Source organism: Ochotona curzoniae, unplaced genomic scaffold (assembly GCF_017591425.1).
Source record: "Ochotona curzoniae isolate NIBS_2020 unplaced genomic scaffold, NIBS_Ocur_1.0 scaffold_4505, whole genome shotgun sequence".
Classification (NCBI taxonomy): domain Eukaryota; kingdom Metazoa; phylum Chordata; class Mammalia; order Lagomorpha; family Ochotonidae; genus Ochotona; species Ochotona curzoniae.
In genome coordinates this window covers 49,467,955-49,540,043 of record NW_024467118.1, presented here as the reverse complement: position 1 = coordinate 49,540,043, position 72,089 = coordinate 49,467,955, and positions in this window count along the sequence as shown.

Below are 72,089 nucleotides of genomic sequence, written 5' to 3'. Positions count from 1 at the left end.
AGATTTTGGTTCTTAAGATGTGGTGCTCTCAATCTACAATAGCAAAGACATGGAAATAATTCAGATGTGTGTCCAAAGAAACTGGTACATCTACTCCATGGAATAGTATTCAGATATTAAGAAGAATGAAATTATACTATTTACAACTAGGTGGTCCCAACTAGAGACCATTATGCTCAGTGAAATGAGTCAATCCCAAAACAACAAATACAGTGTAACTTCAATAATATGATCCATACTGTTTTTTTGTTTGTTTGGCTGTATCCCATGTGTTTTGATATTTTTAAATTTCAGTTTTGTTTATTCCAAATAATTTCTTTTCTCTTGTCAAATTCATCACTGGCTCATAGATTACACGGTGGCATCATTTTCCCAAGAGACTTTTGTGTTTCCTTTTTGTCACTCATGTGTTGGTCACTCAGTGGCGCATTTTTTTTCATGTTGCTGTAATTTTTTGTTGTTGCTGTTGTGGCTGTTCTAACTCATACCAGTTGTTGACCTTGTTTCATGGCTTCTCAGTTATGGAAATGTATAATGATGGAGTACTGGGGTCTATCATATCCAGATGTGGGGGCATAATGGAGCATGCATCCCTGCCTTCAGACAAAAGATGATTTCCCACTTAAACTTTTGGATATGTGTAGACAATGGGCTGCTGGGCTGTCTGACATTGCCTATACCAACAATGTCAGGGTACACTTAAATAAGAGACTGATAGAATTATGATTCCTTATGAAGGACTACACCATTATAGTAAAATGGGGAAAATCTGTAGGGAGGTGGGAGTTTGGGGGGAAATCCCAGCCTATACTGGGATTTATACTGGGAAACTGTACCACATAATTCAAAATTTAAAATAAAAATTAAAAAAAATAGATATGGTGCTCTTTATAGACAGACATACTCCAGGATCCTTGTGACATGACAGTTGACTTTCTTCAGAGAATTAACCAAGAGAAGGTAAAGCAAAGTCCATAATGATTTGTTTGGCCTAATCTCACAAGTCAAACATCATTTCTTCATTATTCAACTGGTTCTACCAAGTCACTCCTACTCACTGTGAGAAGAAACTACACACTGACAAAACCAGAACGGGAACCCAGACTGACGGTTGGCATTTCAAAATCCATAAAGTTGTTACTTAAATACGTAGTGCAAACACTACTGTGGGCATTAAGAAATGGCAGTTTCTCTCAGATGCACAGACTTTTTGAGTTTTGTTCATAGTGATAAGGGATTGATTCTCAGCTTATCAGTGAAATCAGTATTGCTTTTTGAAACACTCATTTATTGAACAAATCTGCTATCTTCAGACACTATGAGACTATGACAACCTTACCCATTTGAAATATAAATTCTTGGAACTAATCACATCATGAAATTCCCCAACTTTTAACCTATCCTTGTGCTGCCAGATAACCTCACTTCTTAGCACTTGTGAGATAATATTTCTTGCAGATTTCTAGAGTACATTTTGTGTCTGTAAATAGTAAATAAGTTGACCACTTTCTCCAATCAACTCTAATAATCTTGATCTTTTCAATATTACCTTTTATGACTATCTTTCCTACACACAGACATCTACCAAGAACCTAGCTTAACTGTAGTGAGAGTAATGTGTAAAATTACACATAATTTAACCACAGTTAAATTACTTCGGGTTAATCACATGATGCTCAGTTGGCTAATCCTCTGCTACAAGCACTAGAATCATATACGGGCACTGGTTCATGTCCCAGCTTAATATACAGCTCTCTGCTTGTGGCCTTCAAAAGCAGAAGATGGCCCTAAGCAATGGGACGCTACACTCATATAGGAGACCTGGAAGAGGCTCCTTACTCCTGCCTGCTGGCCTCAGATAAACTCAGCTTCAGCCATTGTGGCCATTTGGAGACCAAATCAGGTTGAAATATCTTTCTTTTTCTGTGTCTCTAAATTCACCTTTTCAATAAAAATAAATAAATCTTTTTTTTTTAAGGAAATAAAAAGAAAACAGAACTACTCCGGAAATAATGAAGGTCAAGCTTGAAACAGGGAAAAATCTTCTAGAAATGTTTATTGAACATAAAATCAGTTAGTAATAAAAATAAGAATTTCTAAATTACATTTTTCCTAATTTTTTCTTTCAAATTTCAGATCACTAGGAGACTATCTCCTTTAAATATTACTTTGCACATTTAAGTAAACTAATCATAAGATTCCCTGAAGCCAGCAACTGTTTAATTCTGTATTTTCAGCAAGGAATACCATGAGAGCAAAAGTTTCACTCCAGGGAGTTAGCAGATCAAACTTCAGCCAGAATATTGAGAGAAGCTTGATACATTGAGTTCATACCAAACACGAACTTTAACTTGATGTTTTCCATGCCCTGTCAACATGGTTGTTTTTCCTTAGCAGTAAAACCTTTGCTTCCTCTGCTTTCTTTTATGAGTTCCCTGTAGAGTGTGTGTTATGCCCTGATATTTGAAATTGATTGTACAGAGTCTATTTCAAGAGTGATGATAAACCTGGTGCAAAAAGTTGGGCTTAGTGAAGGTGTCTGTTAATCTCTCTTCTAATAGGGTCAATTTATTTTTCTAGTGACCAAAAACAAAACAAAACAAAAAAAAAGAAAAAAGAAAAATAAAAATTCTTAGAATGATCTGGCAACAACTTTGATTTAAATATAACTACAGATGAGTTATATGTAAATAAATATCTTTTATTGTCTGGTCATTTAGAAATCAACACATATAGAACATTATAGAACTCATTTCCTCATGAAGGTATATCAACATGTTTAAAAACTTGAATCAATTTTAAGATCCAAAGGATTCTTTCTATGCATGGCACAATGGAAATCACCTTGGTTTGGAAATAGATAACCAGATTTGCTGTGGTGTCTTAAGCCAAGAGCAGTCCTTGTGCTTTAATTTCAGCATCCTACGGAGAAGAATTCCTACCATTTAGTTCTATGACAATTAAGTCAGTTAATATTCACAGCACCTGGAGTAACAGCAGCAGATCCGAATAAAATTAGAGTTCTCTCCCTTTCTTTGTGTGATTTTTACAACATACTTACACCTTCGCTGTTGCTTATTTCTAATTCTTTAATTCTGGGTGACCAAAAATCCAAGTGTTATATTGTTACATATTTTGTTCAAAAATCCAAGTATTATTTTCACTTTCAACAACATATTTTGTTCAAAGGAGAATCTGGCAACGTGAGAAGTGAGTGGTCTTGTTAAGAAATGCAACTCAGAATTTTATTGTCATCTTTCAACGTAAATAAAAAGTTGAGCAGTTTGACATTGATAAAAATAACAGCCAAATTATTATGACTTGTTTATATGGCAGTTTTTATTGGATATCCCATGGCCTATTTAACACCTTAAATGGAAGTCCAAGGAAATTTCATTATGTACTAAAATAAGTCTTTGTTTCCAAAGCAATATTTTAGCCACAGAAAATAGAAACTAACACAAAATTTTGACAAGCAAGAGATTTGATGCTTCTTATATATTCCTTTTTATACATATTCTTATATATATTCTTATATATATATATTGCTATTTATATAATACAAAAATCTTATCTTGGCAAGTGTTATTCACGTCAGACATTATTTATCCTTCACTATCAGTCATTATTTACCCAATTGTAAGACTCTGGTACTAGCATTACAAACATGCCCAAGAGGGATCAAATGGGAACATGTGATAGGGGTAGGGCCACTTAGATGTTTTAGTTAATTTTACATATTATTACATTAAGAGAACTTTGACTTTTTAAAAAAGATTTATTTTATTTTTTATTACAAAGTCAGATATACAGAGAGGAGGAGAGACAGAAAAGAGATCTTCTGTCTGATGATTCATTCCCCAAGTGACCACAATGGCCAGCACTGCACCAATCTGAAGCCAGGAGCCTGGAGTCTCATCTGGGTTTCCCATGTGGATGCAGGAACCCAAGGCTTTCCCAGACCACAAGTAGGGAGCTGGATGGGAGGTGGGGCTGCTGAGATTAGAACCGGCAACCATATGAGATTCCAGTGCATGCAAGGCAAGGACTTAATTACTAGGCTATCATGCCAGGCCCAAGAGAACTTTGATTTTTATGGATGGAGAATAACTATGAGTTACTTTTAAAAATTCATGAGGAAGATGCCACTAAAACATAACTTTATTTTGATGCAAAAATATTTGACGTTGATGCATGGTTCTTTCATACTACCTATTTTCCATGGACATTTTGAAGACTCCTGCCTGCCCGGCCCTGTACACCTCTGTAGCGTGGAGCAGTGATACAAATGTGGGCGGATGCTGCATCAGTACTCTTTTTAAAATCAAACCTCCCAATTCTTGTGTTATGGTCTTTCAGGAAGTGGTGGGAGCAATGAGCAAGTCTCATTTATAGACTTTAGTATGCTGAATTGGAAGTAACTCATAGCTCCAGTGCAGGAAGCCATGCAGTTGGGTCGGATGGCATGGGTCTGTGATGAGCACTGCTCTTTGGTCAGCAAAGCTACAAGGAATTTCTGGCTGCGTGGTAAGGCTCGGCAGAATGTCTCTGGTCACCTCATTGCTGCCTCAATCCAGTGTATGGACACTCAATCACCTCTTTGATATTTTATAGAATTCTCCTGAAGCTGTTGTTATTGTTTTTCTGCAAATGAAAGTGATTCCTGTAACTGGAATAACACCTCAAACGGATCAATCATGTTATGGTAAAAACATTTTTAGTGACGTAAGACAATGACGCTCAGCTAAAAGCATTCAATAGTACAATTGAGCCCACAATGTCTCCAAACATCCTGTTATGTGTCCACCTTTGTCCTGAAGTTTGCCCTAATATAAGTAATGTTTTCCTTAAGAAACGGCTTGATAATATCTTGGAGCAGGTGGCAATCATGGAGGTGCAAAGAGTTTGTTTAAAATGCACCTTGAACTGTTACAACACATGAAATGACTCATTTTTGTTGCTCACCACAGAAAGCAGAAAGTATATGGGGCATCTTCTAAAGGGAGACAAATGTAAACTCCCCCAAAAATGGCTTAAGATTTCTACCTCATATTGGCACTTATATTTAGGGAAAGGAAAGAGTTTATAAAGATAAAGTTTATTGTAAAGGCCCTCTGTTTGTAGATTGGCTGAGCTGCTCTGATCCCTTTCACTGCCCTTTAACAAAAGAACAAAAAACAATTGAATCAGCACTAGGTGAAGGTGATGGCATTTAACGTATGATTGATTATAAGATTTTTAATGAAGAATTTGTTATATGCTTTCATAAATTCCCTCCATTTATTAGCTTTCCTTTTAATTCTGTACTCTTGATACTTTAAGTAATGTTAGTTTATGTTTAGTGAAAATTTATTTTGGATATAAGTAAACCACTTGTCACTATGTAACCGCATGTGCTGCCAACCGTGGAGTTCCTGGCTTCAGCCAGGTCACTGCAAGTTTGAATGATATGATAGCTTGCTGAAAATATTTCATCTGAAGTGAAATAATAATAATATTTTTAGGGTTGATTTTGTAATCATTCTTTTATAATGAAGTAAAAATGACACAATTGGATGTTGTGCAAAAGCTTGAGATGATTTACGTATATATAAAGAAGGCAACTTTTCTGAGTTGTCCAATATGAGCATCATGCCATAATCATCCAGACCTCCTCTGCCTCTTCTTATCTCCTCGCCAATCCATGCATCCTTCGTAAGCTCTCAAGTCAGCTGGAGCTCGTCCCAGGTATTCCAGCCAATAATGGTCCAACCAAAATGAGGAGGCAAATATATTATCCTGTACTGAAAAACATTCAGGGGAATAACTCCTATAAGAAGACCTAAGCTTATGAATACTTAATTCGCTCAGAAACATGAAAGACAGACCCAATGAGTTTTTAATTAAGCATTCTTTGCGGTGTTAAGAAAAACGCAGTAATCCTTTTTCCACCGTTTTGTTTTCCACTGCTTCAGTTACCCACTATCAATAGTGATGCAAATATACACAGAAAACTCCAGATCTGCAAAGTTCATAAATCTTTCTTTATTTTTTAATTTTCTTTATACAATTGAGTTACATGGTTATGACTACTATAATAAAATCTTACACTGTCCAAATCCATCTGCTGCAGACATGAAACACCCTTTTCATTCAGGGTAATGCTCCACAAGATACCTACCTATTAATCACTTAGGAGATATCTCCCTTATCAAGTAGACTGTTGGAGTCTCACAACATTTGTATTCACATCACCTTACATGGCAGTTTAATGCTGCATCATAATGCCCACTTTACTCACTTCACTTCATCTCATCACATGGCAGGTTTCATATCATTAATACAGAGAAAGCAGGAAAGATGTTTTGAGAGAGTACCATGCTCACATAGTTTTATTGAAGTATATTGCTTCAACAGTTTCATTGTTGTTATTGTACGTTTTTTCGCTGTGCCTAATTTACAAATGAAACTTGGGTCATAGATACATTTTATAGGAAAAGCCATAACATTTTGTAAGGTTCAGTACTCCATAGTTTCAAGAATCCACTGAGGGTCTTAGAACATACTCTGCATGGATAAGTGGGGGGAGGTTACAGCATGTGTATGATGCGCTTGGAAACATCTTGTTGTATCTAATGCAAATTCTCAAAGTAACATATTCAAAGCATTGCATGGATTCAGTCATTGTACATATCTAGGTTAAGCACCAAAAAAACAAGGTCTATGGTAGAACTGAACAGGAATTTAACAACAAATGAATGGTGAAACACTGCTGGACACACAACAGAATGTCCTTACTTACTAATCCTTGGTCCTCAGTCTTCCTAAATTAGAAATTTTTGTGAATTCTCAGAAGGGGTGAAAACTATGACCTTCTTTGTGGTTAAATCTGTATGCTGGAAATCTGTCATGGAAAGCTGATATGAATTTGACTTACATAATGACTTATATAATGCAAATACCGCATTATTTCTTCTTTCTTGCACTTTCTGTCTTTCTGTATTTCTAAGAACAGTTTTTCTCTACATATAAAATTTTAGCAATAAAAAATAAATTGAAAGTACAAACAAATGTTGAAGGAATGGCTTACAGGCCACAGGGAGACAGAAAAAATGTTTGCATACACTACAAAATAAAGTTTGTTTATTGGAAACTGTTTTGACTACTCACCAGTCTGAGTGTATAGAGGCTGATAAACTCAGGCTTGAAATTGTGGGAAAAATTTGCAGGCTTGGCCCAGGTTTAAGTAAGATGATCCTCAGAAAAATTCATGGTAATCTAGAATTAAGAATACAGATGCCTTAGTTTTATAGGCACCAGACCTGACACCAACCCCTGGTTCTACTATTTATCGTGTCACCTCTCAGGCATCGTCTCTAATACTTGATTCCTTCTGCATAAAACAAAGTCATAATAGTACCTTGCTAGACTTGCTTGCTGAGGGTGAAGCACAATGATTGGTGCCTCCCATATATGCAAAATGTCTTATCAATTTACTCTTGGTCTTGATCGATTCTAACTACTGTATCAAATCTACCCAGGGTTGGTGCCATAGTGTAGCAGGTGAAGCATCGGCCTGCAGCACCAGCTTCCCTATCAGTGGTAGTTTAAATCCTTGTTGTTCTACTTCTGATCCAGCTCCCTGTGCCTGGAAAAGCAATGGAGAATTATCAAGCTGCTTGGGCTCATGTGCTCGTGTAAGAGACCCAGAGGACGCTGCAGGCTTGTGACTGGCCCAGTTCTGGCTATTGCTGCCATTTGGAGAGAATCAGCAGATGGAAGATCTGTCTCTTTCTTTTGCTACAGATGTGCCTTTCAAGTGAAAGTTAAAAAGCTCACAACACCATGCACACAAATAATATGCTACTGAATGACCAATGTGTCAATGAATACATGAGAAAGAAAATGAACCTTCCTGGAGAAAATGATGCTACTTTATGGCCTATGAGTCACTGGAGAAATTAATAAAAGAGAAAAAAAAGCAAAAATATAAAAAATCACAATATCTAGTAAAAACAGTATTGAAAGGTCTATTAATCCTTTATTTTGCATGAAGGGTGCCTTATTTCAGAGGGTATATATGATCTTTTGCCCTTTTGGGATCAACTTATTTTACTGAAGATAATGGTATCAAGTTGGGACTATTTGTTTGCAAATGCCAGAAGTTCATTCTTTTTAATGGCTGAATAGTATTCTATGAAGTAGATATAAAAGTCTCTTTTTAATTTTTCCATTTATTATTATTATTATCATCATTTTATTACCCCATTCCATAGGCCCTGGGATTTCCCTCGCCCCTCTCCCTAATTCCTCTCCTACCCACTGAGTTCCCCTATATTATTACAATAGTATAGTCCTTCATAAATAGTTATAAGTCCATCATTGCAGGCATGGACAATGGCATAGAGTCCAGCATCCTATTGTGAAAATATATTTAACAGTTTCACTGGGAGTTCATTTTTGTTCAGGAAGCAGAGATGTATACTGCATTGTATTCTCAAATCTGGATGTGATAGTTTCCATTACACAGTTACTATACATCCCCTTAAATGAAAAGCTACAAAATAAAACCAACAACAGGAAGAAAAAAAGAAATTTACCACACTAGGAAGTTAAATAACATGCCTAAAGTGTCGCTGAGGAAATGAAAAATAATATCAAGAACTTTCTTGAAGAAAATAATGCAATTGTATTATTTTTGAGTCAGTGAAGAATTAAATGAGGGAAAAAAAGTGTTTTGAAGAAATGAAACAAAAACCAAAAACATTGCTCTCTGCTGGGGAAGCTCTAAAGTCCAAGATCAAAATGCAAACGAATTGGGGCCTGGTAAGTCCTCTTTTCTGTAAAGGTTTCTTTCCACGTGTTCTCACCTAGCAGAAGAGGTAAGAATCTCCAACAGGGCTTGATTTAAGGACACTCATCCAAATTGTGAGGATTCAACCCTCATGACCCACTCATCTCTCTCTTTTTTTAAAGTTTATTTGGAAAGGGATAGTGTTTGTGTGTGTGTGTGTGTGTGTGTGTGTGTGTGTGTGTGTGTGTGAGAGAGAGAGAGAGAGAGAGAGAGAAATCTTCCACTTGTTGCTTCACTCATCAAAGGGCTATAATAGCTCTGCTTGTGCCAGGAGGAAGCCAGGAGCCTAGAGTTCCATGGGAGCTGGATCAGAAGCAGAGTAGTTAGGACTAGACGCAGCAGTTGAAAGTTGCCCTGGCACTGGGAAACTGGTTGCTGGCATTGTGGGTGGAGGCATAGTTCCCTAGGCTATAATGACAGTCCCACATCCCTTTGTGTACCAAAGCATTGGAGAGGACATTTAAACATGAATTTTGGAGGGATATGTACACTCAGACCTTAGATTACTGTTCTTAGTTGATATGAATTGCATACACTGCTTTCCCAAAGCACTGTAGACATATCTTTTCCTTACCATTTACATCTTTACTCCATAAACTTCTCCTCCAAACATCTGCAGAAACCCAGAAAATGAACTTTGTGATATCCTAGAGCTCTCTCCCATACAGGTAGATATGCATGTAATTACTTTCAAAGCAGTGTGATTCAGAATTCTTGGAGCAAAGGCAAAGATTTGTTAATATTCATAGTCTTAGGATGGGTTGGCTACTATATTACAAGTCTCATAAGAATGAAAATGTTAGGCCACTTGTCCACATGTAAAACAGCAGAACAGTAAAGCAAGATTAGGGTGCCTCTGAGCATGGGCCCCTGGGTAGCTATAGAGGTGACATCCTGTGCAGAAACTGTGAAGACAATTAAGGCAGTGCTGTTGTTAGAAGACAAAGAAGCTGAGCTAGACCTTGAAGGATGGAAAGAACTTTTAAAAAAGTGGCTAGAACAGTCCAAGCAAATGATGAAACTGGTGTCAAGTCGCAAAAGAATTAGAAAGAAAAAAATAAGTTAGATTTATTGGAACAAAGAGATTTGATCATTAGTAAGGAGAGACAGAGAGTAGCACTGGATTTGAATTATCCATTAACAAAAAGAATCTTCAAGGGTTTGGAGAATAGAAGCAAGATCAGGTCAATTTAGGAAGATGGATGTGATGGCAGAGAGACAGATGGATTGATTTTTAAGAAAGCGTCACAGCCAAGAGGAACCTTTGTAGATGAAAGCAATGCATTCCTTAGCTGGCAAGTGGCCACGAATGACTTCTCTCTGTGTCTCTGCATACATGTATGCCTTTTTCTCTTTTGCAAATGAAGTGGTAATCTGTTTCTGTTTTGTACACATCTTCAATTATACCATGCAGGCCGAAAAATAATAATAATAGAATTTTAACCAGGTGACTTTTTCTCTGCAGACAGCCTTTTAGGAACATCTCCATTCTGGTTCAGAAGAAACCTTGAAGGCACCCGACTGCACATTAAAAATCTGTCACCTTTTCTTGGCCTTTCAAACAGAACCATATTCCAGAAAGAAAAAAAAAGTACCATTTTGCATTCCAGGCGGTGCTTTGAAGACAGCACGGATGCAACACTTGCCCTGTTCCTCCCCCAACAGAAGTGCAAGTCCGTGCACGTTCAGCGTGTCTGTCTCCCGTCTTGACAAGCTGTCTTCGACAGTGAGAAATTAAAACTTGCTTTCCTCCTTTCCTGTTTTTCTTATAATAACTCCGTCTTGAGTCAGAGGTGCATGTTCAAGCCTCCCAAAAGTGCTGCCATCATGTTGAGGGAGCTCCTTTGTTCCCTAATTCACCATGCCTCAAAGAAAGCTTAAAAAAAAGGATTCAGGATGACAAGGATAGAATCAGCCAACCCTGAAGAGGAGAAGTGCACACAGGAGCTGGATTTCAGTATCTGTGAGATACAGAGAATGAATTTTGTCCATGTTGCAGATCCCAACAAACTGGGGGAAAGATGAATATATTTTAATACCCCAAAAGCACTAAAAAGGTATTACATTTTGATGAAACAACATCTTTTAAGCTAAAGTTTGAGAATTGATTATCTTTCATTCCTCCATTAAGCTTTTACTTTTCCACGTTTAAGTAAATGGCTTCAACTTTTGTAGGCTCAGAATTTTTAGGTGTGACAAGAATAGACACTTGCTAAGATCTGTTTGCATTCGAAAATCACATGATCCCTCTCTGGCTTGGTCAACTCATGTCTCAGTTATAAAATGCAGGAGAAGGTAAGATGAAAAGACCCATGTTCCTGCCCAAATCAGTGCCCACCAGACAACTATTCCAGTAAAGTTGACACCCACACTTCCAAATACCTGCATTTCTTTCCTTTAAAAAAAGATTTAATTTTTTATTGAAGAGAAAGATTTATGGAAAGAAGGAATTACAAAGAAAAAGATCTTCTGGCCTCTGGTTCACTCTGTAAGTGGCCACAACGGTTATTGCTAAGCAAAACTGAAGCCAGGAGCCAGGAGTTTCTTCTAGGTTTCCCACATAGGTTCCAGAGTCTCAAGACTTGGACCATCCTACACTATTTTCCCAGGCCACAAAAAGGGAGCTGGATGGTGAGTGGAACAGCCATCATATGAATAGGTACCTATATGGGATCTCAGCTCTTGCAAGGTGAGGATTTAGCCTTTAGGTCATCACACTGGACCCAAAATCCCCATGTTTCTTAAACAAGAGTAGTTGCCATAGTAACTTGCTCCAGGAGACTGTGTGGATTAGAGCCAATAAACATTCCTGTAACTGTGTGTACTCAGGGTATGACTGAGTCAGCACATGCCAGGTCAAGTGCAATCACAGCAGGGAGAGTGGTAGGTTCACAAACATCATGAAATGCTTGCTTTATAGAATTCCAAGAATGGAACTGAGCAGACCTTTCTGTACTTCCACTGTAGCTTTGTTTAACAAATCTCATAGGTCTGTCATTTCTTCCTCATTTGGACTACTTTATTAAAGCTTCAACTATTCCCTTCTCATATTTCTTATGTGCTACAAACAGAGGCACAGACATATCCACCAAAACAATGTATCATAAGTGCTATGATAAGGTTTTGCCATTTGGAACATATACATTACAAAGGACAAAACAGGGATACCCCTTGGGAAATACCCATCATTCAGAACCTAAACTGAGGAAAAAGATCTACATCAACATCTTATCTTATGCCAACTAGTGGAGTGAATAATGCAGGAGTAATATTCACAGACTCAGGGACCCCAAGACTTGTGAGTGGCCCTCGCGTGTACAGTCATACTCTGTGAAAGAGAGAGCATGACAGAGCAGCAAGTACTTGCTGCTTTCCTGGTAAAGGGTTACAGCAAGCGTAGGCAGTTTCCTTTAACCAGCTCCTATCCAGTAACTTAGGAAAGTTACCTGCCTAAAGGTTTTGAGAAGAATCCTCATTTTCTGACTCTGAGGAGCAGAAAGGAGCAAGAGCATCATAAGTAGGTGAATGAGTCGTGGTACCAATGAATTATTTTCTGTAGCATTTCAGGAAGTTGGAACATGTATGTCTAGCTAACTATGGATAAATAACAACAAAATCATATTTCAAGTGTATTATGTGTATTATTTCCCTTTCTTAATAGTTTGTCACTTGTTTTTATTTTATTTGAGAGGGAGAGACATACAGAATAATCTCCCATATGCTTGTTTACTCCTCATATTCCAGATAAGTCAGGGTTAGGCCAGACTGAGGCTGGAAGCTGGGAATTCATTCCAGGTCTCCCACATGCATGACAGGGACCCAACTACTTCAGCCATAATTTGTTGAAGGAACGTTAGTAGGAAGATGGAATTAAGAGCTTAGCGAGGCCTTGATTTCAGGCACTTGAAACTCAGCTCCTCTTAGTGCATGTAGAAAACAAGGCCCAGAGAGGTTTATTGATTTGTCCCAACTCATTCAGATGAAAAGGGGCAAATGTAGTAGCATGGCCTAGACAAAGCCGTAGTGTGTTTTTAAAAGACACGTCCATCCATTTTCCTCAAACCAGTTGCTTACCTTGCTGTTTCTGTATTATTATCTTAAAAATAGTATGAGACAGAGAAAGAGAGAAGAAATCCAATCTATTGGTTCAGCCTTCAAATGCTCACAAGGAGCAGGGATCAACCAGGGATATAATCAAGGGCCAGCAGATGTCTCTCAGGTGGGTGGCAAGAACCAAATCACTTGAGACATCATTAATCTGAACATAGTATGCAGAGTCTGGAACCAAAACCAGGAGTCTCATCCAGGCACTCTGATGCATGGTGTGGACACTAACTAGCAGGCTAAACATTCACTCATATGTTGGTTTTAATACATTTTAATATGACTGTTGTGCTCAAAAATAAGCACACAAAGAGAAATTTATTCCTTACTTGTATGTACTCTTTGGAATTCTCCTAAAACATATATATGCTTTAATGTGTAGGTACTTTTTCATTTTATTATTTTATTAGGGTTAAGGCTCACACATTTTTAGTAAAGCTATGTGTAATTTAAAAAAGAAGGAGAGGGAGGAATGAAATACAGGAATTTTTGTCATTAAAGATTTGGAACAGAAAGGATGTTATGGTTCAATACAGAATTATTAATATTTAGTGTCCTAAGCAAAACATTCAAAATATTATTCATGAGGCTTAATGCCAAATTCATGATGATTTTGACAATGCAAGTCTATTTTTTTTCTAGAGGTATTGTGTAAATCTGTATTGAAAAATCATCACAATTTCTTAAGTTTTATTTTGTGTTGTGTTATTTTCTTATATTGAGAAACACCACCTTTTTCTCATTTGCAGTTTACAATGTTGGAAAAGCATGAGCTGGCTAGCATGTTTCTCTCCTTTTTTACCTATTCCTTTTTTGTAGATCATAATTTTTTTAGTGTTTGTATATCTTTTATGATTCATCCATCGATTCGTGTGGCCTGGAGTTCCATGTGCCTAACAAACTGTGAGCAGGCAGAGGTACAGATACTGGCAGTCGGAATGCACCACCTTCCTCTACATCGGTCTGCTTCAGCAAGCAGCTTGCAGATAATTCTGAGCTGTCTCGCTCATTTTCTGGCACAGTGCTTAATACTCCCTTCCATTTGGGTATAGTGAGAACTCAGAAACATGTAAATAGATCTGTGGCCAAATCCAAGGAGAAGGCTCTAGAAGAAAGGGTGCTGAGTGAGTCTGGCTTTTATGGTCCCTGTGGCTCTGCTACATCAAAAAGAAGACATTTTTAAACAATCAATAAATTTTGAATACACAAAAGATTTTTAGTCATAAGATCTCCCCTAGTCCCAGATCTGCTGTTTACTAACTTTGTCATAATGAGCACATGCCAAAGCCTTCCTGAGTCAAAATTCTCACTTCTGCAGACAGTAACAAGAATTCCACAGCAAGATTAGAGATAAACTTGAGAGTACATATTAAAGTGTCAGGCTATTATTGAAGGATTAAGGTATCAAACTTTTTAAAGTGACCGCAATAACTTCTTTCAATTTAAATATGGCAATGTTGACATCATTAGAATACTCCACAAACAATGTCCGAAAGTATGTTACACATTACATATATAAATAAATTCAGGGGAAGTTATTCACAGTGATCTATTTGTGTAGCTCCTGTTGGTGATCTGAAATGTATAATGCATGGAATGAAGAATTTTCCCTACATTCCTCCAACCTACTCATAACCCTTTCTGAAGTAGCCTGAGCCTAAATCAGCAGGCTCTGCCCTTAGGAGCAGTTAAGCTACATAAGTAACATATTTTTGTGAAGGGTAAGCCAAGCTACAAAATGTGAACTCGTGATAATTAGCTGTTTTCTTCCAAGACTAGAGTTCAGAAGACACCCAAAATACTGTTGTTGAAGATGGTGCAGTGAACAGCATGCTGGGATGCACATGGGGGATATGGCAGTTCATTGGGGCCTGGAGAGGGCATCTGGTACCACAGCAGAGGATGGGGGGCAGAAAAATTGGACAACTCTCCCAACCAAGCACTAACAGCAGATATCTTGGGGAATGGAGACTCCAAGGCATACTGTAGGGAGCACTTGAATGACATGACACGGCCATCCCACATCCCTGGGTACTGATGCAGTTGGGAGGTTGGGTGTGGCTTCTCCTCTTCTCTCCTCATCCATTTTCCCCTATTTCTCAACCCTTCCTACCCTAATCAGTGGTCCACATTGACATGCATCCTTTCTGATTTTGTAAACATCATCAAAAATTTTAAATAATAAAATTTATGTCAAAGAAAAGAATAAGACTATATTGAAGATGTATTTATTCATTTGAAAGCGAGAGTAACAGGAATTAGGTAGCGATGTGGAAAGAAGAGATATTCCACCCATTGGTTCACTCCCTAAATGCCTGCAGCAGGCAGGAATTCGCTAGTCCAAAGCCAGGAACCAGAAACTCCATATGAATGGCAATACTGCAGGCTCCATCTACTGCCTCCCAGTACATTGCATTAGCCAGAAAGCTGGATCAAAAACATTAGCTGACATGTGAACCAAGAACTGGTGTCCCAAGAAGGGGCCTAACCTGTTACACCACGATGCCTGATCCTAAGAATGAATCTTTTTCACCAGAAGCAGAAGGTCAGTGTGCATGTGAAAACAGGTAAGATCAAAGCCAGCTAGCAGGCATGTTTGTCCAGGCAGCTTCAGATGTAGAAAGCCATGTAATTGAAAGGTAGATACGATCAACCTCATACTAAATCTGAGTCAGACAGGTTAGTTTTCCATTCACTTAAACATAAAACAAAGAAAGTGTGGGTAGAGAGGCAGGAACTTTGCCTCATGTCTTACAGGACTTTTGAGTATTGGAGGGTTGGGCCACTTCCTTTCCCTGTGTATGGAACACTCTGCAAAGGCAGATGGAAACTCCCACCAGCATTCCCTGCTGCCAAGTGTTTCACATGCCTTCTCCACAGTGAAAACTCCAGACATGTCCCAGCTACTCAGGGGCGATCATAACAAAGAAATCCCCAGCAATGATTCAGGCCTGGAATCTTTTATTATGATATCAAAAATTCTAAAGAAAAAAATGTTGACAATATTGCCTACTACTATACTATGCATTCTTTGAAAAGCTGTGTTTTTTACAGATGATAATATTCCTGACAATAAATGCTTAATGAATGAATGGAGCAAAGGAAAAATAGAATTCTTAGTTAAGCTCATTGTCAGGAAAGACATTTAAAGAAAGTTGCACAACAAAACACATCAAATGCAATATTATCCATTATGATGTGTGAGCTGAAAAATAGTGACAAAATATTTTTGTTTGTTTAATTACACACATTATAGCTGTTATTTAATTCAATATGATAGTGTAACAGAAGAGAATGCAAAAGAGGAGATTCCGGGGCCCTGTGTGGTAGCTTAGCAGCTAAAGTCCTTACCTTACACGTGCCAGGATCCCATATGAGTGCCGGTTCTAATCCTAGCAGTCCTGCTTTGCATTCAATTCCTTGCCTGAGGGCTGGGAAAGCAGTCAAGGATGGCCCAAAGCCTTCAGAATCTGCACTCCTGTGGAAGACCCAGTAGAATCTTCTGGTTTCGAATGGGCACAGCACAGGCCTTTGCAGCCACTTGGGGAGCAGATCAGCAGATGGAAGATCTTCCTCTCTGTCTCCCCTTCTCTCTGTATATCTGACTTTGCAGTAAAAATAAATAAATCTTGGAGAAAACAAAAAGGAGAGGCGACTCCATCAAATAGATTTCTAAATGATTCTGAATAGTGTCAGATTTTTTAAAAGTCTCTAAACTAGAGAATGCATTTGAATAATTAGAGGAATGTTTTAAGTGGAGAGATCAAGATTTTTATCTATAACATGGGTGCTGCAGATATTTTTATCACTCAGCAGAATACAGAGCACATTGTTGCAAGCCTTGTAGTAGACATCAAGGGTTTAGAGATCATTGAGGCATGACTTCAGCCTCATGAAACTCTCATTCTTAGCCAATTAAGCAAACATGGAAAAGAACAATATACAAAGCTGTGGGAACACAGGGAAAGAAGGATTGTTTTTCATTTATATTTAGATAAGAGATTTGAGAAAATCTGTATTGTATAAAAACTGAAGAATTACTTAGGCATTTGCCCTTGAGAACATTGTCCTATGGAATTGTTTCATATCACAAGGAGCCATCATTTGTGTGGGATTCTTTCTCATTCTTCACTGCAATAGACTAACAACATAACCCATTTGAACTGCATCTCTGTGGAGACGAGGCCATGGTGTCAGGCCATCCTCACAATGACAAGACTGAAACATGTGCATGAAAACCCTTTAAGGAAACCCAAGCATGAAAATCAATGATTTCTTTCCTGGGAAAAACTCTTAAAATTAGGATTTAAGCAATTAAATTAAAAAAGAACCTCTGAATAGAGTTATCATTAGATTTTAGGGAAACTAGATAAGGAAAATGCTAAGCATTTTTGTTGTTGTTGTTAAAGATATGAAGAAATTATCTTAGGAAGAGTCTTCCAGAAATAAGCATTGTAACTTCCATGAATTTTGCATTTCTTTCCAATACTGTAATGCTAGGTTACATAATTATTTTTATGATTACATTTGATACTACATCTATCATGAAAAATTATAGCAAAAATACTTCTTTTTTCTCAAATATATGCAGTAATAGGACTCTGTAATGCGTGTTTTCCTTCTCTGGTACAGTTAATGATGGTGCTATTACTCTAAGTACTCAATAAACCAAATGTTTCATTATGCTGATGACTTGATCAACAAAACTGCACACTTCACAAAATGTAAAGGTTTGTAAGTGAATGGAGAGAAAATAAAATTCTAGCTATCTTAACCCCTTCCACATCAATTAAGAAAATTTGTTACAACTCCATACATTTCTCCAGTGAAATCTCTCTGTGCGTGCGCGAGTTTGGAAATAGGAGGATAAGGACCACTGGCCTCCACAAGTCACTTGTACTTAATCAAAACTCAGAGGTTGGTAGGATTCTACAACCCAAACACATAAAACACACCTCAGTTTTATCTTGGATTCTTCGGCAAAGAATATACCTGCTTGACAATATTCCTTAATCTTTGAAATAGTTCTTTCCAGATGATTAATCATATTTTATGATTCTTGTAGTGGTTTGGCAACTTGGGTTGTTGCAAATTGCACGTTTTATTTCAATTCTAGTTGTAAATAATACACAGTTCTGGAATTAGGCATTTTTAAAGACTTGCCACTTTAAAACTGTATGAAATTTTCCATATATTAGATCAGAATATGGACAGCAGTCATAGGGTCATCTGCTTTCTGAATTTGCTGAATTTTACAAAGTCCTTCTGTGTTCATAAGGGAAAATAGTATTACAACCACCAGAGGTTCACCCAACATCTTTTATATTCTCTGCAGGAAAAGATGCCTTCCCATTTGGGAAGACTATACTATTTTTCATATTTATTGTGATATTCAAACATAAGGTTTTAAAATTTAAGCAAATTACAATAGACAATATGATTGCTAATAATTATAAATAATTCAAGTGTGTGCATATTTATGTATAAAGTGATGCATTTAAAAATGACATAAAAATGTCAAAGCTCTTCTTGCCAATCTGATAAATAAGCATAGGGATAGAGATGTGATTTTAGTATTATCTTTCCTTTAAAAAGTGAATATTCAAAAATTACACAAGTCTAGATATAGTATCTAGAATGTCAGATGGAAAAAATGGTCATTTTTATGCTTGTGCTTTACCCAGTTTATAGATTGAAAGCAAAGATGATGAATTACTGAGAAATTGTGACTGTGGGTCATGAAGACTAACCCCAAATTACATATTATCTTTGTCTACATCCTCACCCCAAATTTAGAGAGGTAAATTATATCCAGAAGCCAACTCATTCCTCAGTAGTAAGCTAGGCACTGCAAAAGATACATATATGGTTTAAAATCCCTGGAAGAAAGCAATGCCTCTTGTTTTTGTTTGTTTGTTTGTTTACATGGCAGACATTCAAGCAGTCTGCAATGCTCTAAATAGCTTTACTACTGTTTTTTGCCAGATACTCTGTTCCTAACCTGAACCCATCATTCAGGGATATTCTTAGTTCCATGATCTTTCCAGGATCTAGTTCTATAAGAAAGGACAACCTGAATAATTTTGGTAAAACTCTCTTTATGTTGTTCTGTGCAAAATGAAGAAGAAAAAAAAAAGCTGTTGTTGTCCTGATGAGTTTTCCAGATTATGATCATATACAAGTTCTATAGCCTGGATCTTTTGAAATAAAAAACAAGATCACAAAGCTTTCAAAGAGGAAATGTTATTTCTGAGATGCAAGCTTTTCATCAACAAACACTTACAAGGATTACACTGGGCTATGAATTAGAATTTAACTACTAAAGATTCATCTAGTTAACCAACTTTCAGATATTTGTAGATTTATTATTGTGGAAACTTCCAACAATGAAGTTTCAATAAGATAGTTTTTAGATCTGTTTCTACATTACTTTTTTTCTCTGTATAAGATTGTTTGGTTTTGGGAAAGAAAAAAAATTCTTTGACTATTCTATCATATGGTAAAGTGCAATGGTACTTCAAAAATTTATGGAAAATAGAATCAAGCCAGTTTTGGTACAAAAATTCTTGAAAAATTGTGCAAGTTTTTTGGTTAATTTTTTATTAAGGATAAAAAGAGATAATGATGTTGAAGAAAACCAAAGAAGAAATATTAGAAATGAAATATTCAATAAATCAAATGAATAATACAGTGGAAAATGCAAAGTAATAACAATAGACTTGGTGAGGGAAAAGAAAGAATACCCCATCTAAAACTCAGGATTCTTTTTTAAAGTGCAGAATTATAGAGAGAAGACGTAGAATCTTGCATCCACTGGTTCACTCCCTACTGGTTCACGCTCAAGTCTCTGCTGGCTCTCTCACAGGGGCTCAAGTACTTGGAGCATCTTTCAATGCTTTCGCAGATGCATTAGCAGGGAGCTGAATTGGAAGTGGAGGGTTCAGAGATCAAGTTGGTACCCATTTAGGATGCTGGCATTGCAGACAGTAAATTAAACTGTTGTACCATAATGTACCGTTAGTCTTTTGAAATCTATCATCCAAACAAAAGAAGAAGAATGAAGAGGAAATAGAAAAACCAAAAATAATACTGGGGATCCATGGGATATTACCCAATCATCAAGTCTAAGGACTTCCTGAAGATGTGGGAAAATTGAATGGCTTAGAAAACTCATCAGTGAAACAATAGCAGAAACTGTTAACAATAATGAGGAAGATACAGATGTCCAAGCAAAGGAAGCTCAAAGAATCCAAAATATACATGATCAAAAAGATCCTTGTGGCATAAAGTTATAGTTAACTTTCAAAAGTAAAACCTAAAGAGAATATCCAAAAATGTATAATGGAGAAACATGAGATGATTTTTTAAAAGAAATCAGATTGATAGGCTACTCAAAGAAACTTTCCATGCCGAGAGAGAATGGAAAGATAGCCCTCAAGTCTGGAAAGAAAAAGGACAAAAACAAAAACAAAAACCTGCCAATCCAAGATGCTCTTCTTTATCCCATAAAGGAAGCTCTTCTTAGAAGTGAATGTAAAATAAAGACCTTCCAAGACAAACAAAAATGAGATGTGAACCCAACTGGTTGGTTTTGCAAATGATACTTAAGGTCATCCTACATAGAAACAAAGAAAGGCAATCAACATCATAAAAGAATTTAAAGGTCAAAAACTTCCAAGTAAAAGAACAAAGAAGTTCGAAACAAGCAATAGGAACAATTTTATAAGGATGACAGAACAGTCATTATTTAGTCATATAATCTTGAATGTAAATGCAATGAACTCTCCAATTAAAATACATAGACTGATTTTTTAAAAAGGAAAAAAAATCTATATGCTGCCTATAAGAAACACACTTCACCAATAAATGCACATACAGATTCGAAGTAAAATAAAGAAAAATGTTATTCTTTTTGAAAAAACATATATTTATTTTTATTGCAAAGTCAGATATACAAAGAGGAGGAGAGACAAAGAGGAAGATCTTCCATCTGCTGATTCACCTCCCAAGTGCCCACAAGGCTGGTGCTGAGCCAATCCGAAGCCAAGAGCCTGGGGCTTTTTCCAGGTCTCCCATGTGGGTGCCGGGTCCCAAGGCTTTGGGTCATTCTCGACTGCTATTCCAGGCCATAAGCAGGGAGCTTGATGGGAATTGGGGCTGCCTGCATTAGAACTGGCACCCATATGGGATCCTGGCATGAGCAATGCAAGGACTTTAGTCACCACGTTATTTTGCCTGGCACAAAAATGTTATTCTATGCAAATGGAAATCAAAATGAACGAGAATCATGGTATCCATATCAGAAAAAAAAATAGACTTCAAGAAAAAAAATTATTAAAAGAGACAAGGAAGGTCATTATGTAATGATTAAGGGATCAATTTAACCAGAATGTCTGACTATATTAAGTGTGTATGCACCCAATGCTAGGGCACCCAGTTTTATAAAACAATGCCAACTGATTTAAAGGGATTCATAAGCTCCAATAAAACAGATACAGATTTTCACACTCAACTTTCATCAGTAGACAGGTAAATCAGACCAAAAAAAAAAAAATCAATAAACAACAGAGTTCACATCCTGATGAAATCTGAGTTTCACCTTGCTTTCTTTTCTTCCTCTGCCTGACACTAACCCACAATGACTTATACTACTTGATATTAAGAAATTTATTGGCCAAAGAATGCCTTTGTCATTCTTTCTTCCTCTTTTCCTTTTTGGTTTACTTTTCTCTTTTGAAAAAAGAGTTTGTTCTTTATCACACTCATAGGAGTGACAACGAAATTCTTGCTGTATAACAAATACAAATTTCCAAATATTTTGCTGGGGAGTTAAACTGAACTTCCAAGGGTTAAGCAAAGAGCAGTTTCAGTATTTAAAATCTGTGACAATGATACATAGTTATCATTTCTATCCAGATATGTATGTGTGTATGCAGAAACCATCATTTCAACGTTTAATATTAGTCTGTTTTGCTAGATTTTACTTTTCTTTGTTTTTCGTACACCTCTAAGGAGCTATTGCAATAGCTTTTTTGAATCAATTAGTTACGGGTTACAGTAGTGACATAAATCTTTAGTCTCCCTCACCTCACATTTCACCCCATCTGTCTTCCCTCAGGTTTTTTTCAGTGTGAAGAAGGACCCACAGAGCAGCAGTTCCTGTAAGAGAGAACCGTTCTGACTGGTACCAGTCTAATCTCTGACTACTTCGATTTTCCCCAGTCCACTGCAGAAGCCCTGAATTGATGTATTGCTATTCCAGCCTACCAAACTTACAGCACTTGTCACTCCAGTGCATTCTCTTGATTATTTGTATATTTCTTATCTGCTCACCCTAGCTCTGTTGCTTGTATTTAGCTCTGTTGTTGGTTCAGTGCTGGTACACACAGACCCTACAACCCAGTCCAGAGGAGGCAGTCAGTGAATAGTGATTGAATGATTGAAAATGAAAGTAGAAATGAAAAAGTGTCATACATTTCTGAATAATACATATTTTCTTCACAGTATTCCTTTGAGATGCACTCTTAAAGGAGATTCCTATCTTGTTGGAATCACAGAGAAATCCACTTAAATATAAAGCAATGGCCATGACTATAAAGCAGCACAAAGGATTAATGGCAAGGCTTACTGCAGCTTATTCAAATGCTTGACATGTGCTTTGGAAATCTATCTTAGAGACCGATTTCTATGTCTGTGATTGCTCTTCATGAATCACTGGGTTCAGCTGGACCATATAGAACACAAATAATAAATGCACATATGAAGAGAACTGGATCAATTATTCAATCACAAAAGGTATTTACTTTAAGAGTATAATAAGGGTTTTTACAAAACTTGAGCTTGAGCTTAAATTTAACTGCCTAATACATATTACATGTAACGGGTAGATATTTTACTGTTTACTTCTCCCTTTAGAATGAAGAGCAGTTTGCATTTACAGGAAGCTTTTAGCAGTGGCTTTTAAGAAAATGTATGAGATTCAGAATCAGAAACCTAGGTTGAATTTCTAGAACTGGTTTCAGTGTAACCCTTGTACAACTTATTTGATGATTCTTTAACGTTTTTCCTAAATTTCACATTTTCCCCCACAAAAAGTTCTTACAAAATTCAAGGGGCAATAAATTTGTAATATTTATACTAAGTATTTTCATAAAGCACATTGCACTTTAGAAAGATAGTTATCATCATTATTATTAAGTGGTCAGTGTTTTAAGATATATTGATCATTGTTGACATTACAAATGTTTGCTCTTACTACCTTTCCCAGAAATTTTAAATTTTATAGAAGAAAAGTAAAAAATAGTGTATCTTGTAGTATTTTTAAATGAATTTGAGAATGTTTATTTTATTGTTAATGATAGATCTGTTTGTGCTAGTCTTATGTGGATAACGTGGCATGGAGTTAAAAATCTGGTATTGGGGTCATATAGTTCCATGTTCTAATTTTGACAATGTAACAGTCATAGCATTGATGTGTTTTGAGCAAGTTGCTTAACTTCTCTATGCTTCAATTTTCTCACTTGTAAAGTGCTACTTGAAACTACAACCTATTACATCAGGTCATCATACATGGTATGTCTGCAATTAAAACAAAACACACTTATCATTACACTTGACTCACACCAAAAGTTCAGCAGGAATTAGTTCTTATATAGTTTTGTCACACACAGAAGAGACAGAGAGAGCGCCCAGCCATTGGTTCATTCTCCAAAACACCTGCAACACCTAAGTCTCGGCAAGGCTTTAGCTTGAAGCTAGGAGTTCAATTCAGCTCTCCAATATGGATGCAGTAACACAATTACTTGAGTCATCACCACTGTTTTCCATGTTTGCATCCATTCTTTACAAACCAAACTGAGGACCAAAGGAGATATCACTTCATTGCTAGTCCCCAGCAGGAGGCTCATCATGGCTTGGTAACTGTTGAAGAACAGCAGTTTTTCCCTTTTCCCATTTTCTGTGGTGTTTTTGAACTGCTACTAGATAAGTCCATAACACATTTCAAAAAAGTGAGGTAAAAATAAAGAGAATGAAAATAAACAATTGTGCCTGGAGGATATGCCCATTTAGCAAAAAGACTTCTTGATAATTAAGGAGGAAGTTAAAATTCCATATTTAGCTAACAAATGTTATAGGAAGATAAAGTTAGTACTGAGAAGTCCTTAAATGTGCTCTTTTCTTCGTTTCCTGCTCAGGCTAATTATTAAGGAAAACAGAATCATTTTGTTAATTCACACTAATGATGAGGTGCCACACTGCAAATTACTGAATATACCAATCCAGCCAGTAAATAAATAAGTACCAGGACGGAAGAGAAACATAAATGTGCTGAGATACAGCAAGCAATGCATTTATTATGTAGCTGCAGCTGAATTATATTTATTTTAGATAATGTATTATTACATGTGCATAAATATTCTCCAATATATTTGAGATTATATCAGATGGCTCACATTTCCTAAACAAGTCAATCAAGGAATTTGGATGACTGTGAATATGAAATCCATACTTTAATAATTATATTTTATTTTATTTTATTTAAAATTTTTCATTATTTGCTTGAGAGACAGATGAACTGGCTCATACTCTAAATGATTGCTAAGGTCAGGAGTAGTCCAGGAGAAACTAGAGATCCAGAAAATCAATCCAGGCATCCCATGTGAGTGGCATGCACTCCATCAGTTGAACTATCACCATCACCTCTTGAGACCACATTAGCAAGAAGCCAGAACTGGCAGCAGAGGTGAGAGTTGAACACTGTTGTGGAATGCAGTAACGAAATCAAACTACAAATCTATTAGGCCAAATACACAGATGCATTTTTATTTCAGGTTTTGACTATTTCTCAAATATGAGAGTCCCATAGTTAAAATCAAAAACGGTCACAAGACTTCAGTAAACAATGACACAGCCATGACAGTATTTTCAGTTTTCACAGACTGAATTTTAAGTCAGTGATAGTCACAGCAGCTCGGGCAATTCTGTGATAACCTGAGAGTCTGTTGAGATGGCTGCAGTTAGCAGCTCAGCTGTCCTCAGACTGCAGTATCATGTGAAAAGAATTCACTGTCCAGCTGACCACGTCTGTTCAAGCGAGGTAGTCAGAAATGAAAACCAACTTCACACAAAGAAAGCAAATCATATTCCAGAACTCAGAGCACTCTAATTCACCTAACAAATGCTATACTAGAAACACCTTATCCATGTACAATCCATTCACATAAACTTATTTGATAACAAATAACTTATTCTTGAAGAACCTCAAATTCAATTTGTATGTCACAATCCAAGTAAATAAGAAAAAGCTGACAAATCTCCCTCTGTAAATCCACTCATTTCCTTTGATCTAAAGGGAGAAAAGTGCAGCAGAAAATAAGGTTTTGCAGTGTAAATAGGGGACATAACAGTAGGTTTGTCTCTAAATTGCTTCAAGATATCAAACATGTATAGGAGATAGGTAAGACAGAAAAAATAATATTTGCAGAACAGCAAGAGGAGTTAGGGGGGAAAGAGGTTTCATAAAGCTACTTTTCAATTGAAAAATCATTGCCATTAAGTCATTAGTAATACATGGAATAAGTTTTTCTGTTAGGAAGTTATTTGGGATTTAAGAAAGTAAATACTATCCTTTCAAGGGATTTATCTGCAAGGAATTGATTCTGTGACCTCCCTCACCACACTCAGCCTTATAGATTCCAAAATCCCTGGGCACTCAAATCCATGTCATAGTACTTGTATGTCACCTGCACATTACTTGCTACATCTAATACAAAACAGTGCTATGCAAACATGGTTAAGGATACAATAATGAGTAAAATAAAATCTTTACATATTCAGTACAAATGCAATTTTTCCCAATTATCTTCAGTTCGAAGTTGATTGAACTTACCAACTTGGATGGATAACTGTAGGTAAAGGAAAGCTGATATTGTTTCTTTTTTGGCCATTTTAAAAGAGTCATTCCCTAGTTCTGAGCAAAGTGAGACTTTGCAAGGAGATGATCTCACTACTACAAGGTTTTCATTATGATGGTTGACACTGGCTGGAGAGATTGCTGGAGGGTGGGAACTGCTCACATTCTCCCATTTTGTGAAATACTTCCTGTCAGGGTAACTTGTCTAGATACATGAGGCAAGGTAATCACCAAATACTGTGTTCAAGCTTAACAAAAGGCCATTGATTTTACTCGATGAGTTCTTGATTGCTTTTAAATTTATAGACTTTACAAATCCCAACACAAATAGCACAGCCTTTGATCTGAATTCAGATGATCATTTTGAAATTTATGCTAATTATTATTGAGTATAGGTTCATAAAATATCTGTTCATTCACATATCTGCATTTTCTAAATTTTATCTTAAGGCCAAACCTCACTGTCAGCATAAAGTGTATCTACACTATTTCTGAAGGCTCTGGTTAAAAAAGGAGGGGGGGGAATTTTGCACTCTGACCTTGAATTACATCAAGAGGCATTATATATTGAGACAAAGTCCATGTACCACCATTTCTTAATTGCTATAATGGTATTAAAACATAACCTCATCCATCACCTTAGAGAATGATGGATTTGATGTTAGTTTTTTGTTAGTTTGTTTGTTTTTTGTTTTTTACTTTTGTCTCTACTTGCCATGTCATGAAATATTTAAATGTCAGAAACTTAAACTATAACTTGTACTAAGCGACTATACTATTCTGACAATACAGGGTGGTTGGGGCAAAATGGCGGGAGGGTAAAATGGCAAGGGGAGTAAAGAGTAACAGGGGAAAATGGCAAAAGAGAAAGAGGAAGGGAAGGGATGAATCTGTATATGCAAAAATGTATTGTGTTAGCCTACACACCCGTCAACAGTGGAGTAGGGCATACATTTCTCCCAACATCCCCACCAGCATGTATTGTTATTAGGCCAATCTCACTGGAGTTAGGTGGAGTCAATTTGGCTTTTATTTGTATTTCCCTGATAGCTAGGGAGCTGAGTATCTTTTCATATGTCTGTTAGCCATTTGAATTTGTTCTTTTGAAATATGTCTTCTCATTTTCTTTGTCCATTGCTTCACAGGGTTTTGTTTTTGTTTTTGTTTTTGTTTTTGCTGTTATTGAATTTCTGAAGCTCTTTGTAAATCCTGCATATTAATCCCCTGTCTGTTGTGCAATGTGCAGATTTTTTCCCCATTCTTTCGCTTGTTTCTTCACTTTGTTGATCATTTTCTATGCTGTACAGAAGCTTCTTAGTTTGGCATAGTCCCATTTGTTTATTTTGGCTTTGAATGCTTCTGCTTTTGTTGATTTTTCTAAGAAGTCATTACCAATACCTGTATCTTGTAGAGTGGTTCCTATTTTCTTACAATAGTTTGATAGTTTCTGGGTGAAAATTTGAGTCCTTGATCCATTTAGAGTTGATTTTTACGTAATGTGACAGGTAGTCGTGCGTCTTACTTCTGCAGGCTGCTATCCAATTCTCTCAACAGCATTTGTTGAAGAGACCAACAATTTTCCCTGAGTAATCTCAGTTCTCTCGTTGAAGATTAGTTGGCTGTGCATATGTGGGATCACTTCTGGGGTCTTTATTTTGATCTGTTGATCTTCTTTGTTTCTGTACCAATACCAAACAGTTTTGATGACCACTGCCCTGTATTATGCCTTGAGATCTGGAATCGTGAATCCACCAGCCTTACTATTATTCCTCATGATAGCTTTGACTATTTGTGTTCTCTTGTGTTTCTAGATGAACTTTTTTTTATCATCTAGTACAACCACTATGGAAATCAGTATAGAGAGCACTAAGTCAACTGAAAATTGATTACCATATGACCCAGCTATCCCACTTCTGAGAATTTATCAAAAGGAAGTAAAATCTGCATATTAGAAAGTGAGCTATAATACTATATTTACAGCAGCACAATCCACAGCAATGAAGACATGGAAACAACCCAGATGCCCATCAAAAGAGGGATGGATAATGAGGGTGTGGTATATCTATTTCTTGAAATACCACTCAGCCATAAAAGAGAATGAAATTCTAACATTTATAACAAATTGGTCTGAATGCAGACCAAAATGCTCATTGAAATAAGCTAATCCCCAAAGGACAAATATCATATGTTTTCTCTGTTATAAGGCAATCTTCAAGCAAAACATAATATCAATAGGTACATAAGTAATCATGTACATGCATACATTCATTTAGAAGAAATGTATGGTGGAGACTAGCAGACTGAGAAGTGAAGATACACTGTACTATGCAACTCTATTCCTGAATAAAAGACGAATTGCCAATGAAATTATAAAATACATCTTGATAATAGGATGCTGGAATTTCTACCATTGTCTATACATATAATGTCAGGATACACTTAAGTAGCAGAATGATGGACTTTTGACTCGATGAAGGCCTATATAATTGTATTACTATAGGGGAAACCAGTGATGAAAGGAAAATGGGGTTGGAAGGGAAATCGCTGAACCTATGAAACGGCATCATAAAAAATAAAAGAGTTAAAGAAAGAAAATTCCATGGTTAAAAAGAATGTATTGTGGAAAACAAAAAATTTAAAAAGCAGAATTGCGTAGGAATGCCAAGAGAGAGGGACATTATGGGTCACTTTGGAGGCTTTATACATACTTCCATTGTAACTAATTCTTAATTATTTTTATCCTTTGCACCATGCATATGTTCATAACTTAAATTGTACACAAACATGTGCTAACATATACTTGTGTGCTGTAAATATCCTTTGTGTTAGATTTAACAATCTTTGTTATTCACTTCAGCAATTAGAATACTAACCACAAAAATTAGCTTTTTAAATTATCCATAATGAGAAAAAAATCTCATTTGAGCATTAGGAAGACCATAGACACATGTGCACGCACACACACACACACACACACACACACACACACACACACACACACACAGAATAATTGTGTCCTTGTACCCTTAAGAGTGGGTGTGAGAAGTCAGCATAAAACATAACATTGCAACAGTCACCCACTTAATCTCTTAAGAATCACATATCCCATTCCAGTGTTTTTCAGAAACTTTTCTGGTCATAAAGAAATGTGACTATGAGGGCTCAGGGAGAGCCTGGAGTTTAAATTCAAAATGGAAATCATAGATCAAGAGAGAAGGATTAATAATGTCTTGTGTTTAAATCATGAAATTAACTTGAACTTTAAAATACCCACTGCCTCAAAAACAAGAGTATTCAAATGATCCACATATGAAAACATGCATTTCAGGGCAGGCACAGCAGCACAAGAGTGCAAAATGTTGCATATCATAAATAGCAATTTTTTCACGTTCCCCTGGACTCCAAATGAATGTAAGAGGCTTAAATTGTCAGAAATTTGTTTTATTAGATGACTGGTGCCCCACAGTTCATCATAATGATAGATGGTCTTTTATCAAATCAACTCATCAAAACCTAACAAATAAACACAGAAAACATACATATATCATAAATGTAAACATATATTTCTGTAGAGAAGCCCCAAACAGTAAGGAAGTGAAAGGAGTTATAAATATTACATGGTTTAATTTCCCTTTTTGATTGGAAGGCTAGATGCAACTAAAGGTCACTTAGCCTGGAAGCAGCAATGGAGGGGCTACAATTCCCGTCTCCTGGGGTCTGAGCCTGAGCAACTTCAATAGCTCCCCACATTGCTATAAAGCAGAAATGAAATATGTAGACTCTGTCTTAAGAGACATTGATATAGTCTGTCCACTGCCTTTGTTTTTAAAATATTTCATAGAAAAATTTTTAGGGATATGTTTAGCAACACAGCATATCTTGCAAAACCACAAAGTGAATAAGATTATATAGGCTTTTTTTCTGCTTTTAGTTTTTCATATATTTTCCCACGGCAGTAGGGAGAGAGGAGAGAAATAAGGGGTGGCAGGAAAGAGCATCTTTATCTAGCAGTTAATTTCTCAAAGGCCTGGCTGAATCTAAGAGCTAACAACTCAACCCAGGTTTCCCACATGGACAGAACACAAACACTTGAGTCCTTGTCACCTGCTTGCATCTCAGGTTCACGTTTGCAAGAAGCGGGATTCAGGAGCTAACACCAGGACTTGAACCAAGCACTTTGCTACAAATCACTGATGTCCCAGTTTCCATCCTAACCATTAGCGAAAATGCCCATCCCTGTATTTATGTTTTTACTGCCATCCCCAACACAGAATGTCAGGTACAGAATTTCCACTTTTGTCATCATGTCAGCTTTCAAAAATACTTAGTTTGGGAGCATTTCAGACTGGATCTTCTAGATTTATTTGCGTCTTCCAGCTTTTGTTAAAAATGGCCAGGAATTAACATATTTTCTGTGATTTTTCTTTGTCTGTTTTTAAATTTTGGATTCTTGGATCCCCTCATCTGACTTCTGGGTCTCTCTAATGCATCCTTTCTGATTGGTTAACTGCATCATTGGCCTGGATTATGAATTCAGTCATCCTACATGGCCTTCAGTCTCTCCGTTTTAGAAGAGGTATTTCCCACTGCTGTAGTATTGCATGTGGCTTGCATATTATTCTAACCTCCCTTTGTGCTGAGGGAAAAATTAGATGCCCTGTGAATCAACAGACCCAAATTTCCAGTACACCCTAGTTCTGGCCCTGTCTCAGTTGCAAGACATTATCTCAAGGGTTGACAAGAAACTCTGGGAGTCCCTGAAATGTTGATTCTATATGATCAACACTCATTCTTGGCCAGTATACAGACCATCTGCCTTCCTCCATCGCCATTATCTGTTTAGCTAATAAAGTTTTGAGTAGAATAACAGCATAGAGCTCATTGTACCTGGCTGTCTCTGACACCATCCACATTGAAAACTCTCCACACCAGTTACTTCTCTTTTATTCCCATAGCTTTTCATGTCTCTGAGGGATGTGAGGTAAGGTGCAGAGAGAGATGTGGAAATTGACAGATGCATGGAAGAGTTCTGACAAAATATAGATGTCTGCAGCCGAGGCTTGCAGAATCACTATGCTTTTTCTACCACTGGTGCCAACTGTCCTTTGGAAGATTTGGCAGTTCTCAGATATGCACACAATGCTAGGTTGGATGATTTCAGTATGATATGTGCATACTTGTTAAATAGTACTTTGAAATTTTATTGTGCTTTGAGCTTATTTTTTTACATCACACACATTCTATCTTATCTATGACATGTCTGTCATTCATCTTAGAAATATGTGATACAACACTAGTCAGTAGATAAACTGCTTCATGTTCTGTTGCCTGACATTTGCTTACAGTTTCCTAATACCTGCACTTCATCTTGATATGGCCTGTTCTTATGCAGGAACAAACTACAGGCTGTTTATTTCCTTGCCCTTGATGTTACTTCTTCAATCTCAAATCTTAATATGAAAATCTCGCAACTAAAGTGATTGTGAAAATTTATTCTACAATGTCTCCATTTTCCTTTATCATTAATTGGCAAAAAGCCTCATTAAAGCCTAAGAGTAAAAATTCTCTAATTCATTTTAACTGTTTAAGAAGGGCTATGTCATTTTTAATCTCACATTCAAAGATCAATGCTAGAAAGAATAAACAGTCTCTCTGGAGAAAATTGACACCAAATGAGTCTCAAAAAATCATCTTTGGTTTTGGTATCAATCATTCGCTTAATTATCCCCTACTTCAATGCTCTGAATTTTTTCTGAAACCAGAGAATATAGATGGTGTCTTTGTTCCTTGTATTAAGGGCTTTTCCACCACCTGTGTGTCTCCCTCTTTCTCATTTGTTACATCAAACCATGTGAAAGTGAATGTGCTTAATAGGTTTTGACCGTAAAGAGCTTCATTTCCTCTTTAGTGAGAAAAGCTCTAGCCTTGGAATTGTCTCTTCACGCACTCCACCTTTTGACAGCCTTGAGAGCTTATTTATGAAAGAAGCTTAATTAATGCCCTTGGATAAACTGTTAACCTTTGCAAGTGGTTTCCTGATGCATGGAAGCCCTTTCTCCTCTGCCAGGAATCGATTTGGGAAATGACCCTGCCTCCTTGTAACTTATGATTCAGAAAGAGGAAGAGCCCATGCAAGGTGGGGTATGGGTAAAAATCCCTGAAAGGTAAAGATGAAGGATTTGCATCAGGCTCCAGAAAAAGAGATCAAGTAAGATGTGTGGATTCAGCTGCAGGGAGGATAACGGTTTCACAAAGAGATAATCAGAATCACAAACTGAGAAAAATCCATTTTCAAATAATTGAAGGATGAACCTAAAATGTCTAGCAAGAAAATCAAGAACAAAGGAAAAATGGCAGAGACAATGTGTGCAAAGAGAAGACACAACTTTCAGGTTTGTCAGTTTTTAGATATATTGCCAACATGGCTCTCAGAGATCTTTTCAAGGAAAATGATACTCAAGTGTTGTTCTTGAGAGCCATAATTTTTAGCAATGTGGACTAACCTTCAATATAAATTGGTTTCCTGGGACATATAAATATGATTTCAAAAATCTGATTTTCAGAACATAACAAGGCAATGTTACAAGGCATAGGAAGGCTGCACTACAGAGATCTCCTCAAGTTTGTAACTCTCAACAATAACTTTTGGTAAAATTAAGTCATTGTGGCCCCCACTCCATAATTATGGTAACTCAGTCAGTGAAAGCTCCAAAGTTTTGTTAATCAAATTCAGAAGACCAAACCAGTTTGTCTGCATAGACATGGAAGAAATAAAATCTGCCATGGAGAAAACTTGAAAAAAATATATTCTCAGTTGTGACTGGTCATTTAATTTTTAAATTGTAGCTTACAACATCTATCTGTATTTTATACTAGTATTGCAGGTTGTTTATTAAAAGAACCATATAATAAAGTTCTGAGTACAATAACAATGTAAACCTCTTTGGATCAAAAAATAGCCCCATTTTTCTCAATCAGATTGTGAGTGTTAAGCTACCTGTAGCCTAATGAGAAATAGCACAGCATTTCCCATTGAGAACTCTGAGATTTTCAAGTTAGTGCCTTCTGCGTATGCTTGAAGCTTATGTTCTCTACTCTCACAATGTCAACCAACATGGCAGGATACCTTAAGAGCTGGACCTCTGGAGAATGCTGGGAATTTGCTCAAAGTGGAAGAGCATGTTTTGGCCAGGTCAGTACATCCATCTGCATCATTTCCCATTCATCAGGAAGCACACCAGAGGTGGGTGATCCAACAACAGGATAATTCCTCCTTAGGGAAGTTTGATCCAGGCACCTGCTTCCCTCGTGTGTGTTCTTTCAGCAAAGTTTACTCAGAAGACAGAGCCAGAGGATAGAGAACAAGGAAGAACACACAGAACATGAGTCACAAAGTCATCCAAAGATGAGATGTTACTGACACTGGAGTTTTTGTGACTTGATGTAGGAACCAATCTTTTTTTTAAAGATTTATTTTTATTATTTTTTCATTGGAAAGGCAGATATACAGAGAGGAGAGACAAAGAGGAAGATCTTCCGTCCGATGATTCACTCCCCAAGTGAGCGCAACGGGCCGATACTATGCCGATCCAAAGCCAGGAGCCTCTTCCGGGTCTCCCACGCGGGTGCAGGTTCCCAAAGCTTTGGGCCGTCCTCGACTGCTTTCCCAGGCCACAGGCAGGGAGCTGGAAGGGAAGCGGGGCTGCCGGGATTAGAACCGGCACCCATATGGGATCCCGGGCGTGCAAGACGAGGACCTTTAACCACTTGCGCCACCGCGCCAGGCCCGATGTAGGAACCAATCTTGAGAGGTATTGTTCATATTGCAAGGCTTTTTTTGCCCCTTAGGACTACTCAGAATCCAAGGATGCCAGAGGATCACACAACCTAATTTCTATTTTATCAATAAAAAATTAAGTTCAGAAGAGCATATATAATTCTCCCAATGATACAAAGCTTGTTAAGAAATAACACAATCTCTCAAGAACCTGATCTTTCAAATTGTTAGTATAAAGCTTTTCTCTAAAAATGAAGGGAATTGTCATTGTGCTGTTTAACTCAGAATGCACCATCTAGAAATAGAATTTTGCCCTTCGAATGGTACAAGGTCATGATGGAAGATGCTTGTGTCTATCAAGACTAACTCCGCAGAAGGGACTCACTGGGACAGTATTGTTATTGCTACCTTACAGGTCTCAGGCAGTTAGGACAAAGGAGTTTAGTTCATTTTTCCTGATAATTATGGTAACACCAGGATTAACCATCCAAGATCTTAATTAGATATTTACTTTATTCATTCAGTAATAACAAAAATTCTTCTCCAAATTTTGAGAATTTAGCTTAGTCTTCTCCAAACACACTGAATACTCAAATCTTTTTTTTTTTAATGATTTGTTTATTTGATTTGAAACAGTTACAGAGAGATGGAGGGAGAGACAGAAAGAGAGGTATCCCACCTGCTGGTTGACTCTGCAATTGGCTGCAACAACCAGAGCTGGGCCACTCCAAAGCTGGGAGCTAGGAGCTTCTTCCCTGCTTGCCTGTCTTCTTTCGTGTCTCTCACACGGGTAGAGAAGGCCAAGGACTTGAACCATCCCTCCATTCTTTCCAAGGCCATAAACAGGGAGCTGAATTGAAGTATAGCAGCCAAGACAGGAACCAGGAATCAGTGCCCATATGGGATGCTGGTTCTGCAAGCAGAGAATTAGCCTGGCCCTGAATGCTCTAATCTTTTGGTATTGTGATCAAGAATTGATTTTTGTTATAATTTCATGGAAGGAAAAACAATGATTTCATTTATCACTTTTAAAATTAATTAAGAGGGGCCTAGTTGGGTGGCCTAGCAGCTAAGTCCTTGCCTTCAATGGGTCAGGATCCCATATGGGCACTGGTTCTACTCGCAGCAGCCCTGCTTCCCATCCAGTTCCCTGCTTGTGGGCTAGGAAAGCAGTCAAGCATGGCCCAATGCTTTGGGATCCTGCACCCATGTGGGAGACCAGGAGGAAATTCCTGGCTTCTGGCTCAGGATCGGCACAAGTACTGGCCGTTGCGGTAACTTGGGGAGTGAATCATTGGATGGAAGATGTTCCTCTCTATCTCTCCTCTCTGTATATCTGACTTTGTAATTTAAATAAATAGATCTTTTTAAAATAATTAAGAACTCACATAAATCACTGGTATCAAATATGCATACCTTTGGTGACAACTTCCATTGCTCCTAATTTCCTTCACTGTACTGCACTTTGTTAATGTAACAGACACATAAAACATATAGCATTATTTTTCAGCGCCTTCACTACTAACAGTCAAGGTAAGTGATCCTGAGCATTAACATACATCAGATTATATCAGATTATTGATTTCCATCTCCTTCATTTCCGATCAATAATTGCTCTGGTGTAAAGACCAAAAATTGCTATTTCTTTTTCGTTGCTTTGCATTTCTTTCCTTCTCTTTTCTTCCCTTTCTTTTTTTTAAAGAGTTATTCAGTTGTATTAGAAATACAGGGAAAGAGATCTTCCCTCTGCTGGGTGACTCTCCAAATAGCCATAACAAGTGAACTAAACCAGTCCAGAACCAGGAGTCAAAATGTTCCAGGTCTCCCACTTAGCTGCGTTTAAAAATGCAACCATGTGATTTGGTTTTAGTATCCTTATTTTTGAGGCCACTCATTGTCTTATTATGGTATCAACACTAGATGGAAGATAAGAGAAAAAATGTAGTCTTGTATTTTGAAAAATTAGATACTTTAATTAGGAGTTGAGTGTATCACACCTCATTCCATAAACAACCTGCTACAGAAGAAAGATTCTTTTCTTGAGGTTCTCACAGTTGATGAAGACTGGCTGGGAGAACCCTGGGATGTGAGATGAGTTATATCTAAACATTTGTTTCTCTGATGTGGCTTATTGAGTAACCATGACCTAGAAGAGATATGAAACTCCTAGTATTAGCAAAAGTAAGAGCTTATTCTTTTCTTAGTGTTCCTGGGTTTTATCTACTAAGAATTAGAGTCTCTGACTTAAACAAGAAAACAAACTCCTTGTAGGCTGAGTCAGCAGCTTCATGGCGTACTGACCTTTAGGTCCCATGACAGAAGCACTCATGTAGAAAGTAGTAAAGCTGAGTGATACAGATGGACCTGTCCTTTAGGCGATTCTCTAAGGAAGAGAGATTTCAATATGACTGCATCATTTGTGAATAATATGGGCTTGTTTCAATAGGAACAAAGAGTTCGTAATAGAAATCAAAAAGTAAATGACTTACAAGACACTGGGGATAAAAATATTATGTCCTTTTTAACTGACAAGTGAAATGAAGCAGAGAAAGATGAAGCACATTCCCATATGCAACACAGTGAGCTGCAGAAACAGACTTCAAAAGTTCTGATCCTGAGTCCCCGTCAGCATTCATACTCCTACATCCAGCACTGCTTTCCCTTGTCTGGGCTTCAACAGTGAGCTAATTTGCCTCTTCTGAGAAGGAATTTCTATAAAGATGGGAGAATTAGTGAGTCCCCACAGGATGTTCTTTTTCAAAAGTTATTTAATTGAAAAATAAGAGAAAAGGCTCTGAAAGCCTAGAAGAAAATGAAACATGATTAATTGAGCTTGTAAACTAACCCAAAGAGATGGCTAGCAATGTTAATATTGTAATAAGCAGCACAGCCAATTTGTGAAACTTGAGAGCTTACATCATCAAATTACAAATAGGGCAACAAAATGACCTAAGTTGATGTGACTGTGCTGTTTTAAAGGCAAGTAAACTCTAAATTCACTAGAATATAATTTAGATTTTACCTAACATTATCTTGCATATTCAGAAGGCCTAAAAATGCTTCTTAAAAGAGTAACCTAAATAGACATTAAATATGAGTGCTTAATCTAAAAAGATGTTTATGTGTTCCAAAAATATTTCCAGATAAGTTCACTACTAGAATGTTGCTCAGATAAAAAGGTAATCATGAATATATATACTAGTTTCTGTCTAAATGCTTTAAAATCAAAACTAGAAATGGTTCTTTGTTAAAAAAAAAGGGGGGGGCCTGATGTGGTGGCCTAGCAACTAAAGTCCTCAACTTGAATGTGCAGGGATTGCATATGGGCACCAGTTCTATTCCAGCAGCCCTGCTTCCCATCCAGTTCCCTGCTTGTGGCCTGGGAAAGCAGTCGAGGACAGCCCAAAGCCTTGGGATCCTGCACCCATGTGGGAGACCCAGAAGAAGTTCCTGGATCCTGTGTTCGGATCGGTTCAACAGAGGCTGTTGTGGTAACTTGGGGAGTGAATCATCAGACAGAAGATCTTCTCTGTCTCTCCTCCTCTCTGTATATCTGACTTTGCGACAAAAATAAAAATAAATCTTAAAAAAACATATTTTCCTATATAAATTTAATATCTTTTCCAGGAATGGGATATATTTGTGAGATACTGATTACATCTAACAGAATTCTCCCTGTACAGTTTATCTGGAACACCCTGACTTTCTAACAGACTAGCATCCACAGTAATGACCTTTATGTCTATATTGTGTAGAATAAGAAATTACTGAACAGAAGTAGAAAGACAATAATCAGGGTCACCTAACAAGAACAGAGATCAAACTGATACAACACATTTGTCTGAAAACTACAAGAAGCTGCTCAATAATGTGTGTTTGACTTTATATTAATAAGTTTTATTATATATCATAAAAAGAGAATGCAAGAAGATCAGTGAATGGTGACAAATTGCATCATATTTCCTTCTTCACTGGGAAGGGACAATAGTAACAGAGAGTTTCACAGCCAATCAGCTTGTGAGTTTAGAAGTATCCGTACAAGACAAGAATAAAAACTCTCTCACACAAAAATAAGAAAAACATACAACATTCCTCAAAATAATCTCATTTACATTGATTCAGAGAGTAAATTATACACAGGTAGAAAAATATGCACAACACTCTTTTAAACACAGAACTCAAGAACAGCCTTAAAATAGAGTATCTACTAAAAGAGTAAAATTCCACCTTCCCACAGGTTACACCGGGCTCCTACTCTCGTCTTGACTCTTTACTCATTCTTCCTTCTCCCTTCAGCAACCACACCCCACACAGAAGCACACCTAATCTTCACAGACCTTAATTTTCTTACTTTCCTAGGTAGGGATATATGGGAAATGGAGAAATGGAAAATGGAAAGTAAGGGAGACAAATATATGTACTGCAGTGGTCACATCTAACTTAACAGTATACTGAAAAGTTCACCTATGTCAGAATCACAATTTCAATTTCACTTATACTTTGTGGATGGAAAATTGAGTCTTTGAAAATCTTGAGTGTTGTAATGTTCAATTACTATTGGCTCATGCAATTCAAAAATCATTTATTTTTAATCACGAATCTGGTAATAGATATTACTATATTTTATAAAAGGTTAGTATATAGACAAAGCCAAGTTCTGTGGATATTTTAAGCTCTCCAATCTTGTTTCGAGTGCGTCAGCTTTGAGTGCGTGGACTCCCTTCACTACACTAAGGACCTTCTATGGTGAGGTTTTCATGTATTTTCTCCTCAAATAGGTTAATATATATGACTCAATCCTTTTAAAGCAATAATCTGTTTAAAAGCAAAGAGAATTTTGTATGAATGCACTATTCAACTCCAGTTATCAATATTTCAATATATGTTGTTTCTTAACACATATTTCTTGAGATTAACATTCACACTTGACAATAAAAACAGACAACATCAGCATTTACCCTCCTTCTCATGCTCCACTACAATTTTATGCATAACCTGCTGTTAGTAGAACTTAGGCAGAGATTAGAAACTTACATGAAGTAACAATCTAAATATATTTTTACCACAATTCTTATAAATTTGACTGAAATTATGTACTTAACAGGCCTGGTGCAATGGTCTAGTGGTTAAATCCTCACCTTGCTAGGGCAGGAATCCCATATGGGCACTGATTAGTGTCTTAGCTATTCTGTTTCCCATTCACTCCCTGCTTGTAGCCTGGGAAGGAAGCCAAGGTTGGCCCAAAGCCTTGGGCTCCTACAATCACATGGGAGAAGGTCCTGGCTCTGGATCTGTCCAGCTCCAACCATTGTGACCACTTGGATAATAAACCAGCAAAGGACCTTCTCTTTGTAACCACTTCTCTCTATAAATCTGCCTTTCCAATACCAAGTAATATAGCAAGAGAACCTGTGGAAGGTTGACTTGAGAGTGGATGAGAAGGCATACTTGTATCAGCATACTTACACCAGCAAAGTTCCTTTTATCCAAATTCCTGGTTATTAGTACAGACTAGAACCTAGAAATTCAGCATGGGAGGAAGCTTTAGTGTTACTGAAGAGTGGAGCAAAGGACACAGGCAAAGCACATATCAAGGTTGAGATAACTAAACCAGCACATTCAAATTCACCTGCGCAGTACATGTCCTGCAGGTCTACCAGATAGGCTGTAAGCTCTCTGTTTTGAAGCTCAAGAATTATATTCCTGTGTACTTTCTGCAATCACAACATTCTGAGCAGCTGAACCACAGTTTAAGCATTAACCATAAAAGCTAACTAACACTTGAACACCATTCCCCTTTGCTTAGTAACTGATTCTAGGAATCGCTACAGCCCCTATTTGTTCTTTTGCCCAATAATGAACCAAGCATTCCCATCTTTATCAACCTTAGCCTTGATTGGCTCTACCTCTACTCAGAATGGAAAAGTGGTAGAGGGCTCTAAAACAAGAATTGCTTATTTCTAACGGATAGTTCAGGCAAGGAGCAGATATAATAGCACTGTCCTTAATGATACTGAAATAGCCGCATTTCAGAATATTCTTTAGTTCTCCAACATCTTCTTACAGTTCATGCCTACCCTGGTCATCAGGGCTTCCAGGCTCTTAGTATGACAGTCCCTTCATCAAACTTTTAATGTCAACCAGCTCACTGGCTCCAAAGGACAAGTATTGCCATTTGCTTGCCCTCTCAAAGAGGCTGTGGCAGCTATTGTGGGTGAAAACTCTCCTGAATCATCTTTTGCTTTCATAAGAATATGATCCTTGCTTTTCCATTACTGATGGGAAGAGAAAGCTCTCTAATTGGGAGTTGAATTCTCCCATAAGCATAGTCCTGAAGCAAGGTGACAGCTGTGTGGTAGATACAGAAGAAGACTTCTCAGTATAAGCATCTGACCTCCACTAGTTTCAATCAGTCAGAGACCAACAGCAGTGGAAGCAGCAGCAAGAGCAGAGCTGGGGAGTTTGGTAACATGGTAAGGATGCAGACATACCTTGTTTGCCCCAGCTTTAACTCTGGGCTTTGGTTTTACATGGATTGGTCACAAATTCAACAAAGTACAAGACTATTTGCCTGCTCTGTGTCAAATGAGCCATGTTATGTAACTGGTGGATAGTCTCTTCTGGAGGTGACAAATTAACAACAATCATTTCTAGAGTCTTATTGGGCAGGACCCCACCTCTAGTTGTCAAAAAACTGGAAGTAACACTGTGTCCAGACAGGCTATATTAGGCCTCAAGTCTTCTGAGAAAAGTGTTCCAGGGAACCTGGGTGGAACTTCAACACTGCATTATGATCTCACTTTACATGTGTCACATCCGTACCATTCTGACCCAATCAAGGTATCAGAGGATCCCAGTGGGACATATCCAACTTCAGCAGCAGCACAGCCTCCAGTTTGACTCCTGTAACTTTCACAAACTTCAGCTACCACACACCCATCCAATTCAGTTGGAGGACTTTCAACCACTGCAGTTAATCAAGAGCGAACTTATTTGCCTGGAGGAATTCCCCCAAATTTCAATTCATCCACAGACCTCAGAATCAAATACGAGATTTGAAATAACCGCACTTCATCCTCAAAAATTTTGTTTCACAGTGGGAATTTTGATAAACATTGGAGTATCCAGAGCAATAAGACTAAATGGAAACATTTCAACATATAATTCAGTGACAAGTTACCAATTAAAATTCAAAAACCTTCAAAAAGCACAAGATATCAAAGGATCAGTCAACTAGGAAGTGCTGGGCTATACTTCAACCATAACATCTTCTATATGGCTGCACGAATTCACTGCAGGGAACTTACAGAGCCATGTAAGTCAACACACCGAAGGTTCAGTTCAGAAAAATCAACAATCTGGGATCCAATAATCATCCAGGTATTGCTGGCATTTTACCAATACAACTTCTCGAGAATCCACCTCTTTGACTAGAGGACCTTTAAGCAGCAACAGCTCCTCATTTACCACAACTGTAACCGCATGAATGTTGACTAGAACTCGGAATCTTGACTAGAACTCACACCAGAAATACCCACAACCTCAACTGATGCAAAACCCTCCTGCTCCACTGAAGCAATGTACACCACCCCAGGCTCCTCCAAGGTCGTCGATTTGCATAGTGAAAAATGAACCACCCTTGCCTCCTCCAAAATCTACACCTTGTTGCGACACCATCCAACATCCCAGGCTCCTGCACAGCCATGAACTTAAACTGCCAGAAATTTCACCAATATCAGTTCCACCAGACCTTCGCTTGGACCGAGGGTACTGATCAACCTCAGTTCCTATAAGAATCTCCTCTTTGATGAGTGCATATTGCACCGACCCCACCTTTTCCAAGACCTTTCAGCTTCATCAGCAAACATTTCACCATCTCACCCCCTCCAGATCTCTCCAGCTTCACTGGAGGGCAATTCAACAAGCTGTGTAACTCCTCAGACCACAGGATCAGTTGGGGGGAATCAACAACCTGGGTTCCTGTACCATCCTCCAGGTGAGCTGGTGGATTTTCCATCACCTCTAGCTCCTCCAGAATCCACCTGCTCCACTGGAGGACTATGCTCCTCCAGACCCCAAGATTCCCCTGCGGGAAATCACCAACATCGGCTCCAACAGCACCCTCCAGTTCAACAGGTGGATTACCTACCACCTATACCTCCTCCAGAATCCACCTCTTTGACTAGAGGACCTTTAAGCAGCAACAGCTCCTCATTTACCACAACTGTAACCGCATGAATGTTGACTAGAACTCGGAATCTTGACTAGAACTCACACCAGAAATACCCACAACCTCAACTGATGCAAAACCCTCCTGCTCCACTGAAGCAATGTACACCACCCCAGGCTCCTCCAAGGTCGTCGATTTGCATAGTGAAAAATGAACCACCCTTGCCTCCTCCAAAATCTACACCTTGTTGCGACACCATCCAACATCCCAGGCTCCTGCACAGCCATGAACTTAAACTGCCAGAAATTTCACCAATATCAGTTCCACCAGACCTTCGCTTGGACCGAGGGTACTGATCAACCTCAGTTCCTATAAGAATCTCCTCTTTGATGAGTGCATATTGCACCGACCCCACCTTTTCCAAGACCTTTCAGCTTCATCAGCAAACATTTCACCATCTCACCCCCTCCAGATCTCTCCAGCTTCACTGGAGGGCAATTCAACAAGCTGTGTAACTCCTCAGACCACAGGATCAGTTGGGGGGAATCAACAACCTGGGTTCCTGTACCATCCTCCAGGTGAGCTGGTGGATTTTCCATCACCTCTAGCTCCTCCAGAATCCACCTGCTCCACTGGAGGACTATGCTCCTCCAGACCCCAAGATTCCCCTGCGGGAAATCACCAACATCGGCTCCAACAGCACCCTCCAGTTCAACAGGTGGATTACCTACCACCTATACCTCCTCCAGAATCCACCTCTTTGACTAGAGGACCTTTAAGCAGCAACAGCTCCTCATTTACCACAACTGTAACCGCATGAATGTTGACTAGAACTCGGAATCTTGACTAGAACTCACACCAGAAATACCCACAACCTCAACTGATGCAAAACCCTCCTGCTCCACTGAAGCAATGTACACCACCCCAGGCTCCTCCAAGGTCGTCGATTTGCATAGTGAAAAATGAACCACCCTTGCCTCCTCCAAAATCTACACCTTGTTGCGACACCATCCAACATCCCAGGCTCCTGCACAGCCATGAACTTAAACTGCCAGAAATTTCACCAATATCAGTTCCACCAGACCTTCGCTTGGACCGAGGGTACTGATCAACCTCAGTTCCTATAAGAATCTCCTCTTTGATGAGTGCATATTGCACCGACCCCACCTTTTCCAAGACCTTTCAGCTTCATCAGCAAACATTTCACCATCTCACCCCCTCCAGATCTCTCCAGCTTCACTGGAGGGCAATTCAACAAGCTGTGTAACTCCTCAGACCACAGGATCAGTTGGGGGGAATCAACAACCTGGGTTCCTGTACCATCCTCCAGGTGAGCTGGTGGATTTTCCATCACCTCTAGCTCCTCCAGAATCCACCTGCTCCACTGGAGGACTATGCTCCTCCAGACCCCAAGATTCCCCTGCGGGAAATCACCAACATCGGCTCCAACAGCACCCTCCAGTTCAACAGGTGGATTACCTACCACCTATACCTCCTCCAGAATCCACCTCTTTGACTAGAGGACCTTTAAGCAGCAACAGCTCCTCATTTACCACAACTGTAACCGCATGAATGTTGACTAGAACTCGGAATCTTGACTAGAACTCACACCAGAAATACCCACAACCTCAACTGATGCAAAACCCTCCTGCTCCACTGAAGCAATGTACACCACCCCAGGCTCCTCCAAGGTCGTCGATTTGCATAGTGAAAAATGAACCACCCTTGCCTCCTCCAAAATCTACACCTTGTTGCGACACCATCCAACATCCCAGGCTCCTGCACAGCCATGAACTTAAACTGCCAGAAATTTCACCAATATCAGTTCCACCAGACCTTCGCTTGGACCGAGGGTACTGATCAACCTCAGTTCCTATAAGAATCTCCTCTTTGATGAGTGCATATTGCACCGACCCCACCTTTTCCAAGACCTTTCAGCTTCATCAGCAAACATTTCACCATCTCACCCCCTCCAGATCTCTCCAGCTTCACTGGAGGGCAATTCAACAAGCTGTGTAACTCCTCAGACCACAGGATCAGTTGGGGGGAATCAACAACCTGGGTTCCTGTACCATCCTCCAGGTGAGCTGGTGGATTTTCCATCACCTCTAGCTCCTCCAGAATCCACCTGCTCCACTGGAGGACTATGCTCCTCCAGACCCCAAGATTCCCCTGCGGGAAATCACCAACATCGGCTCCAACAGCACCCTCCAGTTCAACAGGTGGATTACCTACCACCTATACCTCCTCCAGAATCCACCTCTTTGACTAGAGGACCTTTAAGCAGCAACAGCTCCTCATTTACCACAACTGTAACCGCATGAATGTTGACTAGAACTCGGAATCTTGACTAGAACTCACACCAGAAATACCCACAACCTCAACTGATGCAAAACCCTCCTGCTCCACTGAAGCAATGTACACCACCCCAGGCTCCTCCAAGGTCGTCGATTTGCATAGTGAAAAATGAACCACCCTTGCCTCCTCCAAAATCTACACCTTGTTGCGACACCATCCAACATCCCAGGCTCCTGCACAGCCATGAACTTAAACTGCCAGAAATTTCACCAATATCAGTTCCACCAGACCTTCGCTTGGACCGAGGGTACTGATCAACCTCAGTTCCTATAAGAATCTCCTCTTTGATGAGTGCATATTGCACCGACCCCACCTTTTCCAAGACCTTTCAGCTTCATCAGCAAACATTTCACCATCTCACCCCCTCCAGATCTCTCCAGCTTCACTGGAGGGCAATTCAACAAGCTGTGTAACTCCTCAGACCACAGGATCAGTTGGGGGGAATCAACAACCTGGGTTCCTGTACCATCCTCCAGGTGAGCTGGTGGATTTTCCATCACCTCTAGCTCCTCCAGAATCCACCTGCTCCACTGGAGGACTATGCTCCTCCAGACCCCAAGATTCCCCTGCGGGAAATCACCAACATCGGCTCCAACAGCACCCTCCAGTTCAACAGGTGGATTACCTACCACCTATACCTCCTCCAGAATCCACCTCTTTGACTAGAGGACCTTTAAGCAGCAACAGCTCCTCATTTACCACAACTGTAACCGCATGAATGTTGACTAGAACTCGGAATCTTGACTAGAACTCACACCAGAAATACCCACAACCTCAACTGATGCAAAACCCTCCTGCTCCACTGAAGCAATGTACACCACCCCAGGCTCCTCCAAGGTCGTCGATTTGCATAGTGAAAAATGAACCACCCTTGCCTCCTCCAAAATCTACACCTTGTTGCGACACCATCCAACATCCCAGGCTCCTGCACAGCCATGAACTTAAACTGCCAGAAATTTCACCAATATCAGTTCCACCAGACCTTCGCTTGGACCGAGGGTACTGATCAACCTCAGTTAATATAAGAATCTCCTCTTTGATGAGTGCATATTGCACCGACCCCACCTTTTCCAAGACCTTTCAGCTTCATCAGCAAACATTTCACCATCTCACCCCCTCCAGATCTCTCCAGCTTCACTGGAGGGCAATTCAACAAGCTGTGTAACTCCTCAGACCACAGGATCAGTTGGGGGGAATCAACAACCTGGGTTCCTGTACCATCCTCCAGGTGAGCTGGTGGATTTTCCATCACCTCTAGCTCCTCCAGAATCCACCTGCTCCACTGGAGGACTATGCTCCTCCAGACCCCAAGATTCCCCTGCGGGAAATCACCAACATCGGCTCCAACAGCACCCTCCAGTTCAACAGGTGGATTACCTACCACCTATACCTCCTCCAGAATCCACCTCTTTGACTAGAGGACCTTTAAGCAGCAACAGCTCCTCATTTACCACAACTGTAACCGCATGAATGTTGACTAGAACTCGGAATCTTGACTAGAACTCACACCAGAAATACCCACAACCTCAACTGATGCAAAACCCTCCTGCTCCACTGAAGCAATGTACACCACCCCAGGCTCCTCCAAGGTCGTCGATTTGCATAGTGAAAAATGAACCACCCTTGCCTCCTCCAAAATCTACACCTTGTTGCGACACCATCCAACATCCCAGGCTCCTGCACAGCCATGAACTTAAACTGCCAGAAATTTCACCAATATCAGTTCCACCAGACCTTCGCTTGGACCGAGGGTACTGATCAACCTCAGTTCCTATAAGAATCTCCTCTTTGATGAGTGCATATTGCACCGACCCCACCTTTTCCAAGACCTTTCAGCTTCATCAGCAAACATTTCACCATCTCACCCCCTCCAGATCTCTCCAGCTTCACTGGAGGGCAATTCAACAAGCTATGTAACTCCTCAGACCACAGGATCAGTTGGGGGGAATCAACAACCTGGGTTCCTGTACCATCCTCCAGGTGAGCTGGTGGATTTTCCATCACCTCTAGCTCCTCCAGAATCCACCTGCTCCACTGGAGGACTATGCTCCTCCAGACCCCAAGATTCCCCTGCGGGAAATCACCAACATCGGCTCCAACAGCACCCTCCAGTTCAACAGGTGGATTACCTACCACCTATACCTCCTCCAGAATCCACCTCTTTGACTAGAGGACCTTTAAGCAGCAACAGCTCCTCATTTACCACAACTGTAACCGCATGAATGTTGACTAGAACTCGGAATCTTGACTAGAACTCACACCAGAAATACCCACAACCTCAACTGATGCAAAACCCTCCTGCTCCACTGAAGCAATGTACACCACCCCAGGCTCCTCCAAGGTCGTCGATTTGCATAGTGAAAAATGAACCACCCTTGCCTCCTCCAAAATCTACACCTTGTTGCGACACCATCCAACATCCCAGGCTCCTGCACAGCCATGAACTTAAACTGCCAGAAATTTCACCAATATCAGTTCCACCAGACCTTCGCTTGGACCGAGGGTACTGATCAACCTCAGTTCCTATAAGAATCTCCTCTTTGATGAGTGCATATTGCACCGACCCCACCTTTTCCAAGACCTTTCAGCTTCATCAGCAAACATTTCACCATCTCACCCCCTCCAGATCTCTCCAGCTTCACTGGAGGGCAATTCAACAAGCTGTGTAACTCCTCAGACCACAGGATCAGTTGGGGGGAATCAACAACCTGGGTTCCTGTACCATCCTCCAGGTGAGCTGGTGGATTTTCCATCACCTCTAGCTCCTCCAGAATCCACCTGCTCCACTGGAGGACTATGCTCCTCCAGACCCCAAGATTCCCCTGCGGGAAATCACCAACATCGGCTCCAACAGCACCCTCCAGTTCAACAGGTGGATTACCTACCACCTATACCTCCTCCAGAATCCACCTCTTTGACTAGAGGACCTTTAAGCAGCAACAGCTCCTCATTTACCACAACTGTAACCGCATGAATGTTGACTAGAACTCGGAATCTTGACTAGAACTCACACCAGAAATACCCACAACCTCAACTGATGCAAAACCCTCCTGCTCCACTGAAGCAATGTACACCACCCCAGGCTCCTCCAAGGTCGTCGATTTGCATAGTGAAAAATGAACCACCCTTGCCTCCTCCAAAATCTACACCTTGTTGCGACACCATCCAACATCCCAGGCTCCTGCACAGCCATGAACTTAAACTGCCAGAAATTTCACCAATATCAGTTCCACCAGACCTTCGCTTGGACCGAGGGTACTGATCAACCTCAGTTCCTATAAGAATCTCCTCTTTGATGAGTGCATATTGCACCGACCCCACCTTTTCCAAGACCTTTCAGCTTCATCAGCAAACATTTCACCATCTCACCCCCTCCAGATCTCTCCAGCTTCACTGGAGGGCAATTCAACAAGCTGTGTAACTCCTCAGACCACAGGATCAGTTGGGGGGAATCAACAACCTGGGTTCCTGTACCATCCTCCAGGTGAGCTGGTGGATTTTCCATCACCTCTAGCTCCTCCAGAATCCACCTGCTCCACTGGAGGACTATGCTCCTCCAGACCCCAAGATTCCCCTGCGGGAAATCACCAACATCGGCTCCAACAGCACCCTCCAGTTCAACAGGTGGATTACCTACCACCTATACCTCCTCCAGAATCCACCTCTTTGACTAGAGGACCTTTAAGCAGCAACAGCTCCTCATTTACCACAACTGTAACCGCATGAATGTTGACTAGAACTCGGAATCTTGACTAGAACTCACACCAGAAATACCCACAACCTCAACTGATGCAAAACCCTCCTGCTCCACTGAAGCAATGTACACCACCCCAGGCTCCTCCAAGGTCGTCGATTTGCATAGTGAAAAATGAACCACCCTTGCCTCCTCCAAAATCTACACCTTGTTGCGACACCATCCAACATCCCAGGCTCCTGCACAGCCATGAACTTAAACTGCCAGAAATTTCACCAATATCAGTTCCACCAGACCTTCGCTTGGACCGAGGGTACTGATCAACCTCAGTTCCTATAAGAATCTCCTCTTTGATGAGTGCATATTGCACCGACCCCACCTTTTCCAAGACCTTTCAGCTTCATCAGCAAACATTTCACCATCTCACCCCCTCCAGATCTCTCCAGCTTCACTGGAGGGCAATTCAACAAGCTGTGTAACTCCTCAGACCACAGGATCAGTTGGGGGGAATCAACAACCTGGGTTCCTGTACCATCCTCCAGGTGAGCTGGTGGATTTTCCATCACCTCTAGCTCCTCCAGAATCCACCTGCTCCACTGGAGGACTATGCTCCTCCAGACCCCAAGATTCCCCTGCGGGAAATCACCAACATCGGCTCCAACAGCACCCTCCAGTTCAACAGGTGGATTACCTACCACCTATACCTCCTCCAGAATCCACCTCTTTGACTAGAGGACCTTTAAGCAGCAACAGCTCCTCATTTACCACAACTGTAACCGCATGAATGTTGACTAGAACTCGGAATCTTGACTAGAACTCACACCAGAAATACCCACAACCTCAACTGATGCAAAACCCTCCTGCTCCACTGAAGCAATGTACACCACCCCAGGCTCCTCCAAGGTCGTCGATTTGCATAGTGAAAAATGAACCACCCTTGCCTCCTCCAAAATCTACACCTTGTTGCGACACCATCCAACATCCCAGGCTCCTGCACAGCCATGAACTTAAACTGCCAGAAATTTCACCAGTATTATTTCTACCAAGTTGATGTAATCACGAATGTTTTCTTCTTCAGATCTGTTTAATTGAACTGGTGTTTCTTTCATCATTCTTTGTTCTTGGAATACCTCCTTTTTTGTTGTTTTCCATAAAATTATTTAAGCCTGTCAAATTATGCAATGTTTTATCATTCGTTTATAATATGTTAGCATCATAGACCTCTCTGATCGTTATATGTATTTATGAACCAAAGCCTTTTTTTGCCATGTTGGTGCATTTATTTCAGAAGCAGGGATTTTTCTTTTACTCTTTTTTGTTCCACTTTTCGGGACACCCACATCATATTTAAGAGTCCTAGGTTAAATCCCACTTTCCTTATTTTCAGATAATCCAGCCCTCTTAAGTCATTGCTAATGTATCATGTATTTCATTCCATAGCTGACACCTGATAGATGAACACTTAGGAGATTGTACTTCTGGTTTCAAGCTTGTCCATTCCTGGGTATTGCAATAGTTTGGGGAATAAACCAATAGATGATGATAGCTCTTAATCTTATACTGCTGCTCTTGCTCTGGTTTTGCAATAAATATAAATAAAACTTTCTAAAAGAAAATCATTTTATGTTTGTATAAAGTTCATAAGCAGAAGTTATAATTTGTTCTTCCCTAATTTCACTGAACACTTTTGCATAATAATTTTTCTCTGGAGACCATGGCCTTTTGCCTCTTTAGAGGAGAGTCCGGCAATGCTGCGACATCAGCAACCGCCACAAGCACTAACAATTTAGTTTAATGGGATATCTAATAGATACCTCTACCTCTGAACAATTTATGGTCTATTGGTAGAGATAGGAGTTGAAATTTGAGCAATTATTCCCAAGCCAGTTCAAAAGAATATTCAATAACATCTTAGGACACAATACATGTACTTCAACATATTAAGCTTTTGTGTGAAATACCAGAATTCATGTGAGTATCAGTTTAAGTCGTGGCTGTTCCACTTACATTCTAGTTCCATACTAATGTGTCTAAAAAGGTGTGGAGAATGGCTCAAGTACCCTGGCTGCTGCACTCATATTGGAGAACCAGATAGAGTGCTAACTTCCTGGTTTCAACTTAACACTAGTCTGGGCTGTTGTGACAATTTGGGGGAGGTGAACCAGCAGATGAAAGACCTCTCAATCTTTCCCCCTGGGTTTCTCTCAGTTGGTAAATAAAATATATGGGCCCAGCACTATAGCTGAGCCCATTATCCTCAGTTTGAAGTCACTGGGATCCCTATGAGTGCCAGTTTGTGTCCTGGCTGATCCACTTCCCATCCAGTTGCCTGCTTGTTGCCCAGGAGATCAGGAGAGGATAGACTAAGGCCTTGGGACCCTGTGCCCATGTGGGAGACAAGAAGGAGACTCCTGTATCCTGGCTTCAGATCAGCTCAGCTCTGGCCATTGTGGCCACTTGGGGAGTGAACTAGCAGATAGAGGATCTTTCTGTCTATCCTCTATATAAGTCTGATTTTCTAATAAAAATAACTTTATCTTGAAAAAAATTAGGGTTACAAAACTCACAACACGGGATGAAGAATATCACAGAAGATGCCCTAGGGAAGGCTTCTCAAAATTTTAGTAATTTGGCAGTGGGACAATTATAGTAGCATGTGATAAGCCCATAAAATACAGATCAATGACGTGCAAGGAAAAGATTAATAACACTGGCTGATGAACTCCCTTAAGCTGGTGATGCTACCCTCTCCAGTGCTAATAAATTGTTACCTGATGAATACTCGTGGTAATTAGGTTCAGATGTTCCTAACTGGTGTGTTTCTGATCTTAAATCTTGGGATCTCCTTTAATTTCCATGAATTTCTATTGTAAGGAAGATTCGATCACAAAATAAATCCTTAGGCATAGGAATCTAGAAAAAAAGAAAACATATATACTTTATTGAGGATCTCAGCTTGACAAGATTTCAATGAGTAAGTTTCTGAAGACATCCACAAGCATTTAATATGCACACACTAATGAGTTTGAACACAGGCAAGTACACATGATACCATCACCTCAATCAGAGTTACAGGTATAGTACATATTTTGGACTACATATAGTTCAAAATTCACTTGTATTCCTTTGTCTATATTTGTGTATATGTGTGAGACAAAAGCAGCCTGAGATCCCTCAATTTTCTGGGTATAGGTGATGATTTTCTATGCATTCTACAAATATAACTATGCAATATTTGTTCCTTTGGCTGGCTAGTCATTAAGAATGTCCTCCAGCTTTAGGTATGTTGTTGTAAAGAGTTCTTAGTTGCTATGAACAGAAGCTAAGGAAAGCACTTACATTATGAGGTCTCTGTCTCTTTACTTTGCAAATTTCATTACATGCAGATTTACCAGTAAATTTGTTTGCACTCTGTAGTTTATGCTGATGAGAGCCAGATTTTTTTGGCTAACGATGAGATGCCCTCCAAACTGGATGCATACAATTTAGCTAAAATATCATATGGAGCAAGTTAATAACTGAAATCATAAAATAGCATATAATATATATGCATTTAACATATATGTTATATGAATGTATATCAAGGTATGCAAGGATCCTAATGGGAAATCCACCAACCTCAGCTCCACCAGAGCCTCCAGCTGTACTAGTGTAACTTTCACCAATTTCAGCTCCTCTGCAGTAGTCCTGTTCAATTGGAGAACTTTCACTAACTCTGGCTCATCAAGGGTCCTCTTGTTTGCCTGGGGGATCTTTCACAAACCTTATCTCCTCCACAGCCCTCAAGTTTGACTAGGGGCCCTAAACACCAACCTTGATTCCTCCACAACAATTTAGTTTCCCTGGGGAAACTTTCACTAAAGTCGGCAGGCAACTCTACAGCCCTTCAAATCGACCAAGAAACCTTTCACCACATGGTTCGCCCACGACTCCCAAGCTTGAATTGAGCAATTTCCATGAGCCGAGATTCCACCATGGCCCTCCAGGTCAACTATGGGAACATTTACCAACCTCAGCTCCTCTGCAGCCCTGCAGTTTGCTTGGGAGATATTTCACAAACTTCATCTCCTCTGCAGAACTGGAGTTTGATTGCAAAAATTTTCACCTACTTCAACATGAAAACCTTTAATTTGAGTGGAGGCCTATTTACCACCCTCCGTTCAGTGCAGCCCTTCAGATCCAAGATGGAACTTACAAAAACTTTACATCTCTACAGTTTTAAAGTTGGACTGGAGGAAATTCAACAACCTTGACACCTCTGAAATCCTCCAATCGAACTTTCACAAACCTCGGCTCCTCTGTAAAACCTTTATGGTTGACTGTGTGAATTCAACCACCCACTGCTGCTCCACAAAAACCGAGTTCCACTGAGTGAAATTCACCTGCCTCAGCTATTCCACAACCCTCCAGGTAAACTGGTGTATCTTGCATGAACCTTGGCTACTTCACAACCCTCCTGTGTGACTGAAAGACCTTTCAACAACCTCAGCAATTCTAAGATCCTCTAATTCCATAGTGCTAATTGAACCAACCTTGTCTCTTCCACAACATTCCGCTTCTACTGGGGCCCCTTTTACCAAACCAGGCTCCTCCACAACCCTACAGTTAAACTGGGAGAAATTCACCAAGGTTGGCTCCTCCACAACCTTCAAGTTTGACTGGGATCCTTTTACCTACCTCAAGTCCTCTGTGACACTCTTTTTTGACTAGTGAACATTCACCAACCTCATTTCCTCCAAGGCTCTCCAGTTCATTGGGGGGCATTTAATAAAACTCATCTCCACAGCCCTCAAGTTTGACTGGAGGACAATTACCAACCTTTGCTCCTCCCAGGCCCTTAAGTTCAACTAGGGGAGGGAAATTCCCTAACCTCGGCTACTCCATAACCTTCTTGTGCAACTGGAGGACCTTTCAACAATCTTGGGTCCTCTAAAAGGCCCTCCAGTTCCACAGTGCTAATTGAACCAACCTTGCCTCCCCCACAACATTCCACTTCCACTGGTACCCTTTCACCCACCCAAGCTCCTCCACAGCCCTGCAGATAAACTCAGAGAAATTCACCAATATTGGTTCTTCCACAACCTTCAAGTTGGACTGGGGGTCCCCTTTACCTACCTCTGGTCCTCCACATCCCTCCTGCTTGACTAGCTGACTTTTCACCAACTTCATCTCCTCCAGGGCCCTCCAGTTTGCTGGGGGACCTTTCATGAAACTCATCATCACAGTGAACTATCAGATGAAAATCTTTCTGTCTCTCTTTTCCTCTAAACCTACCTTTCCAGTTTAAATAAACCTTTAAAAATTTTGTGCTTATATACTATGAACTTTTAAAGTGTAAATTACAAATTTACATTATGTGTCTCATAAAATAAGTCAGATAATCAGTGCAGCAGAAGGTATGAGGTCACCATTTGTGATGCTAACATTCTGTATGGAAGTACTTCTTTATTGACCCTAATTCTTGAACCCCCGTCAGCCAGGTTAGAGACCCCCTCCCAAGAAAATTCCTAGCTTATTGTTTTTATCTGGCCCAGACCTGACTATAGGAATCATTTAGGAAGTGAACCAGAAGATACAAAATTTATCTCTGCCTCTAAAATTCCTTCTCTCTCTCTTTCTGTAGAGACAAATAAATATATAACAAATAAAATAAATAAAAAATAAATGAAAACAAATATATCTTCAAAAGAATGAATCAAGTGATCAGTTTCTCAGAGGTAGTACTTTTAATAAATGTTTACATACTAATTTACTTTATTTGAAAGGGACTTAGGGAGAGAACTCTTTTCTGGTTTACTTCCCTAATGTGCTCAGCAGTCAAGCATGAACCAGGTAAAGCCAAGAGCCAGTAACTGAATACAGGTCTACCATGTGGATGGTACTTGAGCTATCACCTGCTACCTTCCATTTAAACATGAGCAGAAAGCTGGAATTGGAAGCATAACCATGACCAAACTCAGCTGCTCTGACATGGAATGTGACCATCCCACTAGCATCTTACCCACTGCAGCACCTTAACCCTGCACCAAACACCTTCCCCAGGCACAATGTTTTTCAGTTGACACAGAAACGAGTATTGTGTCTGGCATATAACAACAAAGCCATATATTTGCTGAACTGCCTTATACTAATATCCATGTGCTTTTTATCAACACTCTTAAGTAAACGTGTTCAACATATAATAAATTGTTCAAATTAGTTTTTAACAACAGGTAAATGGTTTTAACTAAAAACATTGAAGCACTCTGGTCTTATGCGTAAAAACTAAAACTTAATATATGTTTCAAAAAATACAATATAGTGTTTTCAGAAGTGCAGTCAGTCAATGCGATGACAGGGCAATGGTGACAATGTGATGAGGTATAGCATTCTTAAAAAATTAATAAGCAAACAGTAATAGAATCTTATTTTATATGCTTTATATCACTTTATTGATTGTTATTTAAAAATTATGTATGTATTTATTTCAAAGACAGCATAAAAGAGAAAGGGAGAAACAGAAAGAGAAAAGAAGTCTTTCATCAACTAATTCATTCCCTAAATTGACCACAAAAAGCTGAAAGCTAGGAATTCCAATGGATATTCCAAATGGGAAACAGGAGTCCAAGTACTGTCGTCATCCTCTGCTACCTTCCCAGTTGCATTAGCAAGAATCTGTAGTAAAGACATAGAAGCCAGAACTCCAGTTGAAATAGGATGAAACTTTCACAGGAAAAAAAGCTGAGAGAGCATGGCAAGAGGCAACCTCAAGTAGTAAAACTGCTCATGGCACAGGTATTATAATTGGCAGATTAACTGGCTGTGCCACAGCACAGGCCTCTTATACATCATTTGTTATAATTTATAATAATAAAAGGGAGAGAGATCTTCCATTCACTGGTTCACTCCTGAAATGCCTGTAAAAACTGCATTGGTCAGGTTGAAGCTAGGACCCAGTGATTACATCTAGTTGAACAACATAGGTGGCAGGAACCTAAGTCCTTAGGCCATCACCTGCTGCCTTCCTAGAAGCATTACAGGAAGTGGAGCAGTTAGGACTTGAACACACACTTCATGTTGGGAAACTGGCATCTCAAGGAGCGATTTAAATCAATGTGACAAAATGCCTGCCCTTAAGATTTAGTTTTAAAGTAACATTGTTGGGATGGGCAAGCAGTGGTTAGGAGATGGCTAGGGACACTCACATTCCACGTAGTATCCATCCATGTCTTAAATACAATTAATCATTTAAAATTTTGATGCTAATTGTGTATTTTATAAACATGAATTATTCAATAAGATAAGTATTATTTAATATGGTTATTTTCAAGAAATCTTTTCTTTATAAGAGTAACTTATACAATCCGAAGACAACATAATTCTGTGAGGCACTATTAAACATATACATTTAAACTCAACTCAAATCACAGTAATGACAATTATAGCAACCCTTTAGAAGTGATGTCAACAATAGGGAACAACCCAGAACAGGCAATGGAAATTATCCCACTGGCATACACATTGCATGGGTTAGGGGCAGAACAGGCTGAACCTGTTCGCTTCACCCACTAACGAATTTGAGTACCAGAAGAGAGTGTGGGTCGACCCAGGTTCAGTTGCAACACATACCAGCACACAATAAGGAAGGCCAAGGTGAGAAGACCTGTACCAGATGTGGTTGCAGCGCACAAACAGCACATGTGAAAATCAGGGGGAGGAGGCAAAGCTGGCAGGGGAATGTGGGCTCCCCTGTTGGACAACTACTTCCATTGGAAAGTGTGAGTCGGGATGGGGGCAGTTCAGACGAGGCAGGGCTATAACACATGTGGGCCTCATGTGAGCTAGATAAGGGAAGGGCCACGGTGGGCTGACTGTTCCGACTGGTGCAAGCAAAAATTAGATTGGGTGAAGGTTGGTTGGGCTTAGCCGCAGCGTTAGCTGGCAGAGGCTGGCACTGGGAGCTAATTCTGTCAAGTCAAATGCCAGAACCACCTGGAGACTGCATAATCTGGGAGTGGGTGTGGCCTAAAAGGGAAATAGTGGGCACCTCCCTCAGAGTTACCACTCTCACTGGCGAGCATGAAAACCAGGACAGGGGCAGGGGTGACTAGACAGAAAGGTATCTGCCAGTAGGTGTATGGGCTGGATAATAGGTTGGTTGGTTGAACTAGGCTTCAATGTCCATTGACATGTGCCAAAGCTAAATGGGATGTAGGACAGACTGGACAAGCCTGCAGTACATACTGGCAAGCATGGGAACCAGGGCAGAGGGCAGAACTGGTGGGGACTATGGGGAGTTGCCCCAACTAGGCTGCAGTTCCAACTGGTTACGTGAGGACCGAGTATGAAGTGCGTAGGATCGAGCTGGACTACAACACTCATTGGTTCATGAGGAAGACAGGGCTGGAAACAGAATGAACCTAGCAATCGCAACAACCAGCATGTGCATAAGCTGATTGTTGTGACGGACGGTGTTGGAGTCTGTACTAGCAAACTCATTCAAGAATCAGATCTGGGATCATCTCAGATAGGTTTCTCTGGAGATCCCTCCAACTGAACTGCTGATCTTAGAACCCCAGTGAACTCCGAATAGGTTTCATTGTGATTGAAACTGTGAGATTGGCAGCAATCCAGAATTGATGAACTATCAAAACTGAGCAGGGCCCTTAGAGTGTGCCTCCTGTTGGGGATCGGGGATGGGTAGGAGGTTGGGTGGGGTTTTCCCTTTGTTACTCCCCTAACCCCAGATACAGGGAAAAATGATAATATTAGCGTGGAAACAGTGGTATTACCCCCTTTCACCCTGTAGCCCTTGAACCTTTGTACCCTAATCAACTAAGATTATTAAAATAAATAATAATAAAAAATGTATTTAGTTAAAAAAAAAGAAGTGATGTCAAATAAGGTCTATTGTTGGCTATGTTGTCACACAAAATATGATTTCAAATAAAGCTAACCCAAGTTTTCAGAATATTTCAGTGTATTAATATAATATCTATAATGAAAAATGATAGACAAAGGGAGGTATATAAATTGATAATGTTGTGGTACTAGGTACCTATTAATTTATCATGTTTGGTAATTATTCATCTTTTTTTTTGCTGGTATTAAATTAATAAAGGGTTTAATGGTCTTGTTAAGTAATTGATGATACAGCCTGAAGATACCACTGAGAACACTATGTCCACATCAATGTGAACATAATTACATCGAAAAAGGTGAGGTAATAAGAAAGAGTATCATCTTTAATAAATGTAATTTAATAAAATAATCAAACTAATTTTTCTAGGAAGGCAGTACTTGTCATTCAATTTCTTATTTAAAATAATATCAGAGGGAGTGGGGAAAAATATCAGAAAGGGTTTAGAAAATATCTACATGGATAGTGTTATCATATGAAGGTTAAAAAGATTCAGACACTTATTTGAGAAAGTCTTTCACAGAAAACCACAAATGTGGGAATTTAAAATACAGCTGGTTATTTGGCTAATTTTAAATTTTTGATTTTTTAATTTCATAAGGATGTAACTTATCTTCTTGAACTGAATGCCATCTGCTTGTGTGTTGGATATCCACACTGTTAGAAATATATGAAAATGGACCTAGATAACAGAAGAGAGGAGATCGGTGCAAGGACAAGATTAATCAATTGGTTACAGATGATGGTTGAAAAACTCAATCAAGTACTTCTGCAAGTATTTGCATATTAGAGATAAACGATACAAGAGGAAAAGATGTTTGCACAATCACATCCCAGTATTCAAAAATATATAAACTGTTTTACCTCGACAAAATTATCTGATCTCTGACTTTTTGCTTTCATATATGTCATCAGAGATGGTTACACAAAGTAATTACTAAACAATTTTCAAAAAGTAGAAAATTTGTATGGAAATTGGATCGTTGAACTTCTGTTCAAGAAAAGAAATACAATGGAAAATAGAGATAATTGGTTATTTGTTTATGTGTTGCTATTTTTGGGCAAGCAGCAAGAAATAAGATATTTCCTAATGGTAACATTAGTCCCTAGTTTTAAGTATATATTGTTGTCACAAGGTAGGTTAAGCTGAGGGTATGTAAATGACCAAGAACAATTCTTGCAATAGATTTCAGCAGCATCATTTATATACATGAAAAATGTTCTCATTGTAATAATGAGAACAGTCACTTAGTTCACTTAGTTCCACCTTGGCAGTCTCAACAACATTAATTTTTCAATATGGTAAACCTTACAACTTCATTCTGCATAACCCATCCACAGGTATACAGAAGTATTTTATCTTCAATTTCAAAGAAGATTAATGCTATTATTTGAGTGTCATCATTGGAACATTATAAGGAAATGTTTTTAAAGAACCACTTTCAAAGATGGTCTTTCTTTAGTTTGGACATATGCAAAAATCTCACTAGGCAAAACAGGGGGTTCTAGACATGAATTTGTCCTTTTTGCTTAAATATACTTAGGGAATCTTATTGTATAATTCACAAATATCACAATATCTACTCTGAGCATCTTACCTTGTGTAAGTACTATGCTAGGTTTGAGGAGCTGATATAAAATTAGATGACTAGATTACAAATAATATTTAATCAGTTTTCACTGTGACACACTATCCAAAACAAACAATTCTTTATTTCCAAATTTAACCCAAACAACCCCCTAAACAACTGCTAACTGATAGTGACTCCCAGCAGCAGAGAATGGGTTTTATTTTGTAGGCCCTGAGCCAATATAATCCAAAGCTTACTTACAGAAAAACCTGGTCACACACTCTGCCCTAAAGACTGACTTTTTCCCTAAAGTCCTAAGGCAATGTACTGTTCTTGACACTGGAGTTGGAGCCTTGCACTGAAACTGAATCCATTTGTCTAGACCATGAACCCACTAAAGATTTACCAGCTCTCCAGATTCAACAGGTAGATACATTCCCTCCACTTTGAACAGCCACCTGGGGTTTTACTTAAAGACACAACTCCATGAAATTAAGATGGCATGACTCATCTTCATTCCTACCATCTTCTCCTGTGATAATCTACTAGGGCAATAAGGCTCCAAGAGAGTTACCATGCCATCTCTGTCCCCAGCATGATCACTACTTCCTGAGCATTGTTGTATAAAACTTTATAGGCCAGTGCGATTGGCATTCTAGGCTAATCATTCACCGATGCCTCCTGCTGCCAATATAGGTGCTAGTGAATGTCCCAGCAACTCTACCTACCATTAAGCTCCCTGCTTATGTCCTGAGAAAACGGTGGAGTATGGCTCTAGATGTGGGCCCTTGCACCTAAGTAGGAGACCCAGAATAAACTCCTGGCTTTTCATTTTGGGTAAGTCCAGCTCTGGTCACAGTGGATACTTGGGGACCCAGCCAATGGAAGCCCTCTCTCTTTATATCTCCCCTTATTTCTCTCTGAAATTCTGACTTTCAAGAAAAATAAATACATGTTTAAAACAAAACAAAGCCAAACAAAGACAGCTTTTTCCAAATTTAGACCAGGGGAAATCTTATCTCTATTAATTTTCTCTTTCTCCATGTTAAATACCTTGTGTATCTCACAACTCAGATGAAATAAAAATATTCATACATAAAGCAATTAGAAAGTAATAAGACATCACAACTGACAAATTCAATATAATCAAGGAATAATTAATATATTCTTTTTAAGTCACAGACGAGTATTAGAAGAAATATATTAAGTACAGTTAACTGCATAACTTCATAGCATTTATAAAATATTACTTCTAAGAAGAAATTTCTTGGACTACAATTTAAATAAATGCTATTTGGTAAATGTGGACAATATAATTCTTTTTTCCGAAATGTCAAATGTTTTCCAGTAAGCCTTGTAACGAACTGATGAAAAACTGTTTAAAAGATCTAAAAGTAGCATTATTCAAGCCTCACAACTTACATTGTTTGTGAAATGCACTTCTGCATGGCTCATTTAAGATCTCTGCTGCTGCTTGGTTGAGATGAATGAGCGTGGAAGGCAGGAGTGGGCTCACATTAAGGCTATTACTCAACTGAAGACAGTCTCCCAGAAGGCTGGCTTCATAGGGTACAACCTTTCAGCCTATGCTTGAAGGCTGACTCTTCACAGTGGAAAGAAGCAAACATTTGAAGGATTATATGCATGACAAGTTTTCCCAAAGTTGCAGAACCATAGATTACCATTACTTAGTACAATCTCCCTTTCGTTCTTCTACATAAGTTCCTGTTCTAGTAATAAACGCTTTCTTTTGATTTTTTTTTTCTTTTAAGAGATTCATTTATTTTTATTGGAAAGGCAGATTTACAGAGAGAAGGAGAGACACAGAAAGAGTTTCCAGCCATTGGTTCACTAGCCAAATGGCTGCTATGGCCAAAGCTGAACTTATCCCAAACCAGGAGCCAAGAACTTCTTACAAGTCTTATTCATGGGTGCAGAGTGCCAAGGTTTTGGGACATCCTATTGTGCTTTCCCAAGCCACAAGCAGAGAGCTGGATGGGAAGTAAAACAGCTGGGATGTACACTGGGCCCCATTTGGGATGCTGCCACTTGCAGACAAAGGATTAGTCAATTGAACCATCATGCCATCTTCATAGTTTTTCTAAAGGTACACAAGAATCCACAACATTCTCCCCAAACACCTTTGGCTAAGTTACTGTTCGTTATCTTATGAACCTTAGAGGCAAGTATTTGTAATTTCATTTTTTAGTATCTTCTAAAATACATTTTCTTAAACTCAAAGGGACTTGTCACACCTTCAAGGACTTTGATCATGTCTTTCTGTGTCACTGTTCTCATATGAATAGCTTACATAAAGGAAGTCCTGCCAAATACGACCTTTTCACTGTTAATGATCTCAATTCCTAACTATGAATTAGGTATATTTTGTTTCCTTTAAAAGGAATGTTATGCTTTCTATGCTTCAAAAATATATAATATCTATTATCACCCAACATACATCATTATAGATTTGACTATTCTGAAAGACTTCACAGTCAATGATTGGACAAAGCCATCATAATTTACGATCAGCAGGACGGACCAATGGTGATAATTAAGCTCCAGAAGTAATCAGAGGTGCAATGCTTCCATTTAGCTAGTTCACTAATAACTATCCAACCATATTTGGTTTTATTTCAAATGAAACATAAAAGGTAAGGAAAAAAAAAGTCTAAAATGGAACAATCCAACTGAATTCCATGCCAGAGGAGGTAAAGGGGGAAGGTTTAGAAAGAGCTGGGGAGGCAATGCAGCAGAAGCATGATTTTGGGCTCGGTGATGCCACAGCCTGATGTATGCACCAGGACAAGTTACTTGACTACCTAACTTAAAATAATCTTCCTCTGTTCTCCCGGGTTGAGAGAAGCTTGGAGCTAGACCTGGTCAAGGCTAATTTTTGCTGGTTTCAGGGAGGTAAGTTAATGATACTGCTCTTCAAAATCCTTAGGCTCTGATCAAGAATATTTCTTTCTTGAGAGCTCAGACTTATAATATCAGACACTATAATAAAGCCCTATTTGATTGAACTCACTATTGCAATTATTTTGAATATAATGATCTTGCATGCCTATAGCATTGTACATGCACTAATACTCTAATTATTATTATGCTTTCTGATTATTTTAGTCTGCAAAGTTTTGATCCTTCAGAACATTACAGACATCATAAAGGATTTTTGCATATATTTCCACCAGTGATGAGCACTGTTTTTTTCTTTGTTTCTGTCTCTTAAAAGCAAGGATTTCTAAATACAACAATGTGATTATATTCAGTAAATTTAACACAAATACAATGTCTCAAGTACTCATTTTCTTTTAATAGAGATTAGATCTTAGAGTATATTTAGTTATATTATTGCACTTTTGATAACATTATTTCAGTAATTTTATCATTCATCAAGCTCTCTTTATTAGGTAAGCTTACAGATTTGCGATAATACGTATAATTAACTGATTAGTTAATTTCTTTTTTTTAAGATTTATTTTATTTTTATCGCTAATTCAGATATACATAGAGGAGGAGAGAGAGAGGAAGATCTTCCCTCCAATGATTCACTCCCCATGTGACTGCAATGGCTGGTGATGAGCCAATCCGAAGCCAGGAGCCAAGAGCTTCTTTCGGGTCTCCCACACAGGTGCAGGGTCCCAAAGCTTTGGGCCGTCCTTGACTGCTTTCCCAGACCACTAGCAGGGAGCTGGATGGGAAGTGGAGCTGCCGGGATTAGATCCGGTGCCTATATGAGATCCTGGCATGTTCAAGGCGAGGGTTTAGCTACTGAGCCATCACCCTGGGCCCTGATTAGTTAATTTCTGTACTCTTGGCATAAGCCCAGTTCTTGGTAAAGAAGGGAGAGGAGGGGGGCTAGTTTCTAGTTGACGAAAGCCCTGTTGAAGACTATTGATCAGTTTTCCCTACTACTAGTTTAATAGCCATATTAAATGACCAGTAAATCTTGATAGTCATATTTCATATTCAAACAAGTCAGAAGAGATTCTTTTTTTTTTTCCGGTTCTAGCCAAACCATTACTATTTAGAAGAGATACTAAAGAGTAATTTGCCAATGTCTCAAGGTCACAGAATGCCAGAATCAAGTGTGCCTTTTCCTAGAGCTTCGTACCTTCTACACTGTTAGGCTGCCTGTTTTTAGCCACACTCAGAATCTATTATAAATACGTCAAATGCAATTTCCTTGCTCAGTATCTGTTGATTCAGACAACTTGACTAGTGAAAAGAATAAGTATAATTTAAAATCTCACATTGCTTTTCTCTGGTTTCAGCTTTCCACATTTAGAAAAACACTCAGGGCACCGAAGCAACCTTTCATAGTGGAGATGGATGTGAATCTGCTGTCACAGTGCATCAAACAAGAAGCTATTTTCTGTCATCATGTGGCACATTGTATCGTGTAGGACTGGAGTGTCAGAATATGAATATCACAATCAATTTAGCAATTAGCATTTTCTAAGACAATAGACACATTATTGGCTGGAATCGTAATGCACACTTCAAACAGAGACCCATTGAACCCCTACTTAAGGGCCACTTTAATCCTTTTTCATGTAAGCTTAATCAGCAGGGGAGAACATTAAGGAAAATCCTACTTGGGAATAAATTAAAAACATATTTTATGTAAACAATGCAATTTCCATTCTCTTCCAAAACTACCCTTAAATAAAATACATGGATTTTAAAGATTAATCCCCTGTTGTCTATAGCAAAACTGATATTATATAAATTAATATATGCTCTCTATCAGCATAAAAGAGAGTTAACACTCATAATAAACCAAATTCTTACTGTATTTCACAATTTTACCATAATAAAATAAACCATTTTACGTATAAATTATTAAATTGCCATCCTTCCTGTGATGGGAAATGGAAAGTAATATAACTTTGTGTTTTAAAAAATCACACGAAAAAGGTTCCATTTCAATCCTAGAGCCACTGGGCAGGTGAAGTGTCCAGAGCAGTGCTCATCTCATATGGGCATTTCTTTTCCCTGATAAAATTTACAGCTACCAAAGGAAGACAAAAGGACACATGTCACTTCTTTTAAAAGAATCACTAAGGAAGTAAAGAATACATGTGAAGGAAGCTGGTAAGATTGTTCATCAAGAAGTTAAATTTAATTGTGACAGAGAGCCAGAGGGGGTGTACCAAATTATTAAAGTACAATGTAATTTAAGCAGGTTTTGTTATTATTGTTGTAATGTCTATTTCTTTCCTTCTGCATCAAACTACAGGCAGCTTAAGCCAGCAGACTAAATGTTTGACTGCAGACATGGGTAGAATCCATGCATTTTAAAAATTACTCCCCACAGGTTTTCATCATGAGTCTAGAATGTTGGAAAATGATCAAGTAGGTATGCCAGAGAAAAAAAAGGACATAAGCAAAGACAGGGAAGATTGAAGTACTTTAGAATGAAAAATGTACCTTCTATAAATCCCCAACACAATAATCAAAACAAAAAACTTAGAATTAATGTACTAGTAGGATCTAAAAAGATATACATATTTCACCAAAAGGCCAAGAATATGCATCTTTGTAAAAGGATGCCTACTTCATTGCTACATGGTGATGATTCTTCAGTCTCCCTCCATCTCCAACAGAACCTTGGGGTATAATGTTTGGCTTTCATAACATGGACACTTTGGAAAATCACCAACTGATCACTGAGAGCAATATCCCTCACTTGGATTTGGTCTGATATTTCCTCATGATTGCACTCATGCATGTTTTAGTAGAAATTTTGTAAATGTGATGCTGAGTTCTCATGGAATCTTTGCAGGTATTATACAAATTTAACTTTTCCACTTGGTAATATTTCCATTGCTGGATTTAGGTAGGAATTTGTATAAGCTAGGTATTAAATAGGTTTCTTCACCATCAAATTGTTCAGTTCCCTTGTGATGCTACTTGAGCATAATTTGCCATTCATCATCAAAACACTAGTTTTAGCATACACTGATATTTCTTGTCCGAAGTATTATAATTCTGACAAATTATTTTTCTCTTCCTTACGTATCAATTGGTTGATATTCAAGTATAAGGAAAAAATTTTTGTCATTTGATTGTAAACTAAAGTTGCTTCTGGCTACGGTGAACTTTTCAAACACCTTCATAATTCTTTGATTACCTGTTTCTTTGTTTTTTAGCATGAGAAGCATGATGGAATGACCCTGACCCATTCTTAGAACCAGCCACTTCTAGAAATTATAGCTCCCTTGGAAGAGCAAGGATTTCAGATGAGACCGTCTGGATCGCTTTTAGTTTATTGTACTTATTTGTTTGCCTGGTTTCCCAAGGCTTAGCCTATTGCCCTAGCGACACTTCACCATCAGCCACTTCATGTCAATACTCGCTGCACTGCTAGCCCCTTTTCCATGCCCCTTGCAGATGCTGTCCTCTTTGTTTGGCCTCCAATGCCAATATTCTGTGCTGTTGCCATTGTCTTTGTCCCATACCCAATGTCCTCCTCACTTCATTTTCATTCTCATGACCCACAATGGGTCAGACTCATAGTGTCCCTCACGCAGACACTCTTTTACCCTTTTGGGATCAATGTTCCTTGCTAAGCCATAAATACGCTCTCTGTACCCACAGGAGATCCAATTCCTTCATCCAGGTCACAGTCATCCCCTCTCAACACAGGACTCTCCTCCTCTAGTAAGCCTTCCACACCCACACTTAGCTACTCTGATCAACACCCATCAATGGGACATCTATAAGCAACTCATTAGCCATTACCCTGAACAGAAACCTCATCACAAACAGCCTTCAACATTCCCACACCAATCTGCAGCATTGTCATCTCAGCCTGCCAGTACAATGACATTTGTGTTTTGCTACTTCACTTTCTGGTGTCTATTTTTACCCCATCAACTGGCATTCAGAATGCAAAGGAAAAGGGGAGAAGGAGAAGAATCAGTCTCAACTTAAATGAAGTTTCAATATTCTACCAAGTTAGTGCTTGAATCATTAATTATCTACATTGATATCACCACATTATCATGTACCTCTTGAAAAAGACTGGAAACCTATTAACACACTAGGTCATATATTTTTTTCCTTTAAAAAGATGTCTGACACACAAGATAGAATAATGTATATTCTGGAATTCTCAACAAATATTTATGAGCTAGCAAAAAGCAATCTGTTATCATATACATGTAATACAATTGAAATTGAACTTTATATAATATTTTTCTGGGATCTGTAAATTTTATATTATGACTTATAACTAATGAGTCAGATACATATAAAGAATTGAATAAATACATTTAAAATCTGTTTCAATGGCTGTTCACTCCATCTTTATGTATTCTAGCCATAAGGACTAAAGAAAATTATTTTCTTCTTACAGATATTTTTAAATGAAAAATCTATACTGAGTAATGTTTTATTTTGAATTAAACCATTTCAAAAGACAGAGTGACACACTAGTAACTGAAATCTGTACCATCAGGTTGACAATAAAATATCTATTTTTTTTCTAATGATTTGATTTCAAATCATCATAACCTTCTGGCATAACACCGATTATTTAAACTGAACTTTCTTTCTGTCTTAGTATTTATGAAACTGAAGTAAAATCCATTCTTAGAATAAGCTCATAAAGAAGAATTAAAATTTGAAATAGTCAATGTCAAATATTAGAAGTCAGCCAGTGTAAGCCGTATTATTTTTATTCAATTTATAATTGAAATATTAGTAAAGCTTGGCTATAGTTTAATAGTGAAGTGTTATGATGGTTTCTGATTATCTGAATATTGATAAAGTCGCAGAAACAATACATCCTATATATACCTAGAAAGTGATAACAACAGATTACCTGTTTTACCATTTAGTCCTTGAGATAATTGAAAATTTTACACATCAGTAAGTGAGGGAGTGAGTGACAGAGGGAACCAGAGGGAAGAAAAGAATATAAGAGATTCCACCTGTCTACACTCACAAGCCCAAATTAGTTTCACGCAAACTTGGGCCAAAAACTGAGAATTTACAGAATTATTTAATGATGGGGTTGGTACTCTACTGAATTTACCCAGACGATGTTCCTCATGATCACCAGATACAAGAATGTCTTTTGCATAAATGTCTGAAGTGGATACTGCTTCTACTGTGTGCATCAAAATAAAGTCTAGACTTACTACCATCTTTACAACTTTCATACTTTTCACAAGCTTGAAACTTTGCTGTACCCATGAAAGCAGAGAAGTTGGGGTTAGCTACCTGCATTGTGGATGGTGGTGTATTTGAACTCTTTCCTTGTCCTAGAATAGAGTCTATCAGCACAGCAGGGTCCCATGATTTTCAGTGCTCTTCAAGCTTATCTCTTTAGCAAAACAACTTGGCAATCCAACAGTAACTTCAGTTCCCGTACCATTTGCAACTTTCTCCTTGTCTTTAAGAGAAGTCCTTGTATCTTTCCAGTCTTAGTCTGGTGATTTCCTATTGTCAAGGAACCTATAACAATGCATATTGTGATTCTAATCAGATTAGCATGCTTTAATTACTATCTTTATTTCTCTAGCTTATTTTACACTAATTAAAGCTAGTAAAATTTCCACTGGTAATTTAATTAACAAAGCAACTCATCCTTGTCAAGCATCATCTTCCTTGTTACGCACACTAATTTTAACAGAACCTCAAGCCTGCAGGTGATTACTAAAATTGCTAAAAAGAAGACAATAATTATGCCCATTCTTGACCAAAGACAACTAACTCTTCACTTCCTCAGAAGCATCTTTGGATAATAATAGCCGTATGAAACATCACTAAGAAACTAGTGTTTTAGTCAGCAAGTAAAGTGATTTGAACACATAATAAGTTAAATTTGTCAGGTTCAATTCTATATCCATAATCCCAACATAATACACTAAAACAATCATTTCAACTATGAAATTTGGAAGACCAATGGGAAAACGAAGAAGCCTTGTTAAATTCTCTTTATTGAAATTAGTTAGTTGAACAGTTTAGAGAAAAAGCTTATCAACATTCTCATATAAATCAAGTTTCATCTGTATATTTTTAAATAAACATCAAATTAATCCAAATAAACAGATCTATCATATTTGTAAAAACTGCCTGCACAGTTATTTATTATACTAGATAGATAGATAGATAGATAGATAGATAGATACATACATACATACATACATAAATGATGGTAGGCCATCTTGCACAAAGAGGATATTCAATTCACAATATTGATTTAATGAACTAAAATTACTAACTAAAGCTCTGTATCTGAGAAGAATTCCAACTCCATTTCCAAGGGTGCACCACCAGTTTCCTTCTTATTTCCAAGCCTACCCATTTGTCCATCCAGCCTTCATATGCAATCTACATGAACCACTAAAATCCCCTTTTCTGTAAGTAAATCATATCAACCTATTCCTATTTTTTTAAATTTACCTAATTGTTTTCATTCTTTCCATTTCCTCTGAGTTTTTCAATTCTTCCATAAATCTTTGGTTACTATAGTTAGCAATGTGCTGGTAACCTGTGGTATACCAAGTCCCAAAATAGCAAAACCAATTGCTTTGAAATATATATGCACTTTAAATATTTTCTTTAGCTTATACATGCAACCATGCGTGTTAGAAAATACGGTTGGTTAGAAAATATGGTACCCTGATCCTAATGAAACTTTCAATTTGTTCACACATCATTGTATTTGCTTTAGGGATGGCTCTCTCATTTTGACACTTCTCTTGATTTTGTTACCTGCTGTGACAATAGGACACAGCAGGAGAAACACAGTGGAGACCAGGAAATCCTTCCCTTGTGTGTTTTGGCACCCTGTCACCATGGGAGCTAGCTCAGAATGGACTGATGGGTGATGAGAAGTGGCAGTTACTCCCATTTTCCCACATGACAGTCCATCCCAGAAGCAGAAATGCCACAGTGACTGGCATATGACCAAAGATATGACAGGCCAAAGGAAGAACTGCTTACCCAAGCACATACCAAATTATTGATTTGAGCAGTGAACTTCAATGAATGGTGGAATTTTTAAAGCCACTAATTTCAAGGTAAGTTGTGATGTAACAAAAACTAACCTCTACATGAGGAAATAAAAAGATCGAAAACATTTATGAAGGTGTAAAGGTGAAGATGACTCCTTTTTTCAGGAATTTTCAGAAATAAAAATTAAACTATTGTCAATATTGAAAGGTATAACAGAAGGATAATGACTCGGTTCAGAATGCAAAAGCAAATGAAGGGTAGACATTTTGGAGTTATTGCTTGGAAAGTCCCCATGCTGTGTGGAAGTGTATTGGCTGACTCTCAACTACTCTGCATTTCCTCCTAAAGTGTCTGGGAGACAATGAAAATTGCTGTTAAGGATTTGGGCTTCTGCCACACATGTGGAAGATCTGCATGAGTCCTTGGCTCCCAACTTCATCCTGTCCACAGCAATTATGGCCAGCTGAAGAGTGGGTCAGCAGGTGGAAGATTGCTCTCTGTCTCTGTCACTTGGGCATCCAAATAAATTTTTAAAAATATTTTAAAAATAAGTAAGTAGAGACCTGGAACAATGACCCAGTGGCTAAATCCTCACTTTGCATACAATGAGATCTCATATGGGTACCAGGTCATGTCCTGACTTACTTTATATGGCTCACACAAAAATTAACTTAAAATAGATCAAACATCCGTTGTAAGAGCCAAGTCTAAATATAAGGGCCAAAAATTCTAAAAATTCTAGTGAAACAATGTGAGAAAATATCATTAACATTGAGTTAGGCAAAATTTTCTTAAATGTGATTCTAAGTTACTAATTAAAAAAAAAATCATTGATAGGGCCAGTGTGGTGGCATGGCTAACTAATCCGCTCCCTGAATGACCAGCATCTCCTAAGGATGTGGAAGCAGCAGAGATAGCAGAGTGCTGCAAGAAACAAACAAAGAATCCCACTGGAGAAATAAGCTCCACCAGCAGACAGTTGGAAAGGGAAGATCGTTGGGAACAAAGGATCAAGTCACAGAATTGTGGGTCCTGCTTGCTTTTAATAATCTGATCGTAAGATGAAACAGAGCTGTGGACAGATATGAGAATAAAAGTGGAGTTTGTAACCTAGCACCCCACCACTGCTACTGGTGGAACATCGGGTGACATTTTCAGTACCGTGGCAAAGCACCTAGAAGGGAAAATGGTGAGCTGCACATGTACTAAGTTTTGGGAGAATGACAACTGGCTCTCCAAGGATTTTCTATATAAATCTGATATCTCTAACACATTTTGGTGGTCCCACAAGGAATACCAACTTGGTATCTCACAGGTTCCATCTAAAATAGGTCCAGGTTGTCTCCTGACCTACCTGCTAAGCAGATAACAGCAAGAAGAAAAAAAGAGGTAAAAAAAATCTGTGTACTGCACAGATCGAATCTCGACCACCGTGTTGATAGTGAAATAGGCCCACTTGACGGACCTGGGATCTAATTTAGAGACACAACTTGTGCCTCCCTAATGTCCAGCTCTGCTGAGACAATGAGAGAAAGACTGTCTAGACAGGGCATGGCCGTAACACAGGATCACACGATACAGAAAGAGGAGACTCAGGTGGCAGTCACCATGGAGGCTATGTCAGGAGTGCAGCCCAGGAGCCTGAGACTGAAACTCACTGGAAAAAGCATTACAAGTGCCACAAATGGAGACCCAGGCGCTGCACAGGTCCAGTTGATCTGCAGTCCTATGGATGACACAGCTTAAAGATAAACCTGGCGGGCCCGGCGCGGTGGCGCAAGTGGTTAAGTCCTCGCCTTGCACGCCCGGGATCCCATATGGGCGCCGGTTCTAATCCCGGCAGCCCCGCTTCCCTTCCAGCTCCCTGCCTGTGGCCTGGGAAAGCAGACGAGGACGGCCCAAAGCTTTGGGACCCTGCACCCGCGTGGGAGACCCGGAAGAGGCTCCTGGCTTCGGATCGGCATAGTATCGGCCCGTTGCGGCTCACTTGGGGAGTGAATCATCGGACGGAAGATCTTCCTCTCTGTCTCTCCTCTCTGTATATCCGCCTTTCCAATAAAAAAAAATAATAAAAATAAATCTTTAAAAAAAAATAAAAAAAAAAAAGATAAACCTGGCACAATTCACTAACTTCAACTGCAATGGCCAACAACGAAAGAAGAGGCACAGGCAACAGAAATGAGGATATTGATGACCAGCAAAGCATGAAAAGACTATTTTCACCTCAGAATTAGCTGATGAAGACATGGAGAAACTCCTGCATAAAGAAAATTTTAGAAATCATTATCAAACTCTTCAAAAACAGTGAGAAGCAGATACAGAAGTTCAAGAAATTTAAAAGTCAAAACTCTGGAAGAGGAACTGAATAAAGCTAAGAAAACATATAAGACTTAAGTGACATCATGAAGAAGCCAGTCAGAAGGATCATGGATGCTCCTAAAAGTACAGAAAGAGAAGTGGGTTGAAAGACATACTGAACGAAATAGACATTGAGAACAGCCCCAACATGGAGAAATAAATGCAAAAGGGCAGAAACCCAAAACAGACTCTACCAGAAGTGATCTTTGCCATGGAACATAGTCAAGTACTCTTCAGTTGAACATAAAGAAAAAATATTTAAATATACATATGAGAAAAGTCAGATTCTTACATATGAACACAGATCAGAAACTGGTTTTTTAAAGGAAACCATGAAAGCCAAAAGAGAATGGAGTGATATATACCAGATCCTAAGAGAAAAAAACTTGTCAACCTAGAATAACATAATCATCAAATCTTTAATAGGTATTTGAAAAATGAAATTTAAAACTTTCAAAGCAAACAAAAGCTGAAAGACTGCCACTGAAAGCCCAAACCTCTAAATGTTGCTTAAAGATGTGCTAGGAAAATGGCAACAGGGTGGGCAGGTGTAGCTGAGACTGCAGAGAGAACTAGGAGATAAAATTAGCTGGAATAAAGAGCAGCAGAAGAAAAATCACCAGGCAAGGTGAATGAAGCTCCCTGGAGGCCACTGGAGGGAAGTAGAAGCAGTGCAGATAAGGAGAGACTACTGAAAATGTCCAAAGTTGCAGCCAGTAGCCCAAGAAAAAGGCAAGCACAGGTGAGCTACAGGAAAGCACTCCAACTCAAAGACAAAAGCCTAGTGAGTTTTGAGCCAGGACAAAGCGAACAGGAGCCATTGGGAACTACCCCTAGGGAACTGTGGCAGGCAAAAAGCCACAGAACAAAATACTGCTGAATTCTACAAAACATTCCAGGTAGAACTGATCCCAATTCTTCATAATCTATTCAAAACAATAGAAAAGGAGCCAATCCATGTCTATTAGACCAATATCATCTTAATATCCAAACCAGACACAACAAAACAGAGAAAGAAAATTATAGACCAATATCTCCAATGAACATAAACACTAAAATCTTCAACAAAATACAAGCCAACAGAATACAACAATATATCAGTCAGATCATTCATCCAGACCAAGTGGAATTTATTTCTACCATAAAGTAATGGTTTAACGTGCGCAAATCTGTAAGTGTGATATACCACATCAAGAAATTGAAGAACAAAAATTGTATAAGAGGTGCATAGAAAGCATTTGAGCCAACAGCACTTCATGCGAAAAACCCTAAGCAAGACAGGCATAGAAGGAATGTTCCACAGCATAATAAAAACAATGCCAGCATCAACTGAATGAAAAAAGACCGGAAGCTTTCCTATTAAAAACTGGAACTAGACAAGGATGTATACTATGGGCACTGCTATTTAACATAGTACTAGAAGTCCTCACTGGAGCT